Consider the following 65826-nt stretch of genomic DNA (forward strand, 5'->3'; position numbering starts at 1 on the left):
CGTGACTGCGAGTCCCATACGGCAGTTCACAATTTGCTCAGCATCATCCGGGTTAGAGGAGGGTTTAATGTGGTATAGTGGACCTGATTGGGACTTGGCTGGGTTAGTTAGCAGCAGGCTATTTTTGTTGGAATCTTGTCAGGTGTTAATGAAGTTTGGCAAATATATGTGTAAAGCAAATATACAAATTGGCTCTGAGTGTATAAATTATTAATTAAATTATGCCTCTGCGTATTGGACACAAAATGTACACTACATGACCAAAAGTATGTGGACACCTGCTTGTCGAACATCTCATTCCAAAATAATAGGCATGGAGTTGGTCCCCCCTTTGCTGCTATAAGTGCTTCCACTCTTCTGGGAAGGCTTTTCACTAAATGTTGGACCATTGCTGCAGGGAGTTGCTTCCAATCAGCCACAAAAGCAATAGGCCTGGCTCGCAGTCGGCATTCCATTTCATCCCAAAGGTGTTCAATGGGGTGGAGGTCAGGGATCTGTGCAGGCCAGTCAAGTTCCTCCACACCGATCTCGACAAATAATTTATGTATTGACCTCGGTTTGTGCACGGGGCATTGTCATGCTGAAACAGGAAAGGTCCTTCCCCAAAAGTTGGAAGCACAGAATTGTCTAGAATGTCATTGTATGCTGTAGCATTAAGATTTGGAAGTAAGGGGCCTAACCCAAACCATGAAAAACTGCTGTTCCTCCTCCACCAAACTGTACTGTTGGCACGATGCATTGGGGCAGGTAGCGTTCTCCTGGCATCCGCCAAACCCAGAATTGTCCGGCGGACTACCAGATGGTGAAGCATTATTCATCACTCTAGAGAACGCTTTTCCACTCCTCCAGAGTTCAATGGCGGTGAGCTTTACACCACTCCAGCTGACGCTTGGCATTGTGCAAGGTCATCTTAGGCTTCTGTTTGGCCATGGAAACCCATTTCATGAAGCTCCCGACAAACAGTTATTGTGCTGATGTTGCTTCCAGAAGCAGTTTGGAACTTGGTAGTGAGTGTTGCAACTGAGGACAGATTATTTTTACACGCTTCAGCACTCAGCGGTCCCATTCGGTGAGCTTGTGTGGCCTACCACTTCACGGCTGAGCCGTTGTCGCTCCTAAATGTTTTCACTTCACAATAACAGCACTTACAGTTGACAATGGCAGCTCTAGCAGGGTAGAAATTTAACGAACTGACTTGTTGGAAAGGTGTCATCCTAATATGGTGCCACGTTGAAAGTCACTGAGTTCTCAGTAAGGCCATTCTACTGCCAATGTTTGTCTATGGAGATTGCGTGGCTGTGTGCTCAAGTTTATACACCTGTCAGTAACGGGTGTGGCTGAAATAGCTGAATTCACTCATTTGAAGTAGTGTCCACAAACTTTTGTATATATAGTACAGTGGGGCAAAAAAGTAGTTAGTCAGCCACCAATTGTGCAAGTTCTCCCACTTAAAAAGATGAGAGAGGCCTGTAATTTCCATCATAGGTACACTTCAACTATGACAGGCAAAATGAGAAAAAAAATCCAGAAAATCACATTGTAGGATTTTTAATGAATTTATTTGCAAATTATGGTGGAAAATAAGTAGTTGGTCACCTACAAACAAGCAAGATTTCTGGCTCTCACAGACCTGTAACTTCTTTTTTAAGAGGCTCCTCTGTCCTCCACTCGTTACCTGTATTAATGGCACCTGTTTGAAGTTGTTATCTGTATAAAAGACACCTGTCCACAACCTCAAACAATCACACTCCAAACTCCACTATGGCCAAGACCAAAGAGCTGTCAAATAACACCAGAAACAAAATTGTAGACCTGCACCAGGCTGGGAAGACTGAATCTGCAATAGGTAAGCAGCTTGGTTTGAAGAAATCAACTGTGGGAGCAATTATTAGGAAATGGAAGACATACAAGACCACTGATAATCTCCCTCGATCTGGGGCTCCACGCAAGATCTCACCTCGTGGGGTCAAAATGATCACAAGAACGGTGAGCAAAAATCCCAGAACCACACGGGGGGGCCTAGTGAATGACCTGCAGAGAGCTGGGACCAAAGTAACAAAGCCTACCATCAGTAACACACTACGCCGCCAGGGACTCAAATCCTGCAGTGCCAGACGTGTCCCCCTGCTTAAGCCAGTACATGTCCAGGCCCGTCTGAAGTTTGCTAGATAGCATTTGGATGATCCAGAATAAGATTGGGAGAATGTCATATGGTCAGATGAAACCAAAATATAACTTTTTGGTAAAAACTCAACTCGTCGTGTTTGGAGGACAAAGAAGGCTGAGTTGCATCCGAAGAACCTACTGTGAAGCATGGGGGTGGAAACATCATGCTTTGGGGCTGTTTTTCTGCAAAGGGACCAGGACGACTGAAGGAAAAAATGAGTGGGGCCATGTATCGTGAGATTTTGAGTGAAAACCTCCTTCCATCAGCAAGGACATTGAAGATGAAACGTGGCTGGGTCTTTCAGCATGATCCCAAACACACCGCCCAGGCAACGAAGGAGTGGCTTCGTAAGAAGCATTTCATGGTCCTGGAGTGGCCTAGCCAGTCTCCAGATCTCAACCCCATAGAAAATCCTTGGAGGGAGTTGAAAGTCTGTGTTGCCCAGCAACAGCCCCAAAACATCACTGCTCTAGAGGAGATCTGCATGGAGGAATGGGCCAAAATACCAGCAACAGTGTGTGAAAACCTTGTGAAGACTTAGAGAAAACGTTTGACTTCTGTCATTGCCAACAAAGGGTATATAACAAAGTATTGAGATAAACTTTTGTTATTGACCAAATACTTATTTTCCACCATAATTTGCAAATAAATTCATAAATAATCCTACAATGCGATTTTCTGGATTTTTTCCCCCCTAATTTTGTCTGTCATGGTTGAAGTGTACCTATGATGGAAATTACAGGCCTCTCATCTTTTTAAGTGGGAGAACTTGCACAATTGGTGGCTGACGAAATACTTTTTTGCCCCACTGTATATATTAGCTGTTAGACAAAACCCAGGCTGTAGTGAAACCTCAATATGACTAAACTCAAAAAGGGACTCTGTATGCCACAGTAAATTGCTCCTGACTTTTCAAACATTTGCTAATAAACAGCATCCTATTTGTACACATTTATACTGTACTTGGTGGTGGAAACTCTACAATTCAACGCATGCACTCTGTACTGTTTGATTTTCATGCTCTTTTGAAATTGAGACTGTCATGTGACTGTTTTGCAAAAATGAATAAAATATGAAATTTGTATTTTTGGCTGCGTTCTGATATTTTTCAGTTGTCAGGGAGAGGAAACAGAAGTTGGTCTATGCTTGATCAACTTAATTATCCTGAACATCATAAACATTTATGATTCAACATTATTACTATTCTGACTGCACCCCTTTTCTCTTTTCTCTTAAAGACATCCTGGCAGAGAGCATTATTTTTGTACAATTAAAAGAAAGCATATTCATTGTGGTAGTGTGACATTGGTGACCGGTGTGATATACTTACTAGAATCAGGTAACTGTCCTTACCTGAGACCTGAAGACTTGTGTTAGCTCCCCCAAGCAAGCTCATGCCCAAAGGCTTTAACTCAGCAAGCTGCTACAGTCTAGTGGTTGGAGGCCCGAATAGACAGTAGCAGGTCACATTTAGTCAGGTGAGTCATCACCTCAACATGGGCATTTGTTCACACATGAAGGAGAGACAGGGTAGCACTGTCCTGCCATTAACCCACTTCTTTTATTCCATTTTCCATAGCTTACTCTGTTTTTGTTTCTGATATTTATTAAACAACGCATCAAACAGTGCTTGTTGTTGAGCTTGTTGCGTCAGGTACATAATGATTCAGCAGCAGACAAAGCATTCAAACCAAGCTCCGTCATGGCCTGGCACACATTGGAGCATTTCGGGCAAGTGGGTGCAGATATACTGGAAAACAGTCATGCGGAACAATCTAGCGTCTTGATTGGTTAGTACATTGTGTGACAGACGATTCTCCTGGCAAATCAAAAGAGCAGCAATTCTGCGCAGATCTCTAAACAAGTCGTTGACAAACGAGACAGAGACTTAGATCAGTCGTTATGTTTGTAGCTAATTTATATTTGTATTATTTGCATTGCAAGGGGAAGTATTGGAACTCGTGGTTATGCAATATACTGGAATTGGGAAAGACAGACAATTTTATAGTTTAAGCTGAGTGATGTGAAATCTACATGTCTTTACGCAGCTAACGTTAACTAGCTAGAAAACATGAACCCAACAAGTAAAGATGTGAAAGGTGAGTGTTTTTGTTGTTATAACATGTCGGGCCCTGTTTAACAGGCTGGTACGGACGTGTTTTTCTGGTTTTGTTGAATATAGTCGATTAGGGGTACTGCAAATACGACATTCCCGTGTTGTTTGTGTTTCCCGGAATTAGAAATTGATCAATTTTTTCCCCTCAAAATGTCCGTGCTAGCTACAGTAACTAGCTATTTAAAATGATCAGTAATACTTATTTTATAGCTCTTTATCAATCTGATGGAGGTAACGTTATATAGCAAGCGTCAGACAGCGAGATAAGATGGTCTTTCTTTTGAAGTAGCTAGTCATATTTTTTTGTTGGTTTCATTGGGATTCTCAACACTACATGGCAATAGCCGGCGCCAACAGATAGTTTTAGGCTGGACACATGACATTTAATCTTATAAAAACGTGTTCATCGCTTCAGCCATGGAGCCCAGTTAAATAATATTACCTATTGGCCCAGCTGTTTGCCGTAGTTTTTAAATAATCGCGAAATAACAGGCCTTCTTTTAGGGTGGTGCCAACTCCTACTAGTTATATTGATTATGGTGGCACGAAGTCACTTTCCCATAGTTACATTTCCCGGTATGTTGGCAATGAGACCAACCCGGGTTAAAATAATAGGCTTACCTCGGGTAACGTATTATTAACAAGGTTACGGCTCCTTGGCGAGCTCATTGTTTGTCTATGTATATGCATTAGCGATGGCTGGGGTATGCCCATCAGACGTTAAACATTTTCTGCTCATGGTTAACCAGATTTAAAAAGCCAGAATACATTTTTTAAATCAAGAAATAACCTTTTTCTAACGATTTTTTTGTTTGTAATTAGTGCTTGGTAATTTAATATGCGTCAATCTAAAATCGTAGGGAGTGAATACTGCGCAGGTTCACTTGATTTCATTGATTTGTGGATCTGTAGCAGTTGCTACATCAGATTATGAGCCGAGCAAGTGTCTCGAATGAGGTATGTAGTACACACAAAGCCAGGCAGGAGCAAGAGAGCTATAAACCATACTCTTTTTTGCCTTATAAACCCTACACCCAACAGTCAATCAAATGTATTTATAAAGCCCTTTTTACATCAGCAGATGTCACAATGTGCTATACAGAAACGTTAACCCTACATATAACCTATTATCCTTAACCCTAATTCTAGGTTAGGGTAGCCTATAATACTTTTAGAAAATACTTTAGTAATAATATTATCATAATAAATATCATATAGTACTAAATAGCATTTTGATTATTTTGTTAATCAAAATCTGTCTAAGCATTTTGCTGTTTTTAAATATTTATTATTGCAAGGCAGAAGACCTGATAAACAAACCACATTTTATGTTTTATTTTTCAAATGTAGTTTGAACTCGGTGACCTAGTAACCTCTGTGGAAGTCCAGGAATTGGTATGGGGCAGGTTTGAGACTGATCTAAGGAATTAACATCACAAATATACTATTTCTCAGTTGCCTCACCAATGTCTTTATGTGAATTAATGACTTGCTAAATATTTCCCATAGACTGCAGCATAAGACCACAAAGAATCAGTTATAGGTTACAAGCAACCCTATAATTCATATGAAATAGCATGCAACCAAAGACTATATGTCTCATATTTTTCTAAAATGGTCACTCATTACTTTACAGTTAGCTATATATTGTGTATTAGGCCTGTGTTGCTTTTGGGAGAGCAAGACAATAGTGACCATAGCAGGTATTGAACCCCGGCCAAATATTCAGTAGCCAATATTCTCAACCCTGGTACACAGACATTATAAAAATAATCTTAATATCTCTCATTGAGAGTAAACAGCCTCGGAATAGAGAAGACATGTGCATCTTTAAGCCTGCCAATAAATGCATCATGCAACCCTCGCGAGAAGGCAGTGTTCCCTGACGCCACAAGCTTCTTGCCGGAGCTTGTTGAGTTGGCTACTTGTTTGAGAAGGCAGAGCGGGTCGACACTGGTTGATGAATTTTAAAAGACATTTTTGTCGACCAGGGGTGACTGAATTAATGTTCAGGCTTATTGATAAGTTATAGTAATGAAGTATAATATCAAAACATGAGCATAAAAACAGTTAATAATAAACATGAATCATCATATTACGTCACAGTAATCTGGGACATAAAAAGCTCGCAGGGGAGTGGTGAATTCAGGGAGAGACCCTATCTTCTGAAATTTAATTTGTGGTCTTATGCTGCCGTTTATTGGAATTATTTAGCAACTGCAGTAGTGCTGAATAAAATGTATATCCTTACTAAAGTAGTAATTACTCAGAATTGCAAAATATAAAATGTTCTAGTTCATTTGATCACTTACAACCATAAGTAACAATTTATAGCATAACAAACAGTGAAACTGACACAAACCAGAAACACCTACATTTAGTTAATTATAAAAATATTTTTATTTATTTAGATGGGTGACATTATCTGCCAAAATAACACCCCTTAACATATAAACACAAACACTGAAAATGAGCTTTAAAAAAGAAAATCTGGTATCTCTCAATAGAGCCTTTGCTGAGCAGTTTGTTTTCAGGAGTGGTCTGCCTGCCATGTCATCAGAGAAGGAGATCTGTGAATAATGAAAAGTGAACAAGTTATTGCCACGCTTTCACATAAACTAGGCCTCTATGTTTACATTTGAGCCATTTAACAGACTTTGTTAGCGAGCTACTGTTTGTTCATAACTAGCAATGCATAGTTTTTGTGTTTTATAACTAACTTAGCTCTCTAGGAGTAGCTTTATCATTGGTTCCATTTCCCATATTTCCTACTAGTGGGAGTAGTCAGTGAGGCCCTCATAAAACTAAACAGTTAAGTCACTACTTATTGGTAAAGTACTGAATACAAAATCAAATCTGGTGAACCCATGTGCCAGTGATATGGGTGCATGCCTACCCAATGAATTACACAACACAAATAGGCTACACAGCTGTTGTTGTTTAACAGTAGTTAGTGATGCACCGATATTACATTTTTGGCCGATACCGATATTTTCCTTGCCAAAAGACCTGATTCTCAATTTTTATTTAATTTTTAAAATAATGTTTTTAAGCATTCTAGTACAGTTAAATAGTTAAAACACACACATATGTGGACACAGCAGTGTCACTACAGTTCCTGGTTCGAATCCAGGCTGTATCACATCTGGCCGTGATTGAGAGTCCCATAGGGCGGCGCACAATTAGCCCAGCGTCGTCCGTGTTTGGCTGTAGTAGGCCGTCATTGTAAATAAGAACTTGTTCTTAACTGACTTGCCTTGTTAAAGGTTACACACACGCACACTATACTGACCAAAAAGTTATTCAGTTGGCATTTACATATTTCCCCATTTCCAGTCAAACATAATCAAAACCTATTTCTTTCACTTACTTGCTGTGCTGTTTCATTTGTTCAGTTGTTTCATTCTCAACCAGGACTTCTATGGAGCGCCGTTGGGTCTTTGCATGTCAAATAAGCTTGTTGACCAATCAGGACCTGAATATGACTTCACATCACATAATAATTTAACGTGTTCATACAATTTTTACGTATTTATTACATATTGATTACACTATCACACGTATAATAAAAAAAGATGGCTCATGGATGCACGCAATGTTCTTCCCCTAAAACAAAATGACAATCTGTTTCAGTAGATATAGTTGGCTAGCTAACTATAAGTGTAATCTAAAATTACCTTCATTTATAAGACAGTTCTTATTGATTAATGGTGGTCGGACCCATCTATGTGAAGCTAATCATGATAATAATTAGCCACAATAGTGGAATTTGCAGTTAGCCTTCAAAATAAAAGTCTGTAATTGACAGTGATGAATACAAATAGTACACTTATGCCGTAATTGAATAGATCATGCTAAACGAGGTTGGAATATTATAGAAAATCAACGTAAGACAATAGATTGTTAGTTTGACAAATCTGTTGAAATCACACTGGATATATTATACTTTAGAATTGCATTGGGGTAATACTTATTTCCCTGTACGGCCTTACCTATGGATTGTGGATCAATGACATGGGGTATTCGTCTACTCAGTGACACATAGAGAACATTAGCGTAGTAGCTCTTATTGCGGGACTCTGAAACCTCTGAATTGAGCCACATTTATTGTCAACCTATGTGTATTGAACACTTTCCCTAGGAAAACAAAACTGTGTGGATATTTTAGAGTCTGAAAACTCTGAGGAGGATGTTGGTAAAAAAATATTTTGGGTATTGAGTAGACTGATACCCCATTTCATTGATCCCCAATCCTTAGGTAATATGAATGTCAGTACACACACTAGGCTGACTGGGGAGGGGATTTCACACAGTCACAGTCTCGTGATGAGAGCTTCAACGCTAATATTTGTGTAAACTCTTCACAGTTGTGTTCTGTGGGTAGACTGATACCCCATTTCATTGCTTCACATTCCAACCTTGTTTAACATTATCTAGTCTAAATATGGCATGATTCCACTAATTGTAACCTTCTGCGTCACTTTCAAATAGGTGCTTTTTATTTTGAAGGCAAACTGCAAATTCCACTATTGTGCCTAACCCTTATTGTGGCTAGCTTCACAACACATTACTTGGTCCGGTTGAGCATCACTAGCCAGATGAAGCTAGCTGACTGCTTTATAACGTTAGTTTTGGGCAACAGCTGCCTAGCTATTTATTTTCATGAACTGAAGTTACATTTCAATAGGCGAACAACAAGTGGCTACCTAGCTAATAGTTACTCACAAGGATTGCTAAGAATAATGATAATGACTGCAGTTTCTACTAGTCATTGTTTTCAGGCTGGTTGTATTGGTGCTAGCTAGGTACAAAGCTAAAGCTAGCTACCCCAGAAGTTGCGGTCAAACAAATAATGCTTCATTACTAACACGGTATTTCAAACACGTCATTTGTGGCCGGTGTATGCTTCTTTGCAGACTTCTTTGTACAGCTTTGACAGTACTACTGATAGTAGTGGTGGCGCTTGGCTTGCATGCTTAAATTCAGAACACACAACATTCTATAATAGAACTGTTATTTGACTGTCAAATTAAAAGCATAATTAATGCGTCAAATAGTGTTATTGTCAATTGAGTCTTTTTTGACGTATGTCTTTTTTGACACGCAAAGACCCAAGCGGAGTTCCATAGCATGTCGTGAAGCTAATAGCAGTGACGCTACTACTGTGTAACTCCAGTAGGGCAACATCTGAAAAATAGCGCAGTTGGTAGTGTGTACCGGTGCTCGACCAGTTGCGAAAGCCAACATGACCCACGACAGAGAATGGTTGATTGTCGAGGGCAAAGAATGCCATTATCTTGGCATTAATGGGTTTCACCTTTTGAGTTGTGTCGCTGAAATAGTTTTACTCTTTCAAATGACTGCTCGACTTCTTGACTGCTCGATGCAGACATTGTGGGCTAGGTTAGGAATGCTGTGTTGCACGTGTAGCGCAAACATTTTCCATGGCTATGTACCTACGTTATATAGGTTTGCACCTTAGCTTTGACATCGGTTTTCCACATCGGCATTAAAATAGACATCAGGCCGATAACTGATGCTGCCATTTTTAGATATTTTCGTCCGATTCCGATATATCGTGCATCCCAAACTGTAGCAGCTCTGGTGTTATGACAGTGTTCCTCCAAAGCTTTATTTATTGTAGTTTGAAAATAAGCTGCATAATAATATTCTGTAGTGATATGACTAGCTTTGCTGACTGACACATGGCTACAAAAAGTCCTACATGCAAGAGGACTGTCCTTGAGGAAATGAGATGTTCACAAAGTTTTGTAGCTACCTACCTTCAGTCAGCAATTACGTGTTGGGGAAGCTGCTCTGAAAGCTACCAATTACTTCACACTAGAAGAAGCTATAAGAAGCTACACCTAAAGCTACTCTTAAGAAAAATATAGTTCATTAAAGCTGCAATATGCATCTTTTTGAGTGACCTGAACAAATTCACATAGAATTGTGTGTTATAGATCTGTCATTCTCATTGAAAGCAAGCCTAAGAAGCTGTATATCTGTTCTATGTGCGCTATTTATAAACATCCGGTTCTTAAGTTTTGTTTTTGCGTCTTTAGTTTTGTACACTAGCTTCAAACAGCTGAAAATGTAATGTTTTGTGTTAATGAAAGTATTTTTCTGTGGTTTAGATGGTAAAGTGATTCTCTACACTATACATGCTTGTTTTGTCACATAAACTGAAATTCAGCGACCTTTTTGAATTTTAACAACCAGGAAATGGCGGAGTGATTTTGGCATAGTGCATCTTTTAAAGTAGATCACTACATCCAAACTACTTTGATACATTTTGGTGTCTAAATCTGAAATGTCATAGACTACAAATTGATCACTCTGGAGTCAGATGTTAACAGAATTTGTAATTTAGTCTATTAAATCCAAAAACTATGTTTCAAGTTAGAATTTGGCAGGTCTGATGCCTACTTCACCCATATTTTCTGTTGTACTTAGCTACACCATTACCTGGCAAAAAACACTGAAAACACTGCAAATGTTATTTCGTTTAAAGGGATACTGAGGGATTTTGGCATTGAGTCCCTTTACTTCCCCAGAGATGAACTCGTGGATAAAATGTTTGTCTATGCTTGCGGTTTTCAAGGAAGTTGCTAATTAGCGCTGGCGCAATTGCTAACTAGCATCAACGAAATGACTGGATGTCTATGGGTATATGCTAGCAGATACCCATAGACTTCAAGTCATTATGCTAACCCTGGGGCTCGTGAAACTACCTCTAACCTTCTGCATACTGGACAGAGAGAGACATAAAAATGGTATCCACATGTTAATCTGACTGGGGTAGTAGATCTCAAAGTATCTCTTTAACTACCACCACGCTACTGCAAAATGTAGCTAACTACATGTAGTTCCACTAGCAATTAATTGGGTGGGAAATGGTTTGAGATAAAATGTAGGCTAGGCTTGGCGAGTCTGTGAATTTGTGAATCTTCCCTCAGGCATCATGGACAAGTCATCATACCGTTTGCTGCAGCTTCTGTCCTTGGCATTGCTGGCCTGTAGGCCCACCTGTAGTAAGTGTACCACTACATTTCAATAACAATTTTTGTTAAGTGCTGCTTAGCAGGCGCACTTTTCCACAGCGACAGACAGTCTGATATGTTTTGATTCAACCTCTCTGCTGCACATAAACCCTAGAATGAGCTGTCTTCTTCCTTTAAGTTTAATGATAGTGAGCTTTGTACTGACCCTATGTTTCCAAATAACCATGTTTCCAAATAACCATGAAAACAACCACATGGACTTTTCCCTCTGTGTAAAATTCACCATGCATTTCCTAGTAGCATTGACTTGATGCATGGGTTTTCTCTAGGTTCTATCACCACCTATGGAACAATAATCCCACAATCTCCATCGGTGGAAATTGGGAAGGAATTCACCGCCACATGTGTGCTCTACAAATCTGCTAAAGCCACAGCGGAGGACATCTACTGGAAGTTGAAAAACGTCACAGTGCCCAAAGAGCAGTACACCAAGATAAATGACTCGGCTGTTAGCGTGACCATCACCATCACCAATGAAACGGCCAACTGGTTACTTTGTGAGACGAAAGGGTCTCCCTTAAACCGAAATCAAGTAATCCATGGGATTCTATTGACCAAAGGGTGTAAGTATGCCTCCAATGATTTCACATCAACTTTAGGTTATTTCATATCAAAAGAAAACAAAATGTCCACGCAAGTATTTTCCTCTAATATCTCCATTTAAATTTAATTTCTGAGTAATTCATTTGGATACAAGTGCAAAAACTTCATACAGAAATACAGTGAAAATGTATCCAAAGGACATGCCTTTGTACTGATATTCACAAAAATGTAACGTACACATTCATTTTATTTTTACATGCACTAGTACAGTGAAATGCCTTGCTTGCTCTTTCACAACAATGCAGTAGTACTATTAAAAAATAAAGTAGAACAAAAGAATAATAGAAATGAGAAGAACAATAAAGTAAGAAAGCTATATGAAGGGTCAGTGCCAATACCATATTTACTAGGTGTGTGCCGACATGGCCATACTCATGTTCGTTATCGTATCTGTAAATTGACAGTTGACAATCGGATCACATGATACTCGTGATTGGAAAAAGAAACTGAAGTGTTTTAATATTCCTAAGTATATGTTCGTAAAATACCTCCCTGGGGCCAAGCTTCCTGCTGTCCAAATCAAATTTCTTTATATAGCCCTTCTTACATAAGCTGATATCTCAAAGTGCTATACAGAAACCCAGCCTAAAACCCCAAACAGCAAGCAATGCAGGTGTAGAAGCACGGTGGCTAGGAAAAATTCCCTAGAAAGGCCAAAACCTATGAAGAAACCTAGAGAGGAACCAGGCTATGTGGGGTAGCCAGTCCTCTTCTGGCTGTGCTGGGTGGAGATTATAACAGAACATGGCCAAGATGTTCAAACGTTCATAAATGACCAGCATGGTCAAATAATAGTAATCACAGTGAACAGGTCAGGTTTCCATGGCCACAGGCAGAACAGTTGAAACTGGAGCAGCAGCACGCCCAGGTGGACTGGGGACAACAAGGATTCATCATGCCAGGTAGTCCTGAGGCATGGTCGTAAGGCTCAGGTTCTTCTTCAAGAGAGAAGGAGAGAATTAGAGAGAGTTAAATTCACACAGGACACCGGAGAAATTCAGATATAACAGACTGACCCAGCCTCCGACACATAAAGTACTGCAGCATAAATACTGGAGGCTGAGACAGGAGGGGTCAGGAGACACTGCGTCCCCATCCAATGATACCCCCGGACAGGGCCAAACAGGCAGGATATAACCCCACCCACTTTGCCAAAGCACAGCCCCCACACATATTGCACTTTTACTTTCTTCTCCAACACTTTGTTTTTGCATTATTTAAACCAAATTTAACATGTTTCATTATTAATTTGAGACTAAATTGATTTTATTGATGTAATTATATTAAGTTAAAATAAGTGTTCATTGTTCATTCAGTATTGTTGTAATTGTCATTTTTTAAATTTATTTTTTATACATATCTATGGGTCTCTACGGTTTTATGGTTACTGGAGGTAAAGTATATATATATATATATATATATATATATATATATATATATATATATATATATATATATATATATATATATATATATATATATATATATATATATATATATATATAAAATCGTCCGATTAATCAGTATCGGCTTTTTTTGGTCCTCCAATAATCAGTATCGTTGAAAAATCATAATCGGTCGACCTCTAGTTGTGTTGGTCTTTTTTTTTCAACCGCAAAGAGTGGTATCCAGGTTTTCTTAACCATCATGTGTACTGCCCACTCATTTCCCTGAGGCCATTTCACTGAGGAAAATTACAACAGTATTGTTGAGGCCCTGGTGAAATTATTTTAAATGTTTGGACTTCCACGGGTAGTGCAATCACACCGAGGTTCAAAGTTCATGTCAAAGGTCTTCCAGCTAGTGCTACAACAGTTGGGTGTAACCCACTGCCCCTCTGGAGCCTACCACCCAGAATCTCAAGGTGTTCTTGACGAGATTTCATCAGACTTTCTATGTTGAGTTTACAGCTTTGAGTTTGAGAGACTGAGATGAAGGGTTCCCTCTTCTGCTGTTTGAAGCAAGTTTTAGTCCGGATGAGCTCGTGTTTGGACATCATGTCAGAGGTCCTTTTGAGCTTACTGAGAGAGAGGTTGTTGCAGGGCAACACCTTAAACACAAAAACAAATCTGTTTGAGCTCGTTAGTGCTTTTTGATACAGATTGCACCACACCAGTGAGAATCTGGAGAAGGCACAAATTAAAGTTTGGTTTGATTGAAAGACCCGAAACTGCATTTGAGGTGGGTAACCAAGTCCTGGTTTTGTTGCCCTTTCTGGGTTTTAATGTTTCAAGCTTCCTTTTCAAGCCTTTACCCCATTGTAATTTTGTTTTACTATCTGGAGTACATCGCCACAGGAAAAAAATCCTGGCTGTGTCATTTCAACATGTTGAAACCATACTTCACCCGCTACGATCGGGCAGAGAAGTCGATGGTAACCGGTAGTGATGTTCTTCCTAGAGCCACTGCTGTCACCCTTGACAGCAGTGTCTTCCTCAATAGCATGAGGAAAGTCCAATACACCCTGTGCCTGTTGGACGGTTAAGTAACTCAGAGATTCTAGAATACTTGTCTCCAGAGGAAAAAGGCAACATTTTTGCAGTACTTTTAGAATATCAGGGTTTATTCTCAGATGAGCCAATTCAAACAATTCTACTAGAGCATGACATTGACGTTGGGGACTCTGCCCCAATCAAAGAACATGCCTATTGAGTGAACCCTGAAAAGAGAGAAAGTCTGCAGCGAGGCAGAGTTAATGTTTGAGAATGACATTGCAAAACATGGCAAAAGCCCGTGGAGTTCGCCCTGTAAATTAGTACCTAAGGTGGATGGGTATCTACGGTTTTGTTCTGCTTTTCACAAATCTAATGCCATCGGACTCGTACCCTTTGGCCAGGGTCGACAATTGTATGGACCGTGTTGGCGCTGCTAAGTATGTTAGAACTTGCTATCTGAAGAGTTGTCTGCTTTCGCCACTCCTGGCGGTTTGTTTTCCTACCTTTTAATGTTCCTTTTGGGTTACCCTCCCACAGAAAGACGATAACACTGTTGAGCACCCTGTGGAATGCTTTTAATAGAAATTGGACACATCAAAAAAACAACTCTGCTATCGAAGAAGAGACTCTCACTTTGGAACTGGCAATTCAGCACTTCGACCATAACCCTCTCATTTTCCTGCAAAAGACTGATCTTCTCTCTTATTGTGGCAGTTTCCCCATGAAATCAGACATGGCCGTGCTAAGGACAACTTGCTTGCTGATTTGTCTTTGTTTTGTTTAGCCAGTGTGTAGCCCTGGCTCACAATTTATTTGACTTTTGTTTTTGATCGGCTCATTCCAAGGGAATGCGAGTTATAGTAACGTATAGAAATTGTACCTATTTCTCAAAAAATGTAAGCAATTTAGGCAACAAAAATAATAAAAAAACATATACTTTTGTAGTGTATGTGGACATTAAACTGAGTGGATTCAACTATTTCAGCTGAATTGAATGGCCAACTACAAGCAGGGCCTAATCGCCCATCATCAGTGCACGACCTCACTAATGCTCTAGTGTAAAGCCTTCCCAGAAGAGTGGAGGCTGTTATAGCAGCAATGTTCCAACATCTAGTGTAAAGTCTTCCCAGAAGAGTGGAGGCTGTTATAGCAGCAATGTTCCAACATCTAGTGGAAAGCCTTCCCAGAAGAGTGGAGGCAGTTATAACAGCAAAGGGGGAACCAACTCCATATTAATGCCCATGAGTTTGGAATGAGATGTTCGACGAGCAGGTGTCCACATACTTGTGTGTGTGTGTGTGCACACAGTACCAGTCAAAAGTTGGGACACGCCTACTCATTCAAGGGTTTTTCTTAATTTTGACTATTTTCTACATTGTTGAATAATAGTGAACACTTTGAAACTATGAAATAACACACATGGAATCATGTAGTCACTAAAAAAGTGTTCAATAACAATGTTTTATATTTGAGATTCTTCAAAGTAGCCACCCTTTGCCCCTTTGCCTTGACATCTTTGCACACTCTTGTCATTCTCACAACCAGCTTCATGAGGTAGTCACCTGGAATGCATTTCAATTAACTTGTGTGCCTTGTTCAGTTCATTTGTGGAATTTCGTTCCTTCTTAATGCGTTTGCATCAGTTGTGTTGTGACAAGGTAGGGGTGGTATACAGAAGATGGCCCTATTTGGTAAAATACCATATTATGGCCAGAACAGCTCAAATATGCAAAGATAAATGACAGTCCATTACTTTAAGACATGAAGGGAAGTCAATGTGGGAACATTTTCAAGCACTTAGAAAGTTTCTTCAAGTGCAGCTGCAAAAAACATCAATGAGGACCCAGACAAGAAAGGAAGACCCAGAGTTTTCTCTGCTGCAGAGGATAAGTTCATTCGATTTATCAACCTCAGAAATTGCGGCCCAAATAAATGCTTCATAGAGTTCAAGTAACAGACACATCTTAACATGAACTGTTCAGAGGAGAGTGTGTGAGAAACCACTACTAAAGGACACCAATAATAAGAAGAGACTTGCTTGGACCAGTAAACACAAACAATGGACATTAGATCGGTGGAAATCTGTCCTTTCTGTCTGATGAGTCCAGATTTGAGATTGTTGGTTCCAACTGACATGTCTTTGTGAGACGCAGAGTAGGTGAACGGATGCTCTCCGCGTGTGTGGTTCCCACCGTGAACGTGATGTTGTGGGGGTACTTTGCTGGTGACACTGTGACTTATTTAGAATTCAAGTCACACTTAACCAGCATGGCTCCCACAGCATTCTGCAGCGATACACCATCCCATCTGGTTTTGGCTTAGTTTCACTATCATTTGTTTTTCAACAAGACAATGACCCAAAACACACCTCCAATGTGATGGAGTGCTGCATCAGATTACCTGGCCTCCACTGTCACCCAACCTCAACCCAATTTAGATGGTTTGGGATGAGTTGGGATGAGTTTGGGATGAGTTGGACCGCAGAGTGAAGGAAAATCAGCCAATAAGTGCTCAGCATATGTGGGAACACCTTCAAGCTGTCATCAAGGAAAAGGGTGGCTACTTTGACAAATAACAAATATATTTTTATTGAACACTTTTTTTGGTTACTACATGATTCCATATGTGTTATTTCATAGTTTTGAAGTCTTCACTATTATTCTACAATGTAGAAAATAGTCAAAATAAAGAAAAACCTGTGTGTTCAAACTTTTGACTGGTACTGTATATTATTTAGTGTATGTTCTGTAAATATGAGATTAAATCATTAATATTCTGATGGGTGACAAAATTAGCCTATCACTTGTGAATGAGGCCCAGCATAAGGCCAGAAACAATGCACACCTTCTCTTTTGTAGGCCTATGTAGCCCATAGGCCTACATGTTTTGATGAGGGTTATTTAGACTAAAGTGGCCAAATAATTTTCTTAACATGAAGCACATTCATCTGCTTTCCAATGGGTGTAGAGCCTAACTGGCATTCATATGCAGCCCGTGAGTTTCAAGTTTGGGGAAGATAATTTTCACCATAAAACCACCTTCATAATAAAAGCATTACATGCATTATTGCATTTCCAGTCACTTTTGATATTTGTGTTTTCCTGCTAATGGAACATTTGTGCTGCTGAGCTTATAATGTGAAGAAATAGCCTAATAGTTTTTCAACATTTTAAATGTTCTGTTGCATCAGCCTCATTGCTTAAAACAGGTGTTTTGATGCCAGTGGTTGTATTAATTTGGTAATTCTATCGCATCCCACAACTGTCCCAGACTATTTTAGGAATATTATTTTGCATAGAATAGGTAAACTGTTGTACTATGGGGGATAGTAGATTGACAAAGTCCAGTGCTTTTGCTGTTTGTTAGGCCTACTCATCTTGTTGGCTGACAAAAAGTAAATGTGGACAGTTCTTCCAGTATCTTCAATATGCACCTCGGAATTGGATAAGGACGCGTGCAGTTGCCTCCCCGGTCTGTCTATCTTCACTTGTAGCCTGTGGGAAAGACCCGATCACGTGACGGAGAGCCATGTGAGTGAGGGGTGCTTCGGAGCGTGCAGGGAGAAGGGAATTATAATTATTACATTCAGCCTAAGGGCACAATGGCCACTGACTGCAAAAGGCCTGGATTTTTGAAGGGGGCATTACTGCCACACAAAGGGGATACCGCCGGGATATTCAAGGCATTATCAAGTGCTTGTCAAATTGTGAACGAGAGTCTGATGAAGCGTGTACAGCCTGCATTAAAAACTAAGCAGAGCTCATGCCTTTCATGCAACTTTTTTCAAATCCTCATTTGAGTCGCATCATGCAGCATTATACTATATTAAAAATTAAAACATAGAGCCCAACATATGTATCACAACTAAAGTTACAGAAATAATTATAAATTAAGCATATAGAAGTACTGGTTTCTTTAACCACTCAACACAGAATAGCCGCATGAGCGCCCTACTTCAAATCGTTTGTGGAAAATATAATTTCTATTTTATTCAGCTATGTTCAATTGTATTCTTCATACTGTTAAATTCTAAGAAAATATTGTCTAATAAATGAACTAGTGTAGCCCACAGCCATATGGCACAGCCAGATCAGGGCCTAACATAAGGACAACTCAGAGTATACTATTCTGTTCTTCTGAAAATAGACGACATTTTCTTCATATCATGGTTCTTTAGACCTGTCTAAAATAAATAATGGATTTATTGTGAAGTTGTAGGCTATATTATATGCATGTATTAGATTTAAAATATAGATATTCCAAAGGTCTGCATCAGTGGCTTTTGTGCTATGTGTGAAAGCCAGGAGGTGCTAAATGTGTTTATGTTAATTAATGATCAATTACCGTGAGACCGGCAGTTACTTGCTTGACAATCACCACCTGTTGCATCCTCTACAACCACTGTGATTATTATTTGACCCTGCTGGTTATCTATGAACATTTGAACATCTTGAAGAACAATCTGTACTTAATGGCCATGCACTCATATAATCTCCACCCGGCACAGCCAGAAGAGGACTGGCCCGGTTTCTTCCTAGGTTCCTGCCTTTCAATAGAGTTTTTCCTAGCCACTTGTGCTTCTACATCTGCATTGCTTGCTGTTTGTGGTTTTAGGTTCAGTTTCTGAATAGCACTTTGACATCTGCTGATGTAAAAAAGGGCTTTATAAATACATTTGATTTGATGTTCAGGTACCACTTGCCATGTGGAAGCAGTGGAAGCAGAGAGAACAGTCTGGCTGGAGTCTTTAACAATTTTCTTTAATGTTCACACTGAATGACCCTAAAGCTTTCTTAGTGTCAGGTTTGGGTTCAATTCAGTTTTCAATTGAGGAAGTGAATTTCAATTGACTTCCTGAATCGAAATGAGTTTTGACCCCATCCTGCTCAGTGCAGTAGGTACATAGCCGTTGGTATGTTTCTCTGACATAATGGCAGCTGTTTGGTTTATTGGTCAGATCCCCCTGAGAAGCCTGTGAACCTGTCCTGCATGGCTGTCCAGTCTGGCCGAAAGATTTCGTCCAACGTCACGTGCACATGGCAGCCTGGGACAAGAGACGAGATTCTGAAAACCACTTATACCTTGTTTGGCAGTCTAATGTGAGTGTCATACATAAGGTTAGATACATGGTGAACACCAACATTATTTTTTTAAATCAGTGAATGGAAAACCTGGCTTCAGTTCTGAGAACCCCTCAATATCAAGGTTCTTAGAACCCCTCAATATCAAGGTTCTTAGAACCCCTAAATATCAAGGTTCTTAGAACCCCTCAATATCAAGGTTCTTAGAACCCCTAAATATCAAGGTTCTTAGAACCCCTCAATATCAAGGTTCTTAGAACCCCTCAATATCAAGGTTCTTAGAACCCCTCAATATCAAGGTTCTTAGAACCCCTCAATATCAAGGTTCTTAGAACCCCTAAATATCAAGGTTCTTAGAACCCCTCAATATCAAGGTTCTTAGAACCCCTCAATATCAAGGTTCTTAGAACCCCTCAATATCAAGGTTCTTAGATAGTGTATTTGATTTGTTAATTACTCATTTCTGATCGAATAACAATGTAGATCATTGTTGTGTTTATTCAGTGTCTCAAATAAGAGCAGCAAAGCTCACAGAAGCAGTGGATACATCGACTTCGGCACCTTTCCAAGCTTCATGCAACTTGCTATGTGGGTAGAAGTTGAAAACAAGCTGGGGAAGGTTCGATCTGACATTCTGGATATATATGCTGCTGATTTGGGTAGGTGGAGTGCGATGTATTTTCTGATTGCCCTTGAGGTTATTACAATGATTATCACCTCCCCCATATAGTTTAATGGTTTGTCCTGTGTTGCAGTGAAAACGAATCCCCCATCAGATGTCAATATTCTTTCCGAGAATAACTTTTCCAGGACTCTCTTAGTGAGTTGGAAGCACCCTATCCATGTAACCTATGTAACGCTGAAATACAACATCAGGTTCTGCACTGTGGGCTCTGGAGACTGGACTGAGGTAAATAGCCACAATCACAATACATGTTAAAAGGATATTCTTTAGACCTCAGAAGTAGACTAATGTTGATATGTCCCGTGCCATTTGTTGTAACCTCAATCCCAAAATGAAAGGATAAGCATTGTATAATTTCCTGGTAAAGGGATATGGTATGATCTACACAACCGATGGCATTGGGTGTGTATGGCATGGGCTTGACGTTGGACTTGTTATAAGGTGTGTAAACATCTGGCAAATGTTGGAGTGAAATCTCTCTTTAATGTTAAAAGCCATCTATCCTATCCTTATTCTGATAGGTGTTATCAACAGTGAATCAAACATTCTACTTGTATTGTTGGTGCTGCAAATTCACTGTAATATGGCACCCTCTCGACTCCATTTGTCATTATATCCATTTAATTGACTCTCTCTTAGGTACCGCCAAATGACACTGAAAGCTACAAGGAGTCTTTCCGTCTTCAGTACCTCAAGCCGGACAGGGAGTATGTAGTGCAGGTGCGATGCATTCATCATAGGGGCTATGGCTATTGGAGTGACTGGAGCGCTAACTCTACCGCCAGGACCCCAGAGGACAGTGAGTAGCCATGACAATAAGCATATAGCGTTCTATTGTGTTTCATTTAGCATGTTAAGCTGTAGAACTCATATGTGAAGTCAGTGTATGAGTGATTGTGATCCAGGTAGCTAGTCTATGGACAGCTCAGTTTGTCATATCTCAGATGGCTGAGTTATATTGATTTTGGCTCTGTTCTTTGCCCAGAGCCTACAAGTAAACCAGACCTATGGAGAGTCGTCATTCCCAGCCAAGTCCAAAGTGAGCGGAGAGTGCAAGTGATGTGTAAGGTAATGAAGGCCATACTGAAAATAGAGTGCCACAGTGATGTCTTCATAAAATGTAGTGGTCAAACACGGAAATGGTTGCAATAAAAAAAAAAACGCCATCATTTGGGTGTAGACCTCACCGTGAAATACTGACTTACAAGCTCTCACTGTGTGCGTTCCTATGAATGGAACAGTCCTCCACATGTTGGTAAGTATTCGGCCAGCAACCTTCACCTGTCAGCGGCAACCGCTTTCACGGGCTCCTCATTTGTACAAATACAGAAGGTAACCCACTTCATTACTTTGATGACCCAACTGTGAAACATAATTTATGTAAACTAACATTTGTTGCTTATTTCCTACTTTTTAGATGTGAAATAGAACTGTAAACTCAGCGTTCAGGTTGGTTCCACCAGGCTTATCATAATCGTGTGTGTGTGTGTGTGACCAGTATCTTTGAGGGGCTATGAGCTGATCTACGCTGCTTAATTTCTTGCCTTCTCACCAACGGTTGTCAATGGGGAGAACAGAATTTGGTATGTTTAGGCTGGCCTGGTAACTTCAACATAGAATAGGTGATATCTGACTTAAACAGATACTAACTACCATTAGAAATAGAACAGTGACTGTATGTGTGTTCAAAGATACCTGTATGGAGTCCGGTGGGCTTCATGCTGATGTCTGAAATGGAAACACCTTGCCCTCAGCAATAAAATGTCACTTTTTTTAAATTGTCTTTTGATATTTATTGAATCAAATGGTACTATCAATGGACCTGTGTATTCTTTAAACATATCAGGGAACTCCTTTCTTAGGCTACATGGGGTCCTGTACACCATATAGAAAGGGTTGACGACTGACATGTTCGGCAAGGTAGCCCCTGCCCCACCAGACGAAATGCTGATGGGTACAGTATCTGTACTGGCGATGAATGACAATTGGATGAAAGAAAAGTGTAATATTTGCACATTGTTATATTGCCAGAAAATAATTTAAAGAGTTATGTGAAAGATGGTTTATTCTGTGGAACTGTTACGCTTGGAAGTTATCAAAACACTGATCTCACATCTGTAGTTATTGAACTTTAGCTGGACCCATGAGGCGTACTGTCATACCCAGGATGGAGTGTCATGCACTCCACAATTGCTGCCACCTGACTGCACATGTCCTTAACCTGTATTATATAGATGGAAGGGACTTCATCCCCCACTGGAGAGTAGAAGACAACCTCATCCAGAGAGTTAGACAGCCACATCCTTAGATTTGGGCAAGTAATAACACAGAAATACCATTCTGGTCAGACAGCTGAAGTTGTACTCCAGACACAACTGATTTTGATTAGTTAGGTAAAGTGTAGGCATAGTCTTTAAGCACAATATATTTACAGCAGAAAATGTTTTGTATTTGTAACATGAACATGTCCAATTATTATTATTTTTTTAGGTGATGTATTTATTCTCAAGATGGGCGACGTTTGTCCACATGTAGCCCACACATGTAGGTTAGTTCTGGGATTTTGTCTCCCGGGAAAGATAAACAGTGGACCTTAGGACAGACGAGACAAAACTAGCCAGTTTTAGAATTGTGTTGTAGGACAGCTGAGCTGATTTTAAACTAGCAGTAGTTGATATTGTTTCCACAGTAACATGTTTTTATATTTTGGTATTTTTTATTTTTTTAGGATCCCCATTAGTAGCTGCTCTTCCTGGGGTCCACATGAAACATGACATAATACAGAACATTAATAGACATACAGTTGAAGTCGGAAGTTTACATACGCTCAGGTTGGAGTCTTTTAAAACTCGTTTTCAACCACTCCACAAATTTCTTGATAACGAACTATAGTTTTGGCAAGTCAGTTAGGACATCTACTTTGTGCATGACACTGCATTGTAATTTTTCCAACAATTGTTTACAGACCAATTATTTCACTTATAATTCACTGTATCACAATTCCAGTGGGTCAGAAGTTTACATACACTAAATTGACTGTGCATTTAAACAGCTTGGAAAATTCCAGAAAATGATGTCATGGCTTTAGAAGCTTCTGCTAATTGACATAATTTAAGTCAATTGGAGGTGTACATGTGGATGTATTTCAAGGACTACCTTCAAACTCAGTGCTGCTTTGCTTGACATCATGAGAAAATCTAAAGAAATCAGCCAAGACCTCAGAAAAAAATTGTAGACCACAAGTCTGGTTCATCCTTGAGAGCAATTTCCAAACTCCTGAAGGTATTGTTCATCTGTACAAACAAGAGTACGCAAGTATAAACTCCATGGGACCACGCAGCTGTCATTCCGCTCAGGAAGGAGACGCGTTCTGTCTCCTAGACATGAACTTACTTTGGTGCGAAAAGTGCAAATCAATCCCAGAACAACAGCAAAAGACCTTGTGAAGATGCTGGAGGAAGCAGGTACAATCTGTATTGGCCACCCATTCTATATCACAGTAAAACGAGGAATATATCGACATAACCTGAAAGGCCGCTCGGCAAAGAAGAAGCCACTGCTCCAAAACTGCCTTAAAAAGCCAGACTATGGTTTGCAATTGCACATGGGGACAACACCATACCAACCGTGAAGAACGGGGGTGGCAGCATCATGTTGTGGGGATGCTTTGCTGCAGGAGGGACTGGTGCACTTCACAAAATAATTGTCATCGTGAGGCAGGAAAATGATGTGGATATATTGAACCAACATCTCAAGACGTCAGGAAGTTACACCTTGGACGCAGATGGGTCTTCCAAATGGAGAATGACCCCAAGCATACTTCCAAAGTTGTGGCAAAATGGCTCAAGGACAACAAAGTCAAGGTCTTGGAGTGTTCATCACAAAGCCCTCAATCCTATAGACAATTTGTGGGCAGAACTGAAAAGGCATGTGTGAGCAAGGAGGCCTACAAAACCTGACTCAGTTACAGCAGCTCTGTCATATGCCTTTTATACATAACATCTGACATGAAGTAAAGATTCAATTATTTATTAATCAATGCCACAAAACTGGGACATTGAAAAGAAACCATAATTACATTGTGAGAACGCACAGATTTTTCTGCTTTTCCATTATACAAATTGGACCAGCACAAATGACACAATGTAAACAGCATATTGTGATTTTTGGTGGGTGAGTTACAAACGAGTGATTCCTCACAAAACCCAGACATTAAAAGACTGGTTTTCACAAAATGTATTCCAAAACTCAGGCATTAAAGGACTGGTTTTCACAAAATGTAATCCAAAACCCAGACATTAAAGGACTGGTTTTCACAAAATGTAATCCAAAACCCAGACATTAAAGGACTGGTTTTCACAAAATGTAATCCAAAACCCAGACATTAAAGGACTGGTTTTCACAAAATGTAATCCAAAACCCAGACATTAAAACTGGTTTTCACCAAAACCCAGACATTAAAGGACTGGTTTTCACAAAATGTAATCCAAAACCCAGACATTAAAGGACTGGTTTTCACAAAATGTAATCCATTGAAGAAGTGTCCTTTTGGGGGAAGGATTGTTGACGTATACTGAACAAAGCCCTAATATATGGAAATGAAGACCTGTATCTGTTGGTCACAGATACCATTAAAAACAAAAGTACCTTTGTGGATCAGAAAACCAGTCAGCATTTGGTATAAAGGAGATATGCTCACTTGCTTTTGTGCAAAAATTTGAGAGAAATTAACTTTTTTTTCAGCTCAATGAACATGGGACCAACACTTTACATGTTGCGTTTTTATACTTTTGTATCTACAAATTGGCATAAAATATGACATCTTGGCCTTACACAGCACTCTTTTAAGACTCCATTGTCTTTCATCTGTAGGTGCTGCAAAGCAAACCTTGGTGTCATATGAAGCTTTGTCGCTTGCTCTGTAATATGAGTAGTATTTTGGTTTCAACTTTATTTTGTACATTTAATTTATGAATATAAAAAATAAACATGAATATTGAATAATATTTGTAAAACTAGCAGAGATCCCACTCTGGAACTTTGATATGCCCATTAAGTATATTATGTTCAACAATGTATTGAAAGAAATCAAATCAAAAATGGCATTTTTTTAGGCTATATACAGGTGAATATATTCATTAAAGTCACCATGTCTGAGAGAGATTTACATGGTTCTCAATACGTCACGTTAGGGTAACCCTATATGAAATACCTTATTTGAAAAGGTTATAAAATCCCACATTTTAAAGTGTATGTTGAAAAAATTATTGAAACCATTTCCGTGTGTGACCGCTAAGTTTTATGGGTATTACTGTATGACTCACACTATGGTACTCTATACTACTGATGTATTATCCATCTATGGCTTGAATAATAACAGGTGATTGGTTGTTGCCTTCTTCTTTTCCCTGCTACAGGATCCAGTGGAGTCCAATGGAAGGATACGGGGCTACAGCATCAAGATCCAAGATGGAAACTGGGAGACGGTGGCGGTCAATGACTCTGACCTGGATTCCAGGTCGCAAGAGAGGAAAATGATCCCCCTTTACCAGATTCCCTTGTCTGACAAGAGAAGAGGCCTCATTGAATTGAAGGCCTGGAATTCTGTTGGCGAGTCTCCCCAAGCGTCTTTAGTCATCCCAAAATTGACACAAGGTATGTTGACACTATGCTCTATACACTATGGTGTTACACTCATACTTCCTTCTCAATCTTACCAATGAAGTAAGATATACTGAACAAAAATATAAATGCAACAATTTCAAAGATTATAGTTACAGTTCATCAGTCAATTGAAATAAATGTATTAGGCCCTAATCTATGTATTTCACATGACTGGGAATAGAGATATGCATCTGTTGGTATGGGCATGGATCAGAAAACATTCAGTATCTGGTGTGACCACCATTTGCCTCATGCAGCACAATACATCTCCTTCGCACAGATTTGATCAGGCTGTTGATTCTGGACTGTGGAATGTTGTCTTATTGCTGTGCGATGTTGCTGGATATTGGGGGGAACTGGAACACGCTGTCGTACACGTCAATCCAGAGCATCCCAAACATGCTCAATTGGTGACATGTCTGTTGAGTATGCAGAAAGTGGAAGAATTGGGACATTTTTAGCTTCCAGGAAATGTGTACAGATCCTTGCGACATTCGGGCCTTGTGTTATTTATTTTTATTTCACCTTTATTTAACCAGGTAGGCCAGTTGAGAACAAGTTCTCATTTACAACTGTGACCTGGCCAAGATAGAGCAAAGCAGTGCGGCACAAACAACACAGGGTTACACATGGGATAAACAAACATTACAGTCAATAACACAATAGAGACGTCTACATACAGTGTGTGCAAATGTAGTAAGATTCGGGAGGTAAGGAAATATATAGGCCATAGTGGCGAAATAATTATAATTGAGCAATTAAACACTGGAGTGATAGATGTGCAGAAGATGAATGTACAAGTAGAGATACTGGGGTGCAAAGGAGCAAAAAAATAAACAACAGTATGGGGATGAGGTAGTTGGGTGGGCTATTTACAAATGGGGATGAGGTAGTTGGGAGGGTTATTTACAGATGGGCTATCTACAGGTGCAATGATCGGTAAGCTGCTCTGACAGCTGATGCTTAAAGTTAGTGAGGGAGATCTCCAGCTTCAGTGATTTTCGCAATTCGTTCCAGTCAGTGGCAGCAGAGAACTGGAAGGAATTGGCTTTGGGGATAACCAGTGAAACATACCTGGTGGAGCGCGTACTACGGGTGGGTGTTGCTATGGTTACCAGTGAGCTGAGATAAGGCGGGGCTTTACCTAGCAAAGACTTATAGATCACCTGGAGCCAGTGGGTTTTCTGACGAATATGAAGCGAGGGCCAGCCAACGAGAGCATACAGGTCGCAGTGGTGGGTAGTATATGGGGCTTTGGTGACAAAACGGATGGCACTGTGATAGACTACATCCAATTTGCTGAGCAGAGTGTTGGAGGCTATTTTGTAAAGGACATCACCGAAGTCTAGTTTTACGATGGTATGTTTGGCAGCATGAGCGAAAGATGCTTTGTTGCGAAATAGGAAGCCAATTCTAGATTTAATGCTGAAACATGAGGTGATGGCGGCGGATGAATGGCACGACAATGGGCCTCGGGATCTTGTCACGGTTTCTCTGTAAGCTTTTGTTTTTATGGAACATTTCTGGGATCTTTTATTTCAGCTCATGAAACATGGGATCAACACTTTACATGTTGCGTTTATGTTTGTTCAGTGTATATCGTCGCTTTCTGATGGAAATATCTCCAAAAAAGCCATTTTTCAGGAAGAGAGAAAGTTATCTCAACATTGATGGACACAGCATCACAAAAGTTCATAGCGACTGCATTCTGGGTTAGATATTCACACTGAACTGTTTTACAACAACAAACAAAACATGTGGGAGTTATGAGTTTGGTGCATATTATATGTGGAGAACATGTCGCCCTTTTTGCTTTAATTCTCCAAGATTGTTTTATCATGTGAATAATTTATAGACTGTTCTGATGAACTGTACTTTACAATGGTTGCAATTGCGATTTGATATAATAACTCACTTCCTACCGTCAAGGCACACACACAGGGCTGTAGCCAAAGCCAAAATTCCTAATCCAACCAACAATATTTAACTTTATACAATGCATTCGGAAAGTATTCAGACCCCTCGACTATTTACACATTTTGTTACATTACAACCTTCTAAAATTGATTTATATTGATTTTTCCCTCATCAAACTACACACTTCCTCCTAATGACTAAGCAAATGTATAAAATAAAACGATCACATTTACATAAGTATTCAGACCCTTTACTCAGTACTTTGCTGAAGCAATTTTGGCTGTGATTACTGTCTGAGGTCCTGAGCACTCTGGACCAGTTTTTCATCAAGGATCTCTCTGTACTTTGCTCCGCTCATCTTTCCCTAGATCCTGACTAGTCTCCCAGTTCCTGCCGGTGAAAAACATTTTCACAGAATGATACTGCCACCACCATGCTTCACCATAGGGATGGTGCCAGGTTTCCTCCAAACATGATGCTTAGCATTCAGGCCAAAGAGTTCAATCTTGGTTTCATCAGACCAGAGAATCTGGTTTCTTATGGTCTGAGAGTCTTTAGGTGCCTTTTGGCAAACTCCATGCGGGCTGTCATGTACCTTTTACAGAGGAGTGGCTTCCGTCTGGCCACTCTACCATATCGGCCTGATTTGTGGAATGCTGCAATGATGGTTGTCCTTCTGGAAGGCTCTCCCATCTCCACAGAGGAACTCTGGAGCTTTGTCAGGCGACCTTCGGGTTCTTGGTCACCTCCCTGACTAAGGCCCATCTCCCACGATTGCTCAGTTTGGCTGGGGGACCAGCTCTAGGAAGAGTCTTGGTGGTTCCATACTTCTTCCATTTTAAGAATGATGGAGGCCGCTGTGTTCTTGGGACCTTCAATGCTGCAGATTTTTTTTGGTACCCTTCCCCAGATTTGTGCCTCGACACAATCCTGTCTTAGAGCTCTATGAGAAATTCCTTCAACCTCATGGCTTGGGTTTTGCTGAATTTACCACAGGTGGACTATAAATGTGCTCAGTTTCATAAGCAGGTAAATGATACTCTTGGGTCATTGGAATAATTCAGCAATTTCACTAGCATTAATAAAAAGTGTATTTCACTATCAAATGCATCAGTGGAGGCTCCGTAGAGGAGGAAGGGGAGGACCATCCTCAGTGAATTTCATGAAAATAATGAAAAATTAAAAAAGTTCACCTTTTTTGATAATACTATACTAAATATATTCACGTCACCAAATGATTGATTAAAACGCACTGTTTTGCGATGGTCTAGAGTAGGCTCAAAATCACTCTGTAAGGTAGCACCATGGTGTAGCTGGAGGAGTTTCTCCTCCTCTGGGTACATTGACTTCAATACAAAACCTACAAGGCTCGTGGTTCTCACCCCCCTTCCATAGGCATACACAGTAATTATGACAACTTCCAGATGACGTCCTTTTGGCAGCATGAATTGACATGTTGACACTTGATCAAAGGATCAGAGAATTAATATAGTACTGAAAGCACCAAATTTGCCAGTTCTTGCTGTGAGGTGTTACCCCACTCTTCCACCAAGGCACCTGCAAGTTCCCTGACATTTCTGGGTGGAATGACCCTAGCCCTCACCCTCCAATCCAACAGATCCCAGATGTGCTCAATGGGATTGAGATCCGGGCTCTTCGCTGGCCTTGACAGAGCACTGACATTCCCGTCTTGCAGGAAATCACGCACAGAATGAGCAGTATGGGTGGTGACATTGTCATGCTGGAGGGTCATGTAAGGATGAACCTGCAGGAAGGGTACCACATGAGGGAGGGGGATGTCTTCCCTGTAACGCACAGTGTTGAGATTGCCTGCAATGACTACAAGCTCAGTCTGATGATGCTGTGACACCCAGACCATGACGGACCCTCCACCTCTAAATCTATCCCGCTCCAGAGTACAGGCCTCGGTGTAACGCTCATTCCTTCGACGATAAACGTGAATCCAACCATCACCCTGGTGAGACAAAACCGCAACTCGTCAGTCAAGAGCACTTTTTTCCGTTCCGGTCTGGTCCAGCGACGGTGGGTTTGTGCCCATAGGCGACGTTGTTGCCGGTGATGTCTGGTGAGGACCTGCCTTACAACAGGCCTACAAGCCCTTAGTCCAGCCTCTCTCAACCTATTGCAGACAGTTTGAGCACCGATGGAGGGATTGTGCATTTCTAGTGTAACTCAGGCAGTGGTTGTTGCCATCCTGTCCCTGTCCCACAGGTGTGATGTTTGGATGTACCGATCCTGTGCTGTGCCCATCCTGGGTGAACGGATAGTCTCTGCATGTGTGTTTCCAACCCTAAAGCATGGAGGATTAGGTGTTCTGCTGTGGGGGTGCTTTGCTGCTGACACTGTCTGTGATTTATTTAGAATTCAAGGCTTACTTAACCAGCATGGCTACCACAGCATTCTGCAGCGATATGCCATCCCATCTGGTTTTGGCTTAGTGGGACTATAATTTGTTTTTCAACAGGACAATGACCCCAAATACCTCCAGGCTGTGTAAGGGCTATTTGACCAAGAAGGAGAGTGATGGAGTGATGCATCAGATGACCTGGCCTCCACAATCACTTGACCTCAACCCAATTGAGATGGTTTGGGATGAGTCGGACAACAAAGTAAAGGAAAAGCAGCCAACAAGTGCTCAGAATATTTGGGAACTCCTTCAAGACTGTTGGAAAAGCATTCCAGTTGAAGCTTGTTGAGAGAATGTCAAGAGTCTGCAAATCTTTAATCAAAGCAACGTGTGGCTATTTAAAGAATATCCAAATATAAAATATATTTTTATTTTTTTTAACACTTTTTTGGGTTACTACATGTTTCCATATGTTATCTCATAGTTTTGATATTTTCACCATTATTCTACAAATACAGAAAAACATTTTATTTTAAAGAAAAACCCTTGAATGAGAAGGTGTTCTAAAAAATTTCAACTGGCAGTGTATATCTACTCAAATTTCAATCGGCTGGCCCTATGTCCTGCTCAATAAATGAATACTGACCGAGTCTACACTCTCCTTGTACGCGAGAGACAGAAATAAGGCATTGGGCTAAACGTACTATCTCTTTAAGTTCGAGAATTGGCTGGATTGTGTACTAGCACTCAAAATGTAATCACTAAGCCTGGAAATTGAATAACTAATCCTACACCGACTATGTCAGAATAACAACACGAATGCAACCTCCATATCTTGTTCAAAACCCTCATGGTGTATAACATAATCTGGGTGTATAATTTAAACTGCTTTTCAGTTTCATATTGGCTGAATGCAACATGAAGGCCTCGTTCTTAGATTCCTCGCACGGCGCATCAATATGTTGTGACGTTGGTACCATTAAATGTGATGAAAATGATTTTAACAAATCAATTCACTACGTTTAATTATTACAATGATTAAATTGCTCATGTAACAATTACATGAGCAACAACACCATGGGAAAATGTGTTTAAATCTGCACCAGCCCTAGACTCCATGATGAATCAGTGAGACACAAATTGTCTTAATTATTTATTTACTAACTTTAATAATCACACAGAATTACATAAACACCAACACAGGAGAGATTATACGTTGGTTACTAAAACGATGCAATGAAAGGTCTCTAGTGGACTAAACCGATATGATGGCTTGTTACACAACGAAGGGGGGGAGAAGAGACAAAGGAATTCAACTATCGTACATACAGTTGAATAATACGCTCAGCGTAAATATAGATATTTAGCACCCTAATAACAACCGCTCATTCGGATTTAGAAATGCAACACATATTTACGCTTGTATGTCTTTGTCGTCTTGCTCTGTTGAAAACGCGTGTTCAGTTTGGAATCAGTCGACTGAAAGTGGTTGTCCACCAGAGGTCACCAAGCCCTTTGTAGTCGTAGCTTCCTGGTGTCGGACTGTCTGTTAGAACGTATCTTCCAGAGGTGTACCACACGGTGTTCAGCTGGCCTTATCCTTCACTCTGTTTAGAATAGATACCCTAGAGATACTTATAGTGGTGAGAGGAAATTGTTCTTTGTCTCTCGTCTTCGGTCAAGTTCTCTAGGCTAACAGTGCATAATCAGCTGCAGACGGACTGTTCCTGTGTAGTCTTCTTCTTCTTCGAGAGAGAGAGTTTCAGACAGTCTCCACGTTTTCTGGTTTGGTAGAGATTTTCTTCTTCTCTGTTGAAAGTGTCAGTTTCTAACCATTTCGTACCTTTCAGGTCACGTTGACGGTCACGCTGGTCTAATGTAAAGTCTAACCATTTTACTCGTCCGGCTTACTGTCCATATACTGGTTTGTAGAGATTTCAACCATTTCAAATGTGGATGGTCCTTTCGTTCTCTGCTCTAATGTACATTTAGTTTGCGGCCCTTTTATGCCCTCGCCTTGGAGGGTGCTTCTATCACGTTGCCACAAGCTCTGTGCTCATGTGGATGTGGTTACTGACTGGGTAAAACAATTCCCTCTAAAATCACATGTCATCTTCTCACAAATAGTTGCATATTTAATCATATAAGCTCCTCAACATTTCTATTTAAATCTGATAACTGGGATGTATACATTTGTAGAGTTACAGTTCTTTAGTTATACCGTCCTTATAGACATCACAAACAACAAATTATTTTAAGTGATGTGTTGTTTCGAGCTCCATCAACCGTTTCCCACATTATTTGTGTTAGGAATATTGCGTCATTATCCACTTTAGGATGTTGAAGTTTTGGTGTGAGGAATCTCCTTGTAACAAAAGGGTTCTTTACCAAATAATCTAAAGTAAAAAATTATAAAAAGTAACGTAATAAAATAACAATAACGATGCTATATACAGGGGGTACCGGTACAGAGTCAATGTGGAGGCTATATACAGGGGTTACCGGTACAGAGTCAATGTGGAGGCTATATACAGGGGTACCAGTACAGAGTCAATGTGGAGGCTATATACAGGGGGTACTGGTACAGAGTCAATGTGGAGGCTATATACAGGGGGTACCGGTACAGAGTCAATGTGGAGGCTATATACAGGGGTACCAGTACAGAGTCAATGTGGAGGCTATATACAGGGGGTACTGGTACAGAGTCAATGTGGAGGCTATATACAGGGGTACCAGTACAGAGTCAATGTGGAGGCTATATACAGGGGGTACTGGTACAGAGTCAATGTGGAGACTATATACAGGGGGTCCCAGTACAGAGTCAATGTGGAGGCTATATACAGGGGGTCCCAGTACAGAGTCAATGTGGAGGCTATATACAGGGGTACCAGTACAGAGTCAATGTGGAGGCTATATACAGGGGGTACTGGTACAGAGTCAATGTGGAGACTATATACAGGGGGTCCCAGTACAGAGTCAATGTGGAGGCTATATACAGGGGGTACCGGTACCGAGTCAATGTGGAGGCTATATACAGGGGGTACCGGTACAGAGTCAATGTGGAGGCTATATACAGGGGTACCAGTACAGAGTCAATGTGGAGGCTATATACAGGGGGTACTGGTACAGAGTCAATGTGGAGGCTATATACAGGGGGTACCGGTACAGAGTCAATGTGGAGGCTATATACAGGGGTACCAGTACAGAGTCAATGTGGAGGCTATATACAGGGGGTACTGGTACAGAGTCAATGTGGAGGCTATATACAGGGGTACCAGTACAGAGTCAATGTGGAGGCTATATACAGGGGGTACTGGTACAGAGTCAATGTGGAGACTATATACAGGGGGTCCCAGTACAGAGTCAATGTGGAGGCTATATACAGGGGGTCCCAGTACAGAGTCAATGTGGAGGCTATATACAGGGGTACCAGTACAGAGTCAATGTGGAGGCTATATACAGGGGGTACTGGTACAGAGTCAATGTGGAGACTATATACAGGGGGTCCCAGTACAGAGTCAATGTGGAGGCTATATACAGGGGGTACCGGTACCGAGTCAATGTGGAGGCTATATACAGGGGGTACCGGTACAGAGTCAATGTGGAGGCTATATACAGGGGGTACCGGTACAGAGTCAATGTGGAGGCTATATACAGGGTATTACGGTACAGAGTCAATGTGGAGGCTATATACAGGGGGTACCGGTACAGAGTCAATGTGGAGGCTATATACAGGGGGTACTGGTACAGAGTCAATGTGGAGACTATATACAGGGGGTACCGGTACAGAGTCAATGTGGAGGCTATATACAGGGGGTACCGGTACAGAGACAATGTGGAGACTATATACAGGGGGTAGCAGTACAGAGTCAGTGTGGAGGCTATATACAGGGGGTCCCAGTACAGAGTCAATGTGGAGGCTATATACAGGGGGTACCGGTACCGAGTCAATGTGGAGGCTATATACAGGGGGTACCGGTACAGAGTCAATGTGGAGGCTATATACAGGGGGTACCGGTACAGAGTCAATGTGGAGGCTATATACAGGGGGTACCGGTACAGAGTCAATGTGGAGGCTATATACAGGGGGTACCGGTACAGAGTCAATGTGGAGGCTATATACAGGGGGTACCGGTACAGAGTCAATGTGGAGGCTATATACAGGGTATTACGGTACAGAGTCAATGTGGAGGCTATATACAGGGGGTACCGGTACAGAGTCAATGTGGAGGCTATATACAGGGGGTACCGGTACAGAGTCAATGTGGAGGCTATATACAGGGGGTACCGGTACAGAGTCAATGTGGAGACTATATACAGGGGTACCGGTACAGAGTCAATGTGGAGGCTATATACAGGGGGTACCGGTACAGAGTCAATGTGGAGGCTATATACAGGGGTACCGGTACAGAGTCAATGTGGAGGCTATATACAGGGGGTACTGGTACAGAGTCAATGTGGAGGCTATATACAGGGTACCAGTACAGAGTCAATGTGGAGGCTATATACAGGGGTACTGGTACAGAGTCAATGTGGAGACTATATACAGGGGGTCCCAGTACAGAGTCAATGTGGAGGCTATATACAGGGGGTCCCAGTACAGAGTCAATGTGGAGGCTATATACAGGGGTACCAGTACAGAGTCAATGTGGAGGCTATATACAGGGGGTACTGGTACAGAGTCAATGTGGAGACTATATACAGGGGTCCCAGTACAGAGTCAATGTGGAGGCTATATACAGGGGGTACCGGTACCGAGTCAATGTGGAGGCTATATACAGGGGTACCGGTACAGAGTCAATGTGGAGGCTATATACAGGGGTACCAGTACAGAGTCAATGTGGAGGCTATATACAGGGGGTACTGGTACAGAGTCAATGTGGAGGCTATATACAGGGGTACCGGTACAGAGTCAATGTGGAGGCTATATACAGGGGTACCAGTACAGAGTCAATGTGGAGGCTATATACAGGGGGTACTGGTACAGAGTCAATGTGGAGGCTATATACAGGGGTACCAGTACAGAGTCAATGTGGAGGCTATATACAGGGGGTACTGGTACAGAGTCAATGTGGAGACTATATACAGGGGGTCCCAGTACAGAGTCAATGTGGAGGCTATATACAGGGGTCCCAGTACAGAGTCAATGTGGAGGCTATATACAGGGGTACCAGTACAGAGTCAATGTGGAGGCTATATACAGGGGTACTGGTACAGAGTCAATGTGGAGACTATATACAGGGGGTCCCAGTACAGAGTCAATGTGGAGGCTATATACAGGGGTACCGGTACCGAGTCAATGTGGAGGCTATATACAGGGGGTACCGGTACAGAGTCAATGTGGAGGCTATATACAGGGGGTACCGGTACAGAGTCAATGTGGAGGCTATATACAGGGTATTACGGTACAGAGTCAATGTGGAGGCTATATACAGGGGGTACCGGTACAGAGTCAATGTGGAGGCTATATACAGGGGGTACTGGTACAGAGTCAATGTGGAGACTATATACAGGGGGTACCGGTACAGAGTCAATGTGGAGGCTATATACAGGGGGTACCGGTACAGAGACAATGTGGAGACTATATACAGGGGTAGCAGTACAGAGTCAGTGTGGAGGCTATATACAGGGGTCCCAGTACAGAGTCAATGTGGAGGCTATATACAGGGGGTACCGGTACCGAGTCAATGTGGAGGCTATATACAGGGGGTACCGGTACAGAGTCAATGTGGAGGCTATATACAGGGGGTACCGGTACAGAGTCAATGTGGAGGCTATATACAGGGGTACCGGTACAGAGTCAATGTGGAGGCTATATACAGGGGGTACCGGTACAGAGTCAATGTGGAGGCTATATACAGGGGGTACCGGTACAGAGTCAATGTGGAGGCTATATACAGGGTATTACGGTACAGAGTCAATGTGGAGGCTATATACAGGGGGTACCGGTACAGAGTCAATGTGGAGGCTATATACAGGGGGTACCGGTACAGAGTCAATGTGGAGGCTATATACAGGGGTACCGGTACAGAGTCAATGTGGAGACTATATACAGGGGGTACCGGTACAGAGTCAATGTGGAGGCTATATACAGGGGGTACCGGTACAGAGTCAATGTGGAGGCTATATACAGGGGGTACCGGTACAGAGTCAATGTGGAGGCTATATACAGGGGGTACCGGTACAGAGTCAATGTGGAGGCTATATACAGGGGTACCGGTACAGAGTCAATGAGGAGGCTATATACAGGGGTACCGGTACAGAGTCAATGAGGAGGCTATATACAGGGGGTACCGGTACAGAGTCAATGTGGAGGCTATATACAGGGGGTACCGGTACAGAGTCAATGAGGAGGCTATATACAGGGGGTACCGGTACAGAGTCAATGTGGAGACTATATACAGGGGGTACCAGTACCGAGTCAATGTGGAGACTATATACAGGGGGTACCAGTACCGAGTCAATGTGGAGGCTATATACAAGGGGTACCGGTACAGAGTCAATGTGGAGGCTATATACAGGGCGTACCAGTACAGAGTCAATGTGGAGGCTATATACAGGGGGTACCAGTACCGAGTCAATGTGGAGGCTATATACAGGGGGTACCAGTACCGAGTCAATGTGGAGGCTATATACAGGGGGTAGCAGTACAGAGTCAATGTGGAGGCTATATACAGGGGGTACCAGTACCGAGTCAATGTGGAGGCTATATACAGGGGGTACCGGTACCGAGTCAATGTGGAGGCTATATACAAGGGGTACCGGTACAGAGTCAATGTGGAGGCTATATACAGGGCGTACCAGTACAGAGTCAATGTGGAGGCTATATACAGGGCGTACCAGTACAGAGTCAATGTGGAGGCTATATAGAGGGCGTACCAGTACAGAGTCAATGTGGAGGCTATATACAGGGGGTACCGGTACCGAGTCAATGAGGAGGCTATATACAGGGGGTAGCAGTACAGAGTCAATGTGGAGACTATATACAGGGGGTACCGGTACCGAGTCAATGAGGAGGCTATATACAGGGGGTACCAGTACAGAGTCAATGTGGAGGCTATATACAGGGGGTAGCAGTACAGAGTCAATGTGGAGGCTATATACAGGGGGTAGCAGTACAGAGTCAATGTGGAGACTATATACAGGGGGTACCGGTACCGAGTCAATGAGGAGGCTATATACAGGGGGTACCAGTACAGAGTCAATGTGGAGGCTATATACAGGGGGTAGCAGTACAGAGTCAATGAGGAGGCTATATACAGGGGGTACCAGTACAGAGTCAATGTGGAGGCTATATACAGGGGGTACCGGTACCGAGTCAATGTGCAGGATCTAGGTTTTACATTTAGATTTAAAGAAAATGTACAACTAAAGGGTGCATTTTTTTACTCCTCCCATTGACTTGCCAAACCCTGGTCTGGTCTGCCGTGTCTGCTTCACAAGCAATCCCAGAAATCTTGCAATGTTGTGCTTCTGGGTTTAGAAACCGTGATATTATATTTATCTTATCCATCTAGCTAGCTTGGTTTAGCTCTGTTCATATATTTATACGAATGTGTGTCAGGAGAGACTACAGTATATTGATGTAAACGGTTCACTGATGTCATGTGTTCTGCATATTTGTGTTCTTAAAGCGTTGTAGTTTGGCATTGAGATGCTCATATCATGGTGTCACGTTGTATTTGTGTGTGCTGTGTATTTCAGAGCCCCCTTCGGTGGAATGGCTCAGCTGGTTTACCCAGCAGGGGAGGCTATGGGTGAAATGGCAGCCCCCCAATGTGACGGCCACAGGGGAGCCCTACAGGTCCGAGGTGACGGAGTACATACTGGAGTGGGTGTCTGTCAGTGATGGCGCTATGGACTGGCAGAGAGAACGTAGGCATACTAGGATGGCAGCCATTAAAGGTAAGAAGGAGACACACATGCTATGTTTTTACTGAGTATTGTCTTGTAGTTTGGCTATAAACTCTTTGGTTGTCTTTCTGCTGGTTTTGATGACTCATCCCTAATGTTGACTATATTGGTAAACGGGTCACAGGGATCAAATAAATCCAAACGTTACTGTACTGTCTTATGTCTAATGTTCCCAATCAAGGTAACCTTCAGAAGTTCAATCGCTACAATATATCTGTGTATCCCATGTACTCTGGGTGGACTGGGAAGCCATTGACCATAGCAGCCTTTCTGGAACAAGGAGGTAAGAAATAGTAGTAGTCACTGAACTACTGTAAATTATACACATTATTTGCTGTGTAATATACCTATAGTGGTGGTTTTCCGGACACAGCTTAAGACTATTCCTGCACCTAATTTTTTGTATTTTATTATTTGATCTTTATTTAACCAGGTAGGCTAGTTGAGAACAAGTTCTCATTTACAACTGCGACCTGGCAAAGATAAAGCAAAGCAGTGCGACACAAACAACAACAGAGTTACACATGGAATAAACAAACATACAGTCAATAACACAGTAGAAAAAAAGTCTATGTACAGTGTGTGCAAATGAGGTAAGATAAGGGAGGTAAAGGCAATAAAATAGGCCATAGTGGTGAGGTAATTACGATATAGCAATTAAACACTGGGGTGATAGATGTTCAGAAGATGAAGGTGTAAGTGGAGATACTGGGGTGCAAAGGAGCAAAATAAATAAATACAGTATGGGGATGAGGTAGATTGGATGGGCTATTTACAGGTGCAATGATCTGTGAGCTGCTCTGACAGCTGGTGCTTGAAGTTAGTGAGGGAGATCCAAGTCTCCAGTTTCAGTGATTTTTGCAGTTCGTTCCAGTCATTGCCAACAGAGAACTGGAAGGAAAGGAGGAATTGGCTTTGGGAATGACCAGTGCAATATACCTGCTGGAGCATGTGGGTGGGTGCTACTATGATGACCAGTGAACTGAGATAAGGCGGGGCATTACCTAGCAAAGACTTGTAGATGACCTGGACCCAGTGGGTTTGGCAACGAGTATGAAGCGAGGACCAGCCAACGAGAGTGTACAGGTTGCAGTGGTGGATAGTATATGGGGCTTTGGTGACAGACTGCATCCAATTTGTTGAGTAGAGTGTTGGAGGCTATTTTGTAAATGACATCACGGAATAATGTTAATAACAATAACAAACAAATGTGTTCACCTGTTCTGGTTGATGCAGCTCCGCTGGAGGGTCCCTCTGTGAAAGTGAGGCGGACGGGGAAAAACGACGCTGAGCTGGAGTGGATGGAGATTCCACTGGACAAACAGCGAGGGTTCATCACCAACTACACCATCTTCTTCATCACAGGTGGCAAGGAACACTGTAAGGAATCACACCTTGTAGACATTACTACACCATCTTACCTCTTTATGAATGTGTTTCTTTGGCTATAGTTGGACATTTACTGCTATTTGAAAATACCAGTAAGTATTTGCAAGTATTGGTATTTGTAAGTGCAGTACTTGTAGGTACTGATGTTTGTAAGTACAGTATATGGTTTTTGTTGTTGTCCAAACTAAACATTTACAGCTGCAATAAAAAATAAAAAAATGGTACAAATTATTATTATTTTTTTCAGCAATAGTTGTCTCTTCCGACACCTACTCTTACACTGTGAAGCGCATGGCCAGCAACAGCAAGTATGTGGTGCGAGTCATGGCATCTACAGTACAAGGCTCTACAAACAGCTCGGACCTGTCATTCAATACTCTGATGTATGGTGAGTGAAGCTGGACACTTCATGATATAAGGTATACAGTATGTATAGAGTGTGTATATGGTGCATTCTGAAATGATTCAGACCCCTTGACTTTTTCTACATTTTGTTACATTAGACTTATTCTAAAATGTATTACATTTCTGTTTTTCCCTCAACAATATACACACAATACCCCATAATGACAAAGCAAAAACTGAAATTTGTGTAAGTTTACTACAAATAAAAACCTATTACATTTACATAAGCATTCAGACCCTTTACTCAGTACTTTATTGAAGAGGCGGCAGCCTAGTGGTTAGAGCGTTGGACTAAGTAATCAGAAGGTTGCTAGATCGAATCCCCAAGCTGACAAGGTAAAAATCTGTCGTTATGCCCCTGAACAAGGCAGTTAACCCACTGTTCCTAGGCCGTCATTGTAAATAAGAATTTGTTCTTAACTGACTTTCCTAGTTTAAAAAAAAAAAGCACCTTTGACAGTGATTACAACCTCAAGTCTTCTTGGGTATGATGCTACAAGCATGGCATGCCTGTATTTGGAGAGTTTCTCACATTATTCTCTGCAGATCCTCTCAAGCTCTGTCGGGTTGGATGGGGAGCGTCGATGTACAGCTAATTTCAGGTCTCTCCAGCGATGTTAGATCGGGTTAAAGTCCAGGCTCTGGCTGGGCCATTCAAGGACAGTCAGAGACTTGTCCTGAAGCCAGTCCTGTGTTGTTTTGGCTGTGTGCTTAGGGTCGTTGTCCTGTTGGAAGGTGATCCTTCGCCCCAGTCGGAGGTCCTGAGCGCTCTGGAGCAGGTTTTCATCAAGGATCTTTCTGTACTTTGCTCCGTTCATCTTTCCCTCGATCCTGACTAGTCTCCCAGTTCCTGCTGCTGAAAAACATTACAACAGCATGATGCTGCCACCATGCTTCACTGTAGGTGCCAGGTTTCCTCCTGACGTGACACTTGGCATTCAGTCTTGGTTTCTCATGGTCTGAGAGTCTTTAGGCGCCTGTTGTCAAACTCCAAGTAGGATGCCTTTTGCTGAGGACCTCGACACGATCCTGTCTCGGAGCTCTACGGACAATTCCTTTGACCTCATGGCTTGGTTTTTGACCTGACATGCACTGTCAACTGTGGGACCTTATATAGACAGGTGTGTGCCTTTCCAAATCATGTCCAACCAATTGAATTTACCACAGGTGGACACCAATCAATTTGGAGAAATATCTCAAGGATGATCAATGGAAACAGGATGCAACTGAGCTCAATTTCAGTCTCATAGGAAAGGGTCTGAATACGTTTGTAAATAACATTTGTAAAAACCTGTTTTCACTTTGTCATTGTAGGGTATTGTGTGTATATTGATGAGGAAAAAATCTATGTAATTCATATTAGAAAAATGCTGTAATGTAACAAAATGTGGAAAAAGTCTAGGAGTCTGAATACTTTCCGAATGCACTGTGTGTATACAGTACCAGTCAAAGGGTTTAACACATATGGAATAATGTAGTAACCAAAAAAGTGTTAAACAAATCAAAATATGTTATTTTAGATTATTCAAATGAGCCACTCTTTCCCTTGATGACAGCTTTGCACACTCTTGGCATTCTCTCACCCAGCTTCACCTGGAATGCTTTTCCAACAGTCTTGAAGGAGTTGCAAAATATTCTGAGCACTTGTTGGCTGCTTTTCCTTCACTCTGCAGTCCAACTCATCCCAAACCATCTCAATTGGGAAGAGGTCGGGTGATTGTGGAAGCCAGGTCATCTGAAGCAGCACTCCATCACTCTCCTTCTTGGTCAAATATCCCTTACACAGCCTGGAAGCGTGTTGGGTCATTACTGCAGAATGCTGTGGGAGCCATGCTGGTTAAGTGTGCCTTGAATTCTAAATAAATCATAGACAGTGTCACCAGCAAAACACCATCACACATCCTTCATACTTCATGGTGTGAACCACATATGTGGAGATCAGCCCTTCACCTACTCTGCCTCTCACAAAGACACGGCAGTAGGAATCAGAAATCTCAGATTTGGACTCATCATACCAAAGGAAATATTTCCACCGGTCTAATGTCCATTGCTTATGTTTCTTGTACCAAGCAAGTCTCTTCTTCTTATTGGTGTCCTTTAGTAGAGGTTTATTTGCAGCAATTCGACCATGAAGGCCTGATTCACGCAGTCTCCTCTGAACAGTTAATGTTGAGATGTGTCTGTTACTTGAACTCTCTGAAGCATTTATTTGGGCTGCAATTTCTGATGCTGGTAACTGAACTTTTCCTCTGCAGGAGAGGTAACTCTGGGTCTTCCTTTCCTGTGGCAGTCCTCATGAGTGCCAGTTTCATCATAGCGCTCAATTGTTTTTTGTGACTGCACAGAGTTCTTGAAATACCTTCACATCTTAAAGTAATGATGGACTGTAGTTTCTCTTTGGTTATTTGAGCTGTTCTTTCCATAACATGGACTTGGTAATTTACCAAAAAGGGCTGTCTTTTGTATACCACCTCTACCTTGTCACAACACAACTGTGTCAGACGCATTAAGAAGGAAATAAATTCCACAAATGAACTTTTAACAAGGCACACAACTTAATTGAAATACATTCCAGGTGACTACTTCATAAAGCTGGTTGAGAGAATGTCAAGAGTGTGCAAAGCTATCATCAAGGCTACTTTGAACAATCTCAAATGTAAAATATATTTTGATTCGTTTAACACTTTTTTTTCTTACTACATGATTCCATATGTGTTATTTAATAGTGTTGATGTCTTCACTATTATTCTACAATGTAGAAATGTGTAAAAATAAAGAAAAGCCTTTGAATGAGCAGGTGTGTCAACTTTTGACTGGTACTGTATATACAGTATGTTCCATTCTAGAACTTTTCAATATATTTCCATATATTTGGTATTCCATTAATACATTTTCATATTTTGTAATGTGTCCCAGTAAAGCTTTTTCAAAGTAGCAGTCCTGAACACCCAATGCTCCAAATACACTTCGCAGTCGCTACTTCAACTTATTCATTGTGCCCTTCTGTCATTCCTCCTTTTAGTTGTAGTCTATTGTAGTTGTACTGTTACTGTACCTCCAACCTGTGTTTGTCCACCGTTTCTAGAAGGACATTTTTCCTGACCAACATGGTCGACTTTAAGGCATGTTCCTAGCTTCCCAATGTCCATTCCAGTTCTGTGTGTCTATCCCTCAGCTCCCGGGCAGATAGAAGCCATTGTGGTGTCTGTGTGCATCAGCTTCCTGTTTTCCGTAGTGCTGACCATGCTCTGCTGCATTTACAAAATGGACTCGTAAGTCTCAACTACACTCTGGAATTGTATGAAGTAGAATGTCTCTACATTTTACATTTGGATGTTTACAATGGCTGAAGTGTGATGTTCAATTGTAAGCATTTACTCAGATTTGAGTAACACAATTAATATACACTAGTATAAAATACTATAATTTGACGACACAATATAGCTCAGTATTTTAAATATTTATTGTATACAGTCATTTTTGCTCATCTTTATCAAGGATGTCAATAATTTCGAACCCCACTGTTGTTTTCTATGTAGGATAAAGAAGAAGATCTGGCCACCGGTACCTGACCCCTCCAACAGCACTATCGCTAAATGGTCTCCTGATTTCACATCCAAAGTAAGTTTAAGTGCCTCCTGTGCTAGTCAAAGAGGATGTTTACGTAAGATAAGATGGTACTTTATTTCTAAAACTTTATAGTACAACTCACCTGCTGAGCCACTTGTCAATTAAGTTCTCTGTGTTGCTGAACTCTCAAAACATGAATTGCTCCTATCTGCTCTCCACTGACCGTAACATCCACATGGGTCGTTCCACCACACCCACCATCTCAGATTGTTCTAAAAATTGTTTCGGTTGTTAGAAACAGAAGATTATTTTGTTGAAAAATAATTTGATCTCTGAGAAATTAAGCTAATTGATTGCATCCAAATTGGCCATTTATATTGATAGAATTCATATAATATTCAATACATATAGTACCTATCATCTAATTTGGACCATGTTTTTTCCTAACTATGAGTAAGACAAGTAGTATGGAGCTGCGCCTCGGAGTATTGTTTATTCATCCTATCCTTCATCCAAACCTGCAATGCCTCTCATTCATAATGCGATATTTTATAAGTGTGTATGGCAGAGTCATCAGTTGGACTCATGGTATTTCTCCATTTGTCTACTTTGCCTTTAAAATATTCATTAAAGTAATTTGCAATGTCATGTCGTTTTGTAAAAAACATACCCTGTGATTCAAGAAAGGAGGCAAACATGTTTGAATACCTACCCATTATAACATTCAAACATTCTCCATATTTTTTTTCCCTCACCCTTGACTTCATATATTTTGTGCTGATAATATCCTTTCTTTTTACCTTGGTCTCAAGATTTCTTAAATGTACAATAACTTTGCTTACCTGACAGAGTGCCAGATCTATCTGCTTCCTTTTTGGCATTATTACGTTGAAGCATTACATTTCTCAGCTCATCATCAATCCATGGGGCTCTGTTTGACATCACAGTCAGGTAGTCCTGGGGCATGGTTCTAGGGCTCAGGTCCTCGAGAGAGAAAGAAAGAGAGAAGGAGAGAATTACACTTGATTTACACAGGCGTTTTAAGCCCCCGACACATAAACTACTGCAGCATAAATAAGGCTTAATTGGGCATGCTTATCAACAATACAATAAAACAATATGCTTATCAACAATACTATAAATAATTTCACAAACACACTCAGTGCCATTTCAGGATCATCCTCACTACACACTTCCAGCCATTGCACATTCTTAACCTCATCCACAAATGAGTCCTGATTGAACCCCTTGTAGGACCTTTGGTAGATTACTGTATCTTAGGGCCAGCCTTTTGGTATTTTGGTTTTTCTAGTGAGTGCCATTCAGCCACAAGAGCATTGGTGAGGTCGCGCACTGATTAGCGATTAGGCCTGGCTCGCGTTCCAATTCATCCCAAAGGTGATCGATGGGGTTGAGGTCAGATCCAAGCTTTACACCACTCCAGCCGACTTGGCATTGCACATGGTGATCTTAGGCTTGTGTGCGGCTGCGTGGAAACACATTTCATGAAGCCATTGACGAACAGTTCTTGTGCTGGCATTTCTTCCAGAGGCAGTTTGGAACTTGGAAGTGAGTGTTGCTCATTTTTACACTCTTCGTGCTTTCCACTTCACAATAACTAATCTAAAGAAGGCCAGTTTTTTATTGCAGTTTTCAGCTGTGCTAACATAATTGCAAAAGGGTTTTCTAATGATCAGTTAGCGTTTTAAAATGATAAACTTGAATTAGCTAACACAACGTGCCATTGGAACACAGGAGTGATGGTTGCTGATAATGGGCCTCTACGCCTATGTAGATATTGAATTAGAAATCTGCCTTTTCCAGCTACAATAGTAATTTACAACATTAACAATGTCAACACTGTATTTGTGATCAATTTGATGTTTTTTAATGGACCATTTTTTTTGCTTTTCTTTCAAAAACAAGGACATTTCTAAGTGACCCCAAACGTTTGAACAGTAGTGTGTATATATATTTCCTGAGCTTTCTTACATCTCCTAAATATAGGATCAATATATTCCACATCTCAAATGCATTGTTTCAGTTTTCAAATTCAGTTCTCTAAATTCAGATTAGAAAAACCAGAGAGAACGTCCTGGTACTTTGCCAGCCAGGAAAGGTAGAAGAGAACGGATAGAATCAAACGCTCACTGTGGTAAACAGAAAGGTCCACTCATGGGGTTGGCATGATAAGCTTAGATCATCTGGTCAATGTAGAGGTGATGAAGACGCGGTAATGGGTGCTGTGTGTTCCATCTCCTCTTGGAGTTTTTCGATACACTTTATCCTGAATTATGCTGAACTTCTCAAGTCTTCAGACAGACGCACCACAGTTGATGATCATCACCATGATGGCGGAATCATTCTGCCGTGCTCTCCACACACTCATCATCCAGACACTTGGCGGTAGTGTAAGTGCGGCACAATGGAAGACAAACATTGACAGCCTCTGTAATCCAAGAAAAGGCATCTGGTACAACATTCCGTTTTCCTTTGCGATACTCAATGATGAAGTCAAACCTCTGAAGTCTGATAGACCAGTGAATAAGATGGCCATTGGTCTTGCCTCATGCCAGAACCCACTGCAGAGCAGCGTGGTCTGTGACAACTGTGAAGACCTTCGCCTCCAAGTAGTCCATTTCTCCAAAGCCTAGACCACAGCGACGCACTCCCTTTGTCGTTGAATAATCCCTCTCGGCTGAATTAAGGGTGTGACTTGCATAGGCCAGAAATGATTCTGTTCCAGGTCCAGTTTGATGAGCCAAGACTGCTGCAAGTCCTGTTTACTTGCATCCGTGTACATGATGAAGTGAGCATTCAGGTTAAGGAGGTCCAAGCACTGGAGGAGTGTTTGAATGCTTTAAATGCACTTTGGCATGCAATGGGTCCATTGGAATTTCAGCCCCTTCTTACGGTGGTTGAGTGGTTCAGCAACCTTTGAAAAGTCAGGCACTAACCTGTGGTACCATCCAGCCATACCCAGGAAGTGCTGAACAGCCTTGAGGCATGTGGGAATTGGGAACTCCTGCACTGCTACAACTTTGGCTGAATCTGCATGGATATCTTCAGCATTAACCACATGACCAAGGAACTTGAGTTCTGGCTGCAGGGTCAAACCTGCAGCCTTTAGTCTGTCGAAGATGGACTGTATGTTTTGCAGATGATCAGAGGCAGAATAGATTATGATGTCATCCAGATACACAAGACAATTTCTTCCCCTCAGATCTCCCAGGACAGTATCCATCAACCTTTGGAACGTTCTTCAAACCAAAAGGCATGACTTTGAGTACAAACCAGCAGGGGTGACAAAGGCAGTCTTGTCCTGACTAGCGGGATCCATTGCCACCTGCCAATATCCAGATTACTGAAAATGGATGCTCCTACCAGAGATTCCAGTATGTCATTGATGTCCAGTAGAGGGTAGACATTACTTTCTGTAATCTACACAGAATTTATGCCCTTAAGCTGTTCATTGAGGGGGACAGCCTGTACGGATGCTGCTTAATGGGGACTTCATGCTGGGTATAGATGTTGTGTTTGAAGACAGTTGTGTGGCCGGGTGTAAGTGTACAGATTTCACCTGGGAGAGTTGCCACCTCTCGTCATCCAGGGGGGGGGGGGTGTATGGCCTTAAGCAGGGTGATAGCCGGGTTCTCTGGCATCACTGTTGGAACTTGTTTTTGTCTGTCTTTTCTTTGTATTTTCTCTGTCCTTGTCTTCTACTTGAGCTAGCCAGGACTCTGAGTAAGGTAGCAGGATCCAGCCTGAAATCCGTGCATTTCCAGGTTGAGATGGATGAGGCCGGGAATGCTCCATGCCAAGGACTACATCAAATGCAAGGAGGTTAATAATAACATCATGCAGCTTTATTTTCATATCAATCCAGCCCAAAGGAGTGGGAGGTTCTCCATTGGCCAAGTAGAATAGTCCTTCCTCCCAGGTTCTCCTCGTGAGGTAATGCCCTATTTCGCCACAGGGCTCCTACATCAAGGTGTAAGTTGCTCTTGTGTCGATTATGGCCTTCCATAACAGTCAGAGGAACCGATAGTTGTTGCGGAATTGGAATAAGACCGCTAGTTGTGCTGTCTGGAGGCTTCATGGTGGGCATTGAGGCCGACCCTTCGGTGATAGCCGGGTTTGCTGGACATAGAGGGGGCAAGAACCTGGAGCATGTTGGACTTTACACCTCCAGCACATCACTGGACTTTGGTCTTGGATCTTGGGCACAAACGGCTAAGATGGTTTAGCCCCAGTAGAGCTGTTGGGATACCGGGATGAGGGAACAGGGTTTTGAGTTTGGAGGTAGTGCTTCCAGTCCTTCTCAAACTGAGTCCCACGACACCAGATCATCCACATTCTGTACACATTCCCGAAGTTGACTGACAAGGCGGGGTACCGTGTTCTTAAGAATGAGTATGAATGATAATCTCCTGCTCAGTAATGTCAGCCTTCCATCTCCTACATATAACTCGATAGGAGAAGCCAAAGTCCCGGTTTGGCTCTGCTTCACCCTGGACTCCGACAAGTTCATGCTCATAGAGAGAATCGTTTATGAAACTCCTCCCAGGTTGACACATGTTCACCAGCTATCTCCCACCAGTCTCTTGCTGTACCATGGAGAACAATGTGGAGGGTAGCCAGAACCTCCAAGTCAGTAAGGGGCAGGATAGAAAGGAAATCATTACACTCCGATAGGAGAAACAGTGGATCAACATCCTCTTCTGGGCTGCTAAAAGTGGGGAAAAGTAGTTTGATAGGGAGGGAGCACTCTAGAGGAGGCATGACAGTGGCAAGGGGAGTTCTGTTGTTTAACAGTATCTTCAGAGGGGTTTTTGTAGTACTACCTGTTCCTATTCCCTTAATGGCAGAGCCTGAGGCAGAGGTAAACCCTGAGGGAGGTACAGAGGATTTGTCCAGAAGGGAAAAGCACTGCATTACCTCTTGGTGCAGCTCCTCCAGTTGAAGGTCTGTGGCTTTTTCCATCTCATTACAGGTCTCCTTTTGAGTCTGTTCAATCAAAAATAATAGTTCCCCTCAGAGAGTTCTTCATAACCTCTTTCAGATAAGAACACACTCCCTTCACAACAGAGGCTGACTCCTCTGCTCTCTGTTTTTGTTCCTCCTCAAGGTAGATAGACTAGATTGTTAGTTTCTATGAGTGTTTTGAAACTTTGCATTTTCGATTGAACATCCTGCTTCAGAGAATCTAGCAAATATTTCTTTCTCTGAGCAGTTTGTTGTTGGTTTTCCTCCATTTGACGGGGGAGGTGAGCCAATCTCGGCAGCACATCTTTCTGATCAGCCTCCACACTTTCACTGAGTTTGCGAATGGAATTCCCCTGCATTGTCAAACTATGGTTGGTGTGTGTCCATTGTTGTTCCTTTTGTCCAGTGAGCACAGAGACACCTCTCCCAGTCTGTCTGGGCAAGGTAACAGGAAGAGGTTGAGGGGAGGGTAATGGTGGAGAAGTAATAGCTGAGCCTGAAGCCTAAGGATAAGGACCAGTGCTCTCCAACTCCATTACACCATCGAGTCCTTCCACAATGAAAGAATCCCGGTCATATTTTCCATTAGGTGTGTCCACATTTACACAGTATGGGGTTCCAACAAAAGACATGATTCAGCTTTGTGTGGTGTCATGGGTGCTTTTCTTTTCAAGCCCCTGTTTGGGCTCCAATTCTGTAGCGGTATTGTTAGAGGAGGGTAAAGAGAGATTTTGTTCGTGCGCCAGGCAGGTATTAACCCTGTTGAAAGGAGAAGAGTAGGCTAGATGGAGTACCACTACCAGACAGACACATCAGCAGAAGAGACTGCCTAGTGTAGCCTGTTGGCCAGATAGCCAGTGGAGAGAAAAGATAAGACACACCATATAAAAACACATCACAGCACAGGGGTAACCCCACCAATAATACCTCATACAATAATAATGGCAGAGGAATTTAATTGCAACTTCATAGAAACAATTGACAAGAATGAACCCAGTCATCAACATTCTAGGATTTCCAGTGTAGTGTATTACCTATATAGTGAGGGGGGTATGAATGGGTGTGTGGGGGTGTGAGTTCATAGACAAAACAAAGGCCTTAAAATGTCACAAATGTAAATAGTCCTTCACAATATCAACTCTTACGCAAACTTCCTTTAACTAAAATGTTACACCAACTACAACTGGCAGGGGACTAATAGTCCAACGACACTAAACATCAACGCATACGAAAAAAGAAAGTCTGCTGCAGTGAAAGGCACTGGAGGGATAGAGGGGAAAAGGAGAGCGAGAGAGGGGGGGGTCTTAGCTGTTGACTTCAGGCTTGCAGTTGCACTGTCTGTCCATCTTGATACACCTGATGGTTTGTTTTTCAAAGCATGGCAACAATGTTTCTACTGCTAGGCCTCCTGAGTGGTGCAGTGCTCTAAGGCATTAGCTGTGCCACTACAGATTCTGGGTTCGAGTCCAGGCTCTGTCACAGCTGGCCGCGACCGGGAGACCTATGGGGTGGCGCACAATTGGCCCAGCGTCGTCCGGGTTAGGGGAGGGTTTGGCCCGGCAGGGATGTCCTTGTCCCATCGTGTACCTGTGACTCCTGTGGCGGGCCGGGCACAGTGCAGTCACAGTGCTTTCTCTGACACATTGGTGTGGCTGGCTTCTGGGTTAAGCTTCTGGGTTAAGCTTCTGGGTTAAGCTTCTGGGTTAAGCTTCTGGGTTAAGCTTCTGGGTTAAGCTTCTGGGTTAAGCTTCTGGGTTAAGCTTCTGGGTTAAGCTTCTGGGTTAAGCTTCTGGGTTAAGCGAGCATTGTGTCAAGAAACAATGCGGCTTGGTTGTTGTTGTGTTTCTGAGGACGCACGGCTCTCGACCTTTGCCTCTCCCAAGTCCGTACGGGAGATGCATTGACGAGACAAGACTGTAACTACCAATTGGATACCATGAAATTTGGAGAAAAAGGGGTAAAAGTAAAAAATACTACATGTGAACAGTGACAGGAGCGGTCCCAAAAGATTACAACCATGACCTAGGGTGGTAACACCGCAGATTGACTTAAACACTTTACAACTAAGCACGCTGAAAATAAACAAGACTTCTGTAGAGTTACACACACTGTCCAACTGCTGTGCCAACCAGGAGCTCCACACAGAGAGCCTGAAGAGCTGTTTATTTCCTCCTTCCTGACTGCTGATGAGCTCTTAAAGTGGCAGCGCACGGCTCCGTGCAGGATTTCGCCGCAAGTTGTATTGGTTCTGTGATCTCTTAAGTATGAGGTCAAAGAGGGGTGAAATGTAACCGAGATGGTTCGATGAATCAGGCTCTTTTGACGAGTAACATTACCGGAGACGTGAAGACTTGTGTTAGCTTCCAGAACGGATCCCTTTGGGCTTCAGCTAAGTGGGCTAACACAGTCTTGTGACATGCAGGAGATCTAGTTCGAAAGAGCAAGATTAAATCGGGAGTGGAACGTCTATCCTTATATGTCTATGACAGGGCTAATCAACTGTATTCTTATGGTGGCCTATTTCTTGAATGGGATCATAATAGTTTATAGACGAAACGGTTCAAACACTACAGCCAAATTCATAGGAAGAAAATAAATTCTACATGCCACATTTGCTTCAGAAACCGCTGTTTACCACAGTGAGCATTTAATTGTATCTGGTTCTTCTCTACTTTTCCTAGCTGGCAAAGTCTCAGCATGTTGTCTCTGGTTTTGAATCTGAATTTGAAAACTGAATCGGAATGCATACACAGACAATGAATTTAATATCTACCATATTGAAACTGAATATATAAATATTGGATTTGAATATTCAATTAAATTTAAATACATTTTCAAACTGAATGCAATATTCACTTAATTCAGTTTCAAATCATAAAATACAAGTTCAGTGTGTTAATTCAACGATTCAATTTGTGCATTACAAATTCAATATCCTAATACAAATGAAAAATAATGGAATACAAATACAATTTCTGTTGGCACTGAAATTGCTCTAAACTGTTCTATGTGCTCTATTTCTATGCTATTTCTAAGTTTTGTTTTTGTGTCTTACTTTCTGTTTTCTACACCAGTTGAAAATACAATATTTTGGAAAATATATTTCATAGTGGTTTAGATGGTATAATGATTCTCTACACTTGACTTGCATGTCATGGTACATGAACTGAAATTAGGCGAACTATTAGAATTTTAGCAACCAGGAAATGGTGGAGCAATTTCTGCGTAGTGCATCTTTAAGGAAACACTGTGGGATTGTTACAATACATAAATCATGACGGATTTGACGAATATACACTTTGGTTCACCTTCAACAATTCTGATCTAACAATCTGGTCAATGGAAAGTCTGTGCTCTTTTGACTGCATCAAAAGGCACATGTTGCTAAATGCAGATGTGTCCATTTCAGTCATTTTACCATTTCAGTCTTTTTTTCAGCTTATTGTAACATAGATGTGAAATGCACTTCAAAGAGAACTTGACTTGACTTAACCCTCCCTTTTCGTTCCAGGCTGACACTCCTAAGGAGAGCACGCTGGGTGACGTGAGTATTGTAGAGGTGGACGTGTTCGACAGGAAGTCTCTGTGTGAGGAGGACAAGGCAGGCCTGCCGCTCAAAAAGGACAAATACCTGTCAGAGGAGCATAGCAGCGGCATCGGCGGCTCCTCTTGCCTGTCATCGCCTCACCAGAGCGTCTCAGACAGCGACGAGGGCGGCGACGAGGGCCAGACTACAGCCAGCACCGTCCAGTACTCGTCGGTGGTGGCATCCTGCGGCTACAAGGGCCAGACCCCCTGCCCTCTCCCCCAGTCCGGCTTGTCCCAGACGCCCAGCTTCACCCGCTCCGAGTCCACCCAACCCCTGCTGGACAGCGAGGAGCACCCGGAGGGCCCCGAGTCACAGCGCTACCTGCGGAACCCCTACTTCGGGCGCTTGCCTGGGGGGAACAATGGCGACAGCGGAGACCTGGAGGACTTGAACCAGATGGAGATGAAGAAGCAGGGGTTGGCTTTGCGCCGGTTCTGCCCCCTGGAGGAGGACTTTCAGCAGACCACACCCACAGAGGAGGGTCAGTCACCTGACGGACAGCCAGGCCCTGACCCTAGCTACATGCCTCAGCTCAGCGGCTACAGGCCTCAGTGTTAGGAGGACGTATGGTGACTTAGTTCGAGGTTGTCACACTTCATGTACAGTAACTCTTCCTCTGCGCCTTTGTTCATTTCACTTTTGTTCCAAACTTTGTCAGCCTATTATTTTTGCACATACCCAAATGGCAATCATGAACTTCATGTGGGCATCTTGACGTGACTTGTTAAATCTCTTTTAAGTGGATGATATAGTTTGCCTTTATGTCGAGGTTTTATTGTTTTAAGATCCTAGAAAGGAAATAGATGCCTACGTGCAGACCCGTTTATTTTCAGTTAATTACTGACCTAGGTAGTTGGCGTCACCCATTGACCTCTTAAGAAAATTCCATAGCCTAGATGTGGACCCCTATTCTCTATAAGCCGGCCAAGTTGAACTTTGAATGGACAAAGTGTGATGACTCATCATTCCAAGAAAGAAGACTTGAAGGAAGCGAAAAGGTGATGCTAGCCAATACAACTTGACCCTCTTGAAATTCAGAAAGTATTCATACCCCTTGACTTGTTCCACATTTTGTTGCATCCTAAATTCTAAAAGGATTCAATATAAACATTCTCACCAATCTACACAATACCCATAATGATAAGGTGAAAACATGTTTTTTGACATTTTAGCAAATTTATTGAAAATGAAAAAGCGATATGATTTACATAGGTATTCACACCCCTGACTCAATACATGTTAGAATCATCTTTGACAGCTGTGAGTCTTTCTGGGTAAGTCTCCAAGAGCTATGCGCAGCTGGATTGTACAAGTTAGTTGTTGTCGTTGCTCGACAGCCATTTTCAAGTCTTGCCATAGATTTTCAAGCTAATTTAAGTCAAAACTGTAACTAGGCTACACAGGAACATACAATGTCCTCTTGGTAAGCAAGGTATTTGTATCCTGTACAGGCTTAGTTCTTTTCACTCTGTCATTTAGGTTAGTTTTGTGGAGTAACTACAATGTTGTTGATTCATCCTCAGTCTTCTCCTATCACAGCCATTAAACTCTGGTAGAAAGGACGCCTTTAACTTTGTAGTGACTGGGTGTATAGATCCACCATCCAAAGTGTAATTAATAACTTTGCTCAAAAGGATATTCAATGTCTGCTTCTTTTTTTTACCCATCTACCAATAGGTGCCCTTCTTTGTGAGGCACTGGAAAACCTCCTTGCTCAACTGAGGGACCTTACAAGTAATTGTATGTGTGGGGTACAGAGCCGAGGTCATCATTCAAAAATCATGTTAAATACTTATTGCACACAGTGCGTGCATGCATCTTGTGACTTGTTCAGCAAAGTTTTACTCCTGAACTTTAGGTTTGCCATAAAAGGGGTTGAATAATTGGCTCAACATTTCAGCTTTTCATTTTTTATTCATTTGTAAAAAATGTCCAAAAAAAACATTGTTCCTCTTTGAAATTATGGGCTATTGTCTGTAGGCCAGTGAAATACGATCTCAATTTAATACATTTTAAATTCAGACTGTAACACAAAATATGGAAAAAGTCGAGGGGTGTGAATTCTTTGAAGGCATTGTATGCTACACTAGTAGGTGTATGGTTAATGACATATCTTTCCAGATAGAAAAAACTGTTTGACAAATGTACATTTTGCCTTTTCACAATGCCTTATTGACTTTGCGTCATGAATGGAATGAAGAAATGCTATGCAATTTCCCTGCCCATCAAAACTTCTTGTTCGAGGTCAAATATAGAGATATTACTGTTGCATTATTATTATATACTGAAAAGGAAGTTTTTGTATAATTTGTTTCTGGGAAATGTTTTTCATATTCATTTTTGTGTTGTCATGAATTTTCTGAAGACTGAAAAGTGTAGTATGTTTTGTTAATTTGTTTGAGATTCTTTTGTTTGGAACATACGTACAGATCTCAACAGGACAAACTCCAATATTTGTTCCTACAGAGAATATGCTCAGAAAGGGATGTTGCATGTACAGACCGTTTAAATATTGCTACATTGAGGGTTATAAAAAATATTCTTCCACCATCACTCAGTTAACACTACTTTTCCACATATACGGGAAACAAACACAGCCTAGTACTTCACTGCATGCCACCAGAATACATGTGCCCTTTTTGGAGCATGGTTTGTGAATGTGTGACATTATACAATATGAAATAAACCAAAAGTGTTATCCATGTGAACTAATAATTGACTACGCTTCTAAGCCAACATATCTTTATAGAGCTTTATTTTCAGTGAGACTTTCAACATTAATAGAACAGAATATATTAGTCCATCGTACGGGGAGGAAGTAGCAGTTCACAATACAATATTGTTTTGGTGTGCTCGGAAAATAAAATGTCCTCTCCCCCTCTACCTTACCAAGTCAGTCCATTATTTAGGGTCAAGTGTTGATAAAAATATATCGACTCTATGGGGGTATATCAGCTTTAATATTGCAGATTGTGAATTCCATCATTTGTCTGCATCATTTCCAAAACCCCTTTTTTTCCCCTAAATATATCAAATATATATTTAATACATTTTCCTCTGACAAGATCGGTTAGTTTTACATAATATGTCCCATATGTACCGCTCATCGTAGGTGGAAGAAGAGGACCAATTCGCAGCGTGGTAAGTGTTCATATTTTTAATAACGTAATGAACACTGAACAAAATAAAACTACAAACGAATAGTCCTGTATGGTGCTGAAAAAACACTGAACAGAAAATAATCACCCACAACTCAAGGGTGAAAACACGAAACACAATAGAAAACAGGCTACCTAAGTATGGTTCTCAATCAGCGACAACGATTGACAGCTGCCTCTGATTGAGAACCATACCAGGCCGAACACCGAAATCCCAAATGATAGAAAAAAGAACATAGACTGCTCACCCCAACTCACGCACTGACCATACTGAAACAAAGACATAACAAAGGAACTAAGGTCAGAACGTGACAACATACTTCAACTGTGGATCCCCAGGTTTGTTTATCACGGCCACGGCAATTCATTTTTTTGTGCTGCTCACAGTCCCAACAGGCAGACCACAGACCTGGACTGATAAGTTTGTGTTCAATAACTGTGAATTATATTTTTCTAAAGAACAGCATAGGGTCAAAACAAGGATGAGCTTCATGTTTCTCTAGTCATTGCCTGCGTCCCAAAATGGCAGCCTATGCTTTATATAGTGCACTACTTCTGACCTGAGCCCTATAAAAGTAGTGCACTGTAAATGTATTAAGGTGCCATTTGGGCTGCAGCCAGTGACTCAGAGACACTATTGTGCAAGATACTGAAGTAGATCTGTTTTTCAGTCAACACACTTGCTTTCTGTTCTCCAGAAGGGGTGTTCCAATACCCCAAACAAAACTGCATACTGGAAATGGACTGAAGGGGAATCTCCTTGTTATACCAACAACTGTCCTTCACATTGAGAAGAAACAAACATTTGAGGAGGCATATTCTAGCACACACATACAGTATAAAGATGTATGTTTGAGTTTATATAAATAGATGCATGTGAAAAAAGTAAGTTGAAAGAATCATCTTAATGCCAAACTGATATCCATCCAGTTTTACAATGTACAAATATAAACTTTTTTCAGGACCCTGTCTTTCAAAGATTATTCTTAAAAATCCAAATAACTTCACTGATCTTCATTGTAAAGGGTTTAAACAGTTTCACATGCTTGTTCAATGAACCATTAACAATTAATGAACATGCACCTGTGGAATGGTCGTTAAGACACTAACTTCTTCGATATAGGGGGCGCTCTTTTAATTTTTGGATAAAAAAACATTCCTGTTTTAAACAAGATATTTTGTCATGAACAGATGCTCGAATATGCATATAATTGACAGCTTTGGAAAGACAACACTCTGACGTTTCCAAAACTGCAAAGATATTGTCTGTGAGTGCCACAGAACTGATGCTACAGGCGAAACCAAGATGAAATTTCAAACAGGAAATGCCCCAGATTTTGAATGCGCTTTGTTCCAATGTCTCCTTATATGGCTGTGAATGCGCAAGGAATGAGCCTACACTTTCTGTCGTTTCCCCAAGGTGTCTGCAGCATTGTGACGTATTTGTAGGCATATCATTGGAAGATTGACCATAAGAGACTACATTTACCAGGTGCCCCGTTTGGTGTCCTCCGTTGCAATTATTGCGTAATCTCCAGTTGCGTGTATTTTACCATTTGCTTCAGAGGAGAAACCAAACTGCCACAAATGACTTATCATCGAATAGATATGTGAAAAACACCTTGAGGATTGATTCTAAACAACGTTTGCCATGTTTCTGTCGATATTATGGAGTTCATTTGGAAAAAAGTTTGGCGTTGTAATGACTGAATTTTCGTGGGGGGTTTCTTAGCCAAACGTGATGAACAAAACGGAACGATTTCTCCTACACAAATAATATTTTTGGAAAAACTGAACATTTGCTATCTGAGAGTCTCCTCATTGAAAACATCTGAAGTTCATCAAAGGTAAATTATTTTATTAGAATGCTTTTCTTGATTTTGTGAAAATGTTGCCTGCTGAATGCTAGGCTTAATGCTATGCTAGCTATCAATACTCTTACACATATGCTTGTGTAGCTATGGTTGAAAAGCATATTTTGAAATTCTGAGATGACAGTGTTGTTAACAAAAGCCTAAGCTTGTGAGCCAATATATGTATTTCATTTCATTTGCGATTTTCATGAATAGTTAATGTTGTGTTATGGTAATGAGCATGAGGCTATAATTACGCTCCCGGATGCGGGATTACTCAACGCAACAGGCTAACAGCTTACAGACGGTAGGAAATTAAGGTCACAGTTATGAAAACTGTTTCGTGGTTTTGTCTCACCAGGAGTGATGGTCGGATTTGCTTTTATCATCGACGGAATGAGCGTTACACCGAGGCCTGTACTCTGGAGCGGGATCAATTTGGAGGTGGAGGGTCCGTCACGGTCTGGGGCGGTGTGTCACAGCATCATCGGACTGAGCTTGTTGTCATTGCAGGCAATCTCAACACTGTGCATTACAGGGAAGACATCCTTCTCCTTCATGTGGTACCCTTCCTGCATGCTCATCCTGACATGACCCTCCAGCATGACAATGCCACCAGCCATACTGCTCGTTCTGTGCGTAATTTCTTGCAAGACAGGAATTTCAGTGTTCTGCGATGGTCAGGGAAGAGCCCGGATCTCAATACCATTGAGCATGTCTGAGACCTGTTGGATCGGAGGCTGAGGCCTAGGGCCATTCCCCCCAGAAGGTGCCTTGGTGAAAGAGTGGGGTAACATCTCACAGCAAGAACTGGCAAATCTGGTGCAGTCCATGAGGAGGAGATGCACTGCAGTACTTAGGCAACTGGTGGCCACACCAGATACTGACTGTAACTTTAGATGTTGACCCCCCCCGTTCCCCCCCTTTGTTCAGGGACACATTATTCCATTTCTGTTAGTCACATGTCTGTGGAACTTCTTCAGTTTATGTCTCAGTTGTTGAATCTTATGTTCATACAAATATTTTCACATGTTAAGTTTGCTGAAAATAAACGCAGTTGGCAGTGAGAGGGATTTCTTTTAGAGTTTACATACTGTACACATTGTCATTCAAGTATAATTACAAAAGGTATATTTCAAAGTGCCCTTCACACGTAAAACACAGCCTATATGAGACAGAAAGAATGAGTGAATAAAGATACAGGAAAGACACCGAGAAGTCCAAGATGGAACCAAGATGGCAGTCTGACGTCTTTGACCTTAGTCTTGTCATGTCCCATACGTTTTATATCTTTGTCTTCTTATATCTTTTTGATTTTTTTCTAAACCTCAACTTCAAAATACTCTCCGGCAACCCGCCTCACCCAATGTGTGGATCTGTTGTCTCTAAAGTATTTTTATTTACCTCGGAACCGGAATCCCCCATCAGAAGCTAGCCAGCTCACTAGCTACAAGCTAGTAGTCAGCTAACCACTGTTAGAGGTCATCAGCTAACCTTTAGCTCGGAAAGCTCTCGCCAGTTTGTACAACGCCACTCAAACCTGAGCATACTGGACCTATTTTCTCTCCATGACCCAGGATTCCTACCGCAAGCTCTGAACCTTTTCGCCTGGATCATCGCAGCTAGCTAGCTGCAACCCGAGTGACTACTCCTGGCTAACATCTGTCCCAAAGCAAGCACCAATTAACCTGGAGCTAGCCCATGCTAGGCCCATTCTCCCGGCTAGCCCATCAGCCACTCCTGGGCTACAATACCCGGACCCCTTCTACTGCCAGTACGGGGCATGGAACCCCGCTGATCCTTGCAGACTGGTCTATAGACGTCACCGCATGCGGAGGCTAAAACAGACTTTCCTCCATCGAGATGTCCCTCTAAGGCGCTTCTGCTAGCTTGCTAGCCCCAGCCTGCTAGCTGTCTGAATCGCTGTGTCTGCAGCCAGCCCAACCACTCACTGGACCCCTATGATCACCCGGCTATGCATGCCTCTCCCTAATATCAATATGCCTTGTCCATTACAGTCCTGGTTAGTGATTATTGCCTTATTTCACTGTAGAGCCTCTAGTCCTGCTCAATATGTCTTAGCCAACCATTTAGTTCCACCTCCCACATATGCAATGACATCACCTGGTGTAAACATCTCTAGTGACAATATCTCTCTCATCATTACTCAATGACTAGGTTTAACTCTAATGTACTCACATCCTACCATACCTTTGTCTGTACATTCCGCCTTGAATCTATTCTATCGTGCCCAGAAACCTGCTCCTTTTACTCTCTGTTCCGAATGTACTAGACGACCAGTTCTGATAGTCTTTAGCCGTACCCTTATCCTACTCTGTTCCTCTGGTGATGTAGAGGTTAATCCAGGCCCTGCAGTGCCTAGCTCCACTCCTACTCCCCAGGTGCTCTCATTTATTGACTTCTGTAACCGTACAAGCCTTGGTTTCATGCATGTTAACATTAGAAGCCTCCTCCCTAAGTTTGTTTATTTCACTGCTTTAGCACACTCTGCCAACCCGGATGTCCTAGCCTTGTCTGAATCCTGGCTTATGAAGATCACCAAAAACCCTGAAATGTCCATCCCTAACTATAACATTTTCCAACAAGATAGAACTGCCAAAGGGGGACGGTTTTGCAATCTACTGCAGAGATAGCTTTCAGAGTTCTGTCTTACAGTTTGAGCTTCTACTTTTAAAAATCCACCTTTCCAGAAACAAGTCTCACCATTGCCACTTGCTATAGACCACCCTCTGCCCCCAGCTGTGCCCTGGACAGCATATGTGAATTGATTGCCCCCCCATCTATCTTCAGAGCTCATGCTGCTAGGTTACCTAAACTGGGACATGCTTAACATCCTGGCCGCCCTACAATCTAAGCTTGATGCCCTCAATCTCACACAAATTATTTACATTTACATTTACATTTAAGTCATTTAGCAGACGCTCTTATCCAGAGCGACTTACAAATTGGTGCATTCACCTTATGACATCCAGTGGGACAGTCACTTAACAATAGTGCATCTAAAACTTAGGGGGGGTGGGGTGAGAGGGATTACTTAACCTATCCTAGGTATTCCTTAAAGAGGTGGGGTTTCAGGTGTCTCCGGAAGGTGGTGATTGACTCCGCTGTCCTGGCGTCGTGAGGGAGTTTGTTCCACCATTGGGGGGCCAGGGCAGCGAACAGTTTTGACTGGGCTGAGCGGGAGCTGTACTTCCTCAGTGGTAGGGAGGCGAGCAGGCCAGAGGTGGATGAACGCAGTGCCCTTGTTTGGGTGTAGGGCCTGATCAGAGCCTGGAGGTACTGAGGTGCCGTTCCCCTCACAGCTCCGTAGGCAAGCACCATGGTCTTGTAGCGGATGCGAGCTTCAACTGGAAGCCAGTGGAGAGAACGGAGGAGCGGGGTGACGTGAGAGAACTTGGGAAGGTTGAACACCAGACGGGCTGCGGCGTTCTGGATGAGTTGAAGGGGTTTAATGGCACAGGCAGGGAGCCCAGCCAACAGCGAGTTGCAGTAATCCAGACGGGAGATGACAAGTGCCTGGATTAGGACCTGCGCCGCTTCCTGTGTGAGGCAGGGTCGTACTCTGCGGATGTTGTAGAGCATGAACCTACAGGAACGGGCCACCGCCTTGATGTTAGTTGAGAACGACAGGGTGTTGTCCAGGATCACGCCAAGGTTCTTGGCGCTCTGGGAGGAGGACACAATGGAGTTGTCAACCGTGATGGCGAGATCATGGAACGGGCAGTCCTTCCCCGGGAGGAAGAGCAGCTCCGTCTTGCCGAGGTTCAGCTTGAGGTGGTGATCCGTCATCCACACTGATATGTCTGCCAGACATGCAGAGATGCGATTCGCCACCTGGTCATCAGAAGGGGGAAAGGAGAAGATTAATTGTGTGTCGTCTGCATAGCAATGATAAGAGAGACCATGTGAGGTCTCTCTTATTATCAATGAACCCACCAGGTACAACCCCAAATCCGTAAACACGGGCACCCTCATAGATATCATCCTAACCAACTTGACCTCCAAATACACCTCTGCTGTTTTCAACCAAGATCTCAGCGCTCACTGCCTCATTGCGTGCATCCATAATGGGTGTGCAGTCAAACGACCACACCTCATCACTTTTAAACGCCCCCTAAAACACTTCAGCGAGCAGGGCTTTCTAATCGACCTGATGCGGGTATTCTGGAAGGATATTAACCTCATTCCATCAGTAGAGGATGCCTGCTCGCCTCCCTACCACTGAGGAAGTACAGTTCTCGCTCAGCCCAGTCAAAACTGTTCGCTGCTCTGGCCCCCCAATGGTGGAACAAACTCCCTCACGACGCCAGGACAGCGGAGTCAATCACCACCTTCCGGAGACACCTGAAACCCCACCTCTTTAAGGAATACCTAGGATAGGATAAAGTAATCCTTCTCACCCCCCCTTAAAAGATTTAGATGCAGTATTGTAAAGTGGCTGTTCCACTGGATGTCATAAGGTGAATGCACCAATTTGTAAGTTGCTCTGGATAAGAGCGTCTGCTAAATGACTTAAATGTAAATGTAAATGTAATGCCTGGTTATTCTTAAAAGTGCCTTCGTCACCATCTTAAATAAGCATGCCCCATTCAAAAAATATCGAACCAGGAATAGATATAGGCCTTGGTTCTCTCCAGACCTGACTGCCATTGACCAGCACAAAAACATCCTGTGGCGTTCTGCATTAGCATCGAATAACCCCCGTGATATGCAACCTTTCAGGGAAGTCAGGAACCAATATACACAGGCAGTGAGCAAAGCTAAGGCTAGCTCTTTCAAGCAGAAATTTGCATCCTGTAGCACAAACAAAAAAATGGAGAATAAGAGCACCTCCTCCCAGCTGCCCACTAAACTGAGACTAGGAAACACTGTCACCACCGATAAATCCACTATAATTGAGAATTTCAATAAGCAATTTTCTACGGCTGGCCATGCTTTCCACCTGGCTACCCCTTCCCCGATCAACAGCCTCCACCCCCCACAGCAACTCGTCCAAGCCCCCCATTTCTCCTTCACCCAAATCCACCATGGCCTATTTATTGCCTTACCTTCCTTATCCTTTCTCATTTGCACATACTGTATAGATACTTTTTCTACTGTATTATTGACGGTATGTTTGTTTATTCCATGTGTAACTGTGTTGTTTTATGTGTCGCACTGCTTTGCTTTATCTTGGCCAGGTCGCATTTGCAAATGAGAACTTGTTCTCAACTAACAGTTAACCCACTGTTTCCCAGTAGGCCGTCATTGTAAATAAGATTTTGTTCATAACTGAATTGCTAAGTTTAATAAAGGTTACATTTAAAATAAAATAAAAAAATAAAAATGTAACGAGTACTTTTGGTTGTCATTGAAAATGTGTGGAGTGAAAAGTACATTATTTTCTTGCGGAATATAGTGTATTAAAAGTAACAAATACTCCAAAAATACTTAAGTAAAAATATTTTTAAAATACTTAAGTACTTTAAGCCACTGGTTTTGGAAAATATTTAAGACAGAGGCCCTGACCTTAGAGATCGTTTTTATTCTCTATGATTGGTTAGGTCAGGGTGAGACTCGGGTGGGAAAGTCTATGTTTTCTATTTCTTTGTTTTTGGCGTGTGTGGTTCCCAATCAGAGGCAGCTGTCTATCGTTGTCTGATTAAGGATCACATAAAAGTTGTAATTTTCCTTTTGGGTTTTGTGGGATCATCGAATCGTCCCTGCGATATGCAACTGTTCAGGGAAGTCAGGAACCAATACACGCAGTCAGTCAGGAAAGCTAAGGCCAGCTTCTTCAGGCAGAAATTTGCATCCTGTAGCTCCAACTCCAAAAGTTCTGGGACACTGTGAAGTCCATGGAGAACAAGAGCACCTCCTCCCAGCTGCCCACTGTACTGAGGCTAGGTAACACGGTCACCACCGATAAATCCATGATTATCGAAAACTTCAACAAGCATTTCTCAACGGCTGGCCATGCCTTCCGCCTGGCTACTCCAACCTCGGCCAACAGCTCCGCCCCCCCGCAGCTACTCGCCCAAGCCTCTCCAGGTTCTCCTTTACCCAAATCCAGATAGCAGATGTTCTGAAAGAGCTGCAAAACCTGGACCCGTACAAATCAGCTGGGCTTGACAATCTGGACCCTCTATTTCTGAAACTATCCACCGCCATTGTCGCAACCCCTATTACCAGCCTGTTCAACCTCTCTTTCATATCGTCTGAGATCCCTAAGGATTGGAAAGCTGCTGCAGTCATCCCCCTCTTCAAAGGGGGAGACACCCTGGACCCAAACTGTTACAGACCTATATCCATCCTGCCCTGCCTATCTAAGGTCCTCGAAAGCCAAGTCAAAAAACAGGTCACGGACCATCTCGAATCCCACCGTACCTTCTCCGCTGTGCAATCTGGTTTCCGAGCCTGTCACGGGTGCACCTCAGCCACGCTCAAGGTACTAAACGATATCATAACTGCCATCGATAAAAGACAGTACTTTGCAGCCGTCTTCATCGACCTTGCCAAGGCTTTCGACTCTGTCAATCACCATATTCTTATCGGCAGACTCAGTAGCCCGAAGCCTCCAGTGATGATCCATGGCCCGGAGCCTGCAGTGATGATCCATGGCACGACGCCTCCAGTGATGATCCATGGCACGACACCTCCAGTGATAATCCATGGCATGAAGCCTCCAGTGATGATCCATGGCACGAAGCCTCCAGTGATGATCCATGGCACGAAGCCTCCAGTGATGATCCACGCCCTGACAGTAGCCCCCTCTATTTTTGGTTAGGCCAGGGTGATACTCAGATGGGAAAGTCTGTTTTTCTTTTCTTTGTTTTTGGCCGTGTGTGGTTCCCAATCAGAGGCAGCTGTCTATCGTTGTCTCTGATTGGGGATCACATATAGGTTGTCCTTTTGGGTTTTTTGGGATCTTGTTTCCTTTTTTTTTGCCTGACAGAACTGTTCGCTTTCGTTTTCACGTTAGTTATTTTGTTTGAGTGTTTTTGAAAATTAAAAGTTCTTCGGGATAGGGGGCAGCATTTTCACTTTTGGATAAATAGCGTGCCCAAATTCAACTTCCTGCTACTCATCCCCAGAATAGAATAGATTTGGATAGAAAACTCTTTGAAGTTTCTAAAACTGTTTGAATCATGTCTGTGAGTATAACAGAACTAATGTAGCAGGCAAAACCCAGAGGACAAACCATTCAGATTTTTTTTTGGGGGGGGTCACTGACTATTTTTCATTAGGGAACCAGATTTCTAAGGGACTTGTTTGCAGTTCCTACCGCTTCCACTGGATGTCCCCAGCTTTTAGAAATTGGTTGAGGTTATTCCTTTGTGTAATGAAGAAGTACGGCCATCTTGAATGAGTGTCACTTGAAGTGTACTTTCTGAGAGAGGCATCTTCCTGTACTGAACACAGATAGTCTCATCTTCAATTTGATCGATTATAAACGTTTAATAAAACTACCTAAAGTAGTTTGAAATGTTTTGGCAAAGTTTACAGGTAACTTTTGAGATATTTTGTAGTGACGTTGCGCAAATTGGAAGCTGTGTTTTTCTGGATCAAACGCGCTAAATAAATGGACATTTTGGATATATATCGACAGAATTAATTGAACAAAAGGACCATTTGTAATGTTTATGGGACATATTGGAATGCCAACAAAAGAAGCTCGTCAAAGGTAAGGCATGATTTATATTTTATTTCTGCGTTTTGTGTCGCGCCTGCAGGGTTGAAATATGCTACTCTCTCTTTGTTTACTGTTGTGCTATCATCAGATAATAGCTTCTTATGCTTTTGCCAAAAAGCCTTTTGGAAATCTGACATGTTGGCTGGATTCACAACGAGTGTAGCTTTAATTTGGTATCTTACATGTGTGATTTAATGAATGTTTGACTTTTATAGTATTTTATTTGAATTTTCCCTGGCTATTGGCCAAGTGAGACGCAAGCATCCCACCTATCCCAGAGAGGTTAAAATCATGAACACTTTCCACGCTGCACTTTGGTCCACTCCAACCATTACAGAGACAAAGGCTTTGAGGTAGTGGTCCTCAAACACAAAACATTGGTTTAATATTTTATGTTTAAAAAGTACTTAAGATTTTCATGGTGTTTCCATAAATTGAAAGCAATTCATCAAGGGATATATCAAGATGTGATTGACGGGAAATGTCTTTATTTGAATTAATTTATGTTGAATAAAATAGCGGTATCAATGCTTAAAGGCAAACCGATGTTTGACCCCATATTGAAGACAACATATATAAATCGGGACAGAGAAACAAAATATAACGTTTCCACACTTTTCAAATATATAAATGGATGGAATAAATGCAGAGTCAGGCGCAGGACACAGTTCTGAGTAATAATCCAAGATTTACTCTATAAATGTTAAGATTACAACAGGAAACATGTACAATAAACTAAAGCATGACTAACGAGAACCCACATGACAAACAATAACGCACAAAACAGAGAAGGAAATCAGAGGGTTAAATAATGAACATAATTAATGGAATGGAAACCAGGTGTGTAAATAATCAAAACAAACAAAACATGAAACATGGATCAGTGGTGTCTAGAAAGCCAGTGACGTCGACCGCCGAAAACCGCCTGAAGAAAGAGAGGGACCAACTTCGGCCAAAGTCATGACTGTACCCCCCCCCCCCCCCCTTTAAGCGTGGATGCAGCAATGCGCCGACACCGGCCTTGGGGACGACTCGGAGGACGAGGCGCAGGGCGATGCGGATGGAGGCGATGAAATTCCTGCAGTAATGATGGATCTAGGATGTCCTCCACCGGCACCCAGCATCTCTCCTCCGGACCATACCCCTCCCACTCCACGAGGTGCTGAAGG

General features: G+C 42.0%; 1 protein-coding gene across 1 annotated transcript; it reads left to right on the forward strand.

The window, feature by feature from the left end:
* The first annotated feature begins 4084 nt into the window (after positions 1-4084).
* Positions 4085-54653, forward strand: LOC124016629 (interleukin-6 receptor subunit beta-like). The gene is made up of 16 exons (XM_046332156.1): positions 4085-4266; positions 11243-11317; positions 11617-11910; positions 19343-19484; positions 19971-20125; positions 20222-20376; positions 20791-20950; positions 21137-21219; positions 25569-25806; positions 37805-38005; positions 38196-38297; positions 39251-39394; positions 39651-39791; positions 42984-43080; positions 43348-43429; positions 51876-54653. Exons 1-16 carry the CDS (start codon positions 4239-4241, stop codon positions 52509-52511), a joined length of 2733 nt encoding a protein of 910 aa, XP_046188112.1. The 5' UTR covers positions 4085-4238; the 3' UTR covers positions 52512-54653.
* Positions 54654-65826: the final 11173 nt, after the last annotated feature.

The sequence above is a fragment of the Oncorhynchus gorbuscha genome, linkage group LGY (genome assembly GCF_021184085.1).
Source record: "Oncorhynchus gorbuscha isolate QuinsamMale2020 ecotype Even-year linkage group LGY, OgorEven_v1.0, whole genome shotgun sequence".
NCBI lineage: Eukaryota > Metazoa > Chordata > Actinopteri > Salmoniformes > Salmonidae > Oncorhynchus > Oncorhynchus gorbuscha.

What these genes read in the sequence shown, in the direction of transcription:
- LOC124016629 (XM_046332156.1), top strand. Translation starts at nt 4,239, where the DNA reads ATGAACCCAACAAGTAAAGATGTGAAAG. An exon ending in GCTCTGGAGACTGGACTGAG is followed by an intron (nt 20,377 to 20,790) that starts GTAAATAGCCAC and finishes ACTCTCTCTTAG; the next exon opens with GTACCGCCAAATGACACTGA. An exon ending in CATCCCAAAATTGACACAAG is followed by an intron (nt 25,807 to 37,804) that starts GTATGTTGACAC and finishes TGTGTATTTCAG; the next exon opens with AGCCCCCTTCGGTGGAATGG.